This window comes from Lithobates pipiens, unplaced genomic scaffold, assembly GCF_037356315.1.
Source record: "Lithobates pipiens isolate NorthernLeopardFrog02 unplaced genomic scaffold, aLitPip1_a1.2 Scaffold_22, whole genome shotgun sequence".
Lineage (NCBI taxonomy): Eukaryota > Metazoa > Chordata > Amphibia > Anura > Ranidae > Lithobates > Lithobates pipiens.
This window is the reverse complement of record NW_027507784.1, coordinates 3,971,153-4,043,241: the sequence shown is the minus strand read 5'-3', so window position 1 is coordinate 4,043,241 and position 72,089 is coordinate 3,971,153. Positions and strand designations below refer to the sequence as shown.

The window sequence follows — 72,089 nt, the reverse complement described above, 5'->3', positions numbered from 1 at the left end:
GTATCAGTTGCGGTAGGTATCGTAATTGAGGTAGGTATCAGTTGCGGTAGGTATCGTAATTGAGGTAGGTATCAGTTGCGGTAGGTATCGTAATTGCGGTAGGTATCAGTTGCGGTAGGTATCGTAATTGAGGTAGGTATCGGTTGGGGTAGGTATCGGTAATTGCAGTAGGTATCAGTTGCGGTAGGTATCGGTAATTGCGGTAGGTATCAGTTGCAGTAGGTATCGGTAATTGCGGTAGGTATCAGTTGTGGTAGGTATCGGTAATCGCGGTAGGTATCAGTTGCGGTAGGTGTCGGTAATTGCAGTAGGTATCAGTTGCGGTAGGTATCGGTAATTGCGGTAGGTATCAGTTGCGGTAGGTATCGGTAATTGCAGTAGGTATCAGTTGCGGTAGGTATCGGTAATTGCGGTAGGTATCAGTTGCGGTAGGTATCGGTAATTGCGGTAGGTATCAGTTGTGGTAGGTATCGGCAATCGCGGTAGGTATCAGTTGTGGTAGGTATCGTAATTGCGGTAGGTATCAGTTGTGGTAGGTGTCAGTAATCGCAGTAGGTATCAATTGCGGTAGGTATCGGTAATTGCAGTAGGTATCAGTTGCGGTAGGTATCGGTAATTGCAGTAGGTATCAGTTGCGGTAGGTATCGGTAATTGCGGTAGGTATCAGTTGCGGTAGGTAATCGCGGTAGGTATCAGTTGTGGTAGGTATCGTAATTGCGGTAGGTATCAGTTGTGGTAGGTATCGTAATTGCGGTAGGTATCAGTTGTGGTAGGCATCGTAATTGTGGTAGGTATCAGTTGCGGTAGGTATCGTAATTGAGGTAGGTATCAGTTGCGGTAGGTATCGTAATTGCGGTAGGTATCAGTTGCGGTAGGTATCGTAATTGAGGTAGGTATCAGTTGCGGTAGGTATCGTAATTGAGGTAGGTATCAGTTGCGGTAGGTATCGTAATTGAGGTAGGTATCAGTTGCGGTAGGTATCGTAATTGCGGTAGGTATCAGTTGCGGTAATTGTAGGTATCGGTAATTGCGGTAGGTATCAATTGTGGTAGGTGTCAGTAATCGCAGTAGGTATCAATTGCGGTAGGTATCGGTAATTGCAGTAGGTATCAGTTGCGGTAGGTATCGGTAATTGCGGTAGGTATCAGTTGCGGTAGGTATCGGTAATTGCGGTAGGTATCAGTTGTGGTAGGCATCGTAATTGTGGTAGGTATCAGTTGCGGTAGGTATCGTAATTGAGGTAGGTATCAGTTGCGGTAGGTATCGTAATTGAGGTAGGTATCAGTTGCGGTAGGTATCGTAATTGAGGTAGGTATCAGTTGCGGTAGGTATCGTAATTGCGGTAGGTATCAGTTGCGGTAGGTATCGGTAATTGCGGTAGGTATCAATTGTGGTAGGTGTCAGTAATCGCAGTAGGTATCAATTGCGGTAGGTATCGGTAATTGCAGTAGGTATAAGTTGCGGTAGGTATCGGTAATTGCGGTAGGTATCAGTTGCGGTAGGTATCGGTAATTGCGGTAGGTATCAGTTGTGGTAGGTGTCAGTAATCGCAGTAGGTATCAATTGTGGTAGGTATCGGTAATTGCAGTAGGTATCAGTTGCGGTAGGTATCGGTAATTGCAGTAGGTATCAGTTGCGGTAGGTATCGGTAATTGCGGTAGGTATCAGTTGCGGTAGGTATCGGTAATTGCAGTAGGTATCAGTTGCGGTAGGTATCGGTAATTGCGGTAGGTATCAGTTGCGGTAGGTATCGTAATTGCGGTAGGTATCAGTTGCGGTAGGTATCGGTAATTGCGGTAGGTATCAGTTGCGGTAGGTATCGGTAATTGCGGTAGGTATCAGTTGTGGTAGGTATCGGTAATCGCGGTAGGTATCAGTTGTGGTAGGTATCGTAATTGCGGTAGGTATCAGTTGTGGTAGGTATCGTAATTGCGGTAGGTATCAGTTGCGGTAGGTATCGGTAATTGCGGTAGGTATCAGTTGCGGTAGGTATCGGTAATTGCAGTAGGTATCAGTTGCGGTAGGTATCGGTAATTGTGGTAGGTATCAGTTGCGGTAGGTATCGTAATTGCGGTAGGTATCATTTGCGGTAGGTATCGGTAATTGCGGTAGGTATCAGTTGCGGTAGGTATCGGTAATCGCGGTAGGTATCAGTTGTGGTAGGTATCGGTAATTGCAGTAGGTATCAGTTGCGGTAGGTATCGGTAATTGCGGTAGGTATCAGTTGCGGTAGGTATCGTAATTGCGGTAGGTATCAGTTGCGGTAGGTATCGGTAATTGCGGTAGGTATCAGTTGCGGTAGGTATCGGTAATCGCGGTAGGTATCAGTTGTGGTAGGTATCGGTAATCGCGGTAGGTATCAGTTGTGGTAGGTATCGTAACTGCGGTAGGTATCAGTTGTGGTAGGTATCGTAATTGCGGTAGGTATCAGTTGTGGTAGGCATCGTAATTGTGGTAGGTATCAGTTGCGGTAGGTATCGTAATTGAGGTAGGTATCAGTTGCGGTAGGTATCGTAATTGAGGTAGGTATCAGTTGCGGTAGGTATCGTAATTGCGGTAGGTATCAGTTGCGGTAGGTATCGTAATTGAGGTAGGTATCAGTTGCTGTAGGTATTGGTAATTGCGGTAGGTATCGGTAATTGCAGTAGGTATCAGTTGCGGTAGGTATCGGTAATTGCGGTAGGTATCAGTTGCAGTAGGTATCGGTAATTGCGGTAGGTATCAGTTGTGGTAGGTATCGGTAATCGCGGTAGGTATCAGTTGCGGTAGGTGTCGGTAATTGCAGTAGGTATCAGTTGCGGTAGGTATCGGTAATTGCAGTAGGTATCAGTTGCGGTAGGTATCGGTAATTGCAGTAGGTATCAGTTGCGGTAGGTATCGGTAATTGCGGTAGGTATCAGTTGCGGTAGGTATCGGTAATTGCGGTAGGTATCAGTTGTGGTAGGTATCGGCAATCGCGGTAGGTATCAGTTGTGGTAGGTATCGTAATTGCGGTAGGTATCAGTTGTGGTAGGTGTCAGTAATCGCAGTAGGTATCAATTGCGGTAGGTATCGGTAATTGCAGTAGGTATCAGTTGCGGTAGGTATCGGTAATTGCAGTAGGTATCAGTTGCGGTAGGTATCGGTAATTGCGGTAGGTATCAGTTGCGGTAGGTAATCGCGGTAGGTATCAGTTGTGGTAGGTATCGTAATTGCGGTAGGTATCAGTTGTGGTAGGTATCGTAATTGCGGTAGGTATCAGTTGTGGTAGGCATCGTAATTGTGGTAGGTATCAGTTGCGGTAGGTATCGTAATTGAGGTAGGTATCAGTTGCGGTAGGTATCGTAATTGCGGTAGGTATCAGTTGCGGTAGGTATCGTAATTGAGGTAGGTATCAGTTGCGGTAGGTATCGTAATTGAGGTAGGTATCAGTTGCGGTAGGTATCGTAATTGAGGTAGGTATCAGTTGCGGTAGGTATCGTAATTGCGGTAGGTATCAGTTGCGGTAATTGTAGGTATCGGTAATTGCGGTAGGTATCAATTGTGGTAGGTGTCAGTAATCGCAGTAGGTATCAATTGCGGTAGGTATCGGTAATTGCAGTAGGTATCAGTTGCGGTAGGTATCGGTAATTGCGGTAGGTATCAGTTGCGGTAGGTATCGGTAATTGCGGTAGGTATCAGTTGTGGTAGGCATCGTAATTGTGGTAGGTATCAGTTGCGGTAGGTATCGTAATTGAGGTAGGTATCAGTTGCGGTAGGTATCGTAATTGAGGTAGGTATCAGTTGCGGTAGGTATCGTAATTGAGGTAGGTATCAGTTGCGGTAGGTATCGTAATTGCGGTAGGTATCAGTTGCGGTAGGTATCGGTAATTGCGGTAGGTATCAATTGTGGTAGGTGTCAGTAATCGCAGTAGGTATCAATTGCGGTAGGTATCGGTAATTGCAGTAGGTATAAGTTGCGGTAGGTATCGGTAATTGCGGTAGGTATCAGTTGCGGTAGGTATCGGTAATTGCGGTAGGTATCAGTTGTGGTAGGTGTCAGTAATCGCAGTAGGTATCAATTGTGGTAGGTATCGGTAATTGCAGTAGGTATCAGTTGCGGTAGGTATCGGTAATTGCAGTAGGTATCAGTTGCGGTAGGTATCGGTAATTGCGGTAGGTATCAGCTGCGGTAGGTATCGGTAATTGCAGTAGGTATCAGTTGCGGTAGGTATCGGTAATTGTGGTAGGTATCAGTTGCGGTAGGTATCGTAATTGCGGTAGGTATCAGTTGCGGTAGGTATCGGTAATTGCGGTAGGTATCAGTTGCGGTAGGTATCGGTAATTGCGGTAGGTATCAGTTGTGGTAGGTATCGGTAATCGCGGTAGGTATCAGTTGTGGTAGGTATCGTAATTGCGGTAGGTATCAGTTGTGGTAGGTATCGTAATTGCGGTAGGTATCAGTTGCGGTAGGTATCGGTAATTGCGGTAGGTATCAGTTGCGGTAGGTATCGGTAATTGCAGTAGGTATCAGTTGCGGTAGGTATCGGTAATTGCGGTAGGTATCAGTTGCGGTAGGTATCGTAATTGCGGTAGGTATCAGTTGCGGTAGGTATCGGTAATTGCGGTAGGTATCAGTTGCGGTAGGTATCGGTAATCGCGGTAGGTATCAGTTGTGGTAGGTATCGGTAATTGCAGTAGGTATCAGTTGCAGTAGGTATCGGTAATTGCGGTAGGTATCAGTTGCGGTAGGTATCGGTAATTGCGGTAGGTATCAGTTGCGGTAGGTATCGGTAATTGCGGTAGGTATCAGTTGCGGTAGGTATCGGTAATCGCGGTAGGTATCAGTTGTGGTAGGTATCGGTAATCGCGGTAGGTATCAGTTGTGGTAGGTATCGTAACTGCGGTAGGTATCAGTTGCGGTAGGTATCGTAATTGAGGTAGGTATCAGTTGCGGTAGGTATCGTAATTGCGGTAGGTATCAGTTGCGGTAGGTATCGTAATTGAGGTAGGTATCAGTTGCTGTAGGTATTGGTAATTGCGGTAGGTATCGGTAATTGCAGTAGGTATCAGTTGCGGTAGGTATCGGTAATTGCGGTAGGTATCAGTTGCAGTAGGTATCGGTAATTGCGGTAGGTATCAGTTGTGGTAGGTATCGGTAATCGCGGTAGGTATCAGTTGCGGTAGGTGTCGGTAATTGCAGTAGGTATCAGTTGCGGTAGGTATCGGTAATTGCAGTAGGTATCAGTTGCGGTAGGTATCGGTAATTGCGGTAGGTATCAGTTGCGGTAGGTATCGGTAATTGCGGTAGGTATCAGTTGTGGTAGGTATCGGCAATCGCGGTAGGTATCAGTTGTGGTAGGTATCGTAATTGCGGTAGGTATCAGTTGTGGTAGGTGTCAGTAATCGCAGTAGGTATCAATTGCGGTAGGTATCGGTAATTGCAGTAGGTATCAGTTGCGGTAGGTATCGGTAATTGCAGTAGGTATCAGTTGCGGTAGGTATCGGTAATTGCGGTAGGTATCAGTTGCGGTAGGTAATCGCGGTAGGTATCAGTTGTGGTAGGTATCGTAATTGCGGTAGGTATCAGTTGTGGTAGGTATCGTAATTGCGGTAGGTATCAGTTGTGGTAGGCATCGTAATTGTGGTAGGTATCAGTTGCGGTAGGTATCGTAATTGAGGTAGGTATCAGTTGCGGTAGGTATCGTAATTGAGGTAGGTATCAGTTGCGGTAGGTATCGTAATTGAGGTAGGTATCAGTTGCGGTAGGTATCGTAATTGCGGTAGGTATCAGTTGCGGTAATTGTAGGTATCGGTAATTGCGGTAGGTATCAATTGTGGTAGGTGTCAGTAATCGCAGTAGGTATCAATTGCGGTAGGTATCGGTAATTGCAGTAGGTATCAGTTGCGGTAGGTATCGGTAATTGCGGTAGGTATCAGTTGCGGTAGGTATCGGTAATTGCGGTAGGTATCAGTTGTGGTAGGCATCGTAATTGTGGTAGGTATCAGTTGCGGTAGGTATCGTAATTGAGGTAGGTATCAGTTGCGGTAGGTATCGTAATTGAGGTAGGTATCAGTTGCGGTAGGTATCGTAATTGAGGTAGGTATCAGTTGCGGTAGGTATCGTAATTGCGGTAGGTATCAGTTGCGGTAGGTATCGGTAATTGCGGTAGGTATCAATTGTGGTAGGTGTCAGTAATCGCAGTAGGTATCAATTGCGGTAGGTATCGGTAATTGCAGTAGGTATAAGTTGCGGTAGGTATCGGTAATTGCGGTAGGTATCAGTTGCGGTAGGTATCGGTAATTGCGGTAGGTATCAGTTGTGGTAGGTGTCAGTAATCGCAGTAGGTATCAATTGTGGTAGGTATCGGTAATTGCAGTAGGTATCAGTTGCGGTAGGTATCGGTAATTGCAGTAGGTATCAGTTGCGGTAGGTATCGGTAATTGCGGTAGGTATCAGTTGCGGTAGGTATCGGTAATTGCAGTAGGTATCAGTTGCGGTAGGTATCGGTAATTGTGGTAGGTATCAGTTGCGGTAGGTATCGTAATTGCGGTAGGTATCAGTTGCGGTAGGTATCGGTAATTGCGGTAGGTATCAGTTGCGGTAGGTATCGGTAATTGCGGTAGGTATCAGTTGTGGTAGGTATCGGTAATCGCGGTAGGTATCAGTTGTGGTAGGTATCGTAATTGCGGTAGGTATCAGTTGTGGTAGGTATCGTAATTGCGGTAGGTATCAGTTGCGGTAGGTATCGGTAATTGCGGTAGGTATCAGTTGCGGTAGGTATCGGTAATTGCAGTAGGTATCAGTTGCGGTAGGTATCGGTAATTGCAGTAGGTATCAGTTGCGGTAGGTATCGGTAATTGCGGTAGGTATCAGTTGCGGTAGGTATCGGTAATCGCGGTAGGTATCAGTTGTGGTAGGTATCGGTAATTGCAGTAGGTATCAGTTGCGGTAGGTATCGGTAATTGCGGTAGGTATCAGTTGCGGTAGGTGTCGGTAATTGCAGTAGGTATCAGTTGCGGTAGGTATCGGTAATTGCAGTAGGTATCAGTTGCGGTAGGTATCGGTAATTGCAGTAGGTATCAGTTGCGGTAGGTATCGGTAATTGCGGTAGGTATCAGTTGCGGTAGGTATCGGTAATTGCGGTAGGTATCAGTTGTGGTAGGTATCGGCAATCGCGGTAGGTATCAGTTGTGGTAGGTATCGTAATTGCGGTAGGTATCAGTTGTGGTAGGTGTCAGTAATCGCAGTAGGTATCAATTGCGGTAGGTATCGGTAATTGCAGTAGGTATCAGTTGCGGTAGGTATCGGTAATTGCAGTAGGTATCAGTTGCGGTAGGTATCGGTAATTGCGGTAGGTATCAGTTGCGGTAGGTAATCGCGGTAGGTATCAGTTGTGGTAGGTATCGTAATTGCGGTAGGTATCAGTTGTGGTAGGTATCGTAATTGCGGTAGGTATCAGTTGTGGTAGGCATCGTAATTGTGGTAGGTATCAGTTGCGGTAGGTATCGTAATTGAGGTAGGTATCAGTTGCGGTAGGTATCGTAATTGAGGTAGGTATCAGTTGCGGTAGGTATCGTAATTGCGGTAGGTATCAGTTGCGGTAGGTATCGTAATTGAGGTAGGTATCAGTTGTGGTAGGTATCGTAATTGCGGTAGGTATCAGTTGTGGTAGGCATCGTAATTGTGGTAGGTATCAGTTGCGGTAGGTATCGTAATTGAGGTAGGTATCAGTTGCGGTAGGTATCGGTAATTGCGGTAGGTATCAGTTGCGGTAGGTATCGGTAATCGCGGTAGGTATCAGTTGTGGTAGGTATCGGTAATCGCGGTAGGTATCAGTTGTGGTAGGTATCGTAATTGCGGTAGGTATCAGTTGTGGTAGGTATCGTAATTGCGGTAGGTATCAGTTGTGGTAGGCATCGTAATTGTGGTAGGTATCAGTTGCGGTAGGTATCGTAATTGAGGTAGGTATCAGTTGCGGTAGGTATCGTAATTGCGGTAGGTATCAGTTGCGGTAGGTATCGTAATTGAGGTAGGTATCAGTTGCGGTAGGTATCGTAATTGAGGTAGGTATCAGTTGCGGTAGGTATCGTAATTGAGGTAGGTATCAGTTGCGGTAGGTATCGTAATTGCGGTAGGTATCAGTTGCGGTAATTGTAGGTATCGGTAATTGCGGTAGGTATCAATTGTGGTAGGTGTCAGTAATCGCAGTAGGTATCAATTGCGGTAGGTATCGGTAATTGCAGTAGGTATCAGTTGCGGTAGGTATCGGTAATTGCGGTAGGTATCAGTTGCGGTAGGTATCGGTAATTGTGGTAGGTATCAGTTGTGGTAGGTATCGTAATTGCGGTAGGTATCAGTTGCGGTAGGTATCGTAATTGAGGTAGGTATCAGTTGCGGTAGGTATCGTAATTGAGGTAGGTATCAGTTGCGGTAGGTATCGTAATTGAGGTAGGTATCAGTTGCGGTAGGTATCGTAATTGAGGTAGGTATCAGTTGCGGTAGGTATCGTAATTGCGGTAGGTATCAGTTGCGGTAATTGTAGGTATCGGTAATTGCGGTAGGTATCAATTGTGGTAGGTGTCAGTAATCGCAGTAGGTATCAATTGCGGTAGGTATCGGTAATTGCAGTAGGTATAAGTTGCGGTAGGTATCGGTAATTGCGGTAGGTATCAGTTGCGGTAGGTATCGGTAATTGCGGTAGGTATCAGTTGTGGTAGGTGTCAGTAATCGCAGTAGGTATCAATTGTGGTAGGTATCGGTAATTGCAGTAGGTATCAGTTGCGGTAGGTATCGGTAATTGCAGTAGGTATCAGTTGCGGTAGGTATCGGTAATTGCGGTAGGTATCAGTTGCGGTAGGTATCGGTAATTGCAGTAGGTATCAGTTGCGGTAGGTATCGGTAATTGCGGTAGGTATCAGTTGCGGTAGGTATCGTAATTGCGGTAGGTATCAGTTGCGGTAGGTATCGGTAATTGCGGTAGGTATCAGTTGCGGTAGGTATCGGTAATTGCGGTAGGTATCAGTTGTGGTAGGTATCGGTAATCGCGGTAGGTATCAGTTGTGGTAGGTATCGTAATTGCGGTAGGTATCAGTTGTGGTAGGTATCGTAATTGCGGTAGGTATCAGTTGTGGTAGGCATCGTAATTGTGGTAGGTATCAGTTGCGGTAGGTATCGTAATTGAGGTAGGTATCAGTTGCGGTAGGTATCGTAATTGAGGTAGGTATCAGTTGCGGTAGGTATCGTAATTGCGGTAGGTATCAGTTGCGGTAGGTATCGTAATTGAGGTAGGTATCAGTTGCTGTAGGTATTGGTAATTGCGGTAGGTATCGGTTGGGGTAGGTATCGGTAATTGCAGTAGGTATCAGTTGCGGTAGGTATCGGTAATTGCGGTAGGTATCAGTTGCAGTAGGTATCGGTAATTGCGGTAGGTATCAGTTGTGGTAGGTATCGGTAATCGCGGTAGGTATCAGTTGCGGTAGGTGTCGGTAATTGCAGTAGGTATCAGTTGCGGTAGGTATCGGTAATTGCGGTAGGTATCAGTTGCGGTAGGTATCGGTAATTGCAGTAGGTATCAGTTGCGGTAGGTATCGGTAATTGCGGTAGGTATCAGTTGCGGTAGGTATCGGTAATTGCGGTAGGTATCAGTTGTGGTAGGTATCGGCAATCGCGGTAGGTATCAGTTGTGGTAGGTATCGTAATTGCGGTAGGTATCAGTTGTGGTAGGTATCGTAATTGCGGTAGGTATCAGTTGTGGTAGGTATCGTAATTGAGGTAGGTATCAGTTGCGGTAGGTATCGTAATTGCAGTAGGTATCAGTTGCGGTAGGTATCGGTAATTGCGGTAGGTATCAGTTGCGGTAGGTATCGGTAATTGCGGTAGGTATCAGTTGTGGTAGGTATCGGCAATCGCGGTAGGTATCAGTTGTGGTAGGTATCGTAATTGCGGTAGGTATCAGTTGTGGTAGGTATCGTAATTGCGGTAGGTATCAGTTGTGGTAGGTATCGTAATTGAGGTAGGTATCAGTTGCGGTAGGTATCGTAATTGCAGTAGGTATCAGTTGCGGTAGGTATCGTAATTGAGGTAGGTATCAGTTGCGGTAGGTATCGTAATTGCGGTAGGTATCAGTTGCGGTAGGTATCATAATTGAGGTAGGTATCGGTTGCGGTAGGTATCGTAATTGAGGTAGGTATCGGTTGGGGTAGGTATCGTAATTGCGGTAGGTATCAGTTGCGGTAGGTATCGGTAATTGCGGTAGGTATCAGTTGCGGTAGGTATCGGTAATTGCGGTAGGTATCAGTTGTGGTAGGTATCGTAATTGCGGTAGGTATCAGTTGTGGTAGGCATCGTAATTGCGGTAGGTATCAGTTGCGGTAGGTATTGGTAATTGCAGTAGGTATCAGTTGCGGTAGGTATCGGTAATTGCGGTAGGTATCAGTTGCGGTAGGTATCGGTAATTGCGGTAGGTATCAGTTGTGGTAGGTATCGTAATTGCGGTAGGTATCAGTTGTGGTAGGCATCGTAATTGCGGTAGGTATCAGTTGCGGTAGGTATCGGTAATTGCAGTAGGTATCAGTTGCGGTAGGTATCGGTAATTGCGGTAGGTATCAGTTGCGGTAGGTATCGGTAATTGCGGTAGGTATCAGTTGTGGTAGGCATCGTAATTGCGGTAGGTATCAGTTGCTGTAGGTATTGGTAATTGCAGTAGGTATCAGTTGCGGTAGGTATCGGTAATTGCGGTAGGTATCAGTTGCGGTAGGTATCGGTAATTGCGGTAGGTATCAGTTGTGGTAGGTATCGTAATTGCGGTAGGTATCAGTTGTGGTAGGCATCGTAATTGCGGTAGGTATCAGTTGCGGTAGGTATCGGTAATTGCAGTAGGTATCAGTTGCGGTAGGTATCGGTAATTGCGGTAGGTATCAGTTGCGGTAGGTATCGGTAATTGCGGTAGGTATCAGTTGTGGTAGGTATCGGTAATCGCGGTAGGTATCAGTTGTGGTAGGTATCGGTAATTGCGGTAGGTATCAGTTGTGGTAGGTATCGTAATTGCGGTAGGTATCAGTTGTGGTAGGTATCGTAATTGCGGTAGGTATCAGTTGTGGTAGGCATCGTAATTGTGGTAGGTATCAGTTGCGGTAGGTATCGTAATTGAGGTAGGTATCAGTTGCGGTAGGTATCATAATTGAGGTAGGTATCAGTTGCGGTAGGTATCGTAATTGCGGTAGGTATCAGTTGCGGTAGGTATCGTAATTGAGGTAGGTATCGGTTGGGGTAGGTATCGTAATTGAGGTAGGTATCAGTTGCGGTAGGTGTCGGTAATTGCAGTAGGTATCAGTTGCTGTAGGTATTGGTAATTGCGGTAGGTATCGGTTGGGGTAGGTATCGGTAATTGCGGTAGGTATCAGTTGCGGTAGGTATCGGTAATTGCGGTAGGTATCAGTTGTGGTAGGTATCGTAATTGCGGTAGGTATCAGTTGTGGTAGGCATCGTAATTGCGGTAGGTATCAGTTGCGGTAGGTATCGGTAATTGCAGTAGGTATCAGTTGCGGTAGGTATCGGTAATTGCGGTAGGTATCAGTTGCGGTAGGTATCGTAATTGCGGTAGGTATCAGTTGTGGTAGGTATCGTAATTGCAGTAGGTATCAGTTGCGGTAGGTATCGGTAATTGCGGTAGGTATCAGTTGCGGTAGGTATCGGTAATTGCAGTAGGTATCAGTTGCGGTAGGTATCGGTAATTGTGGTAGGTATCAGTTGCGGTAGGTATCGTAATTGCGGTAGGTATCAGTTGCGGTAGGTATCGGTAATTGCGGTAGGTATCAGTTGCGGTAGGTATCGGTAATTGCGGTAGGTATCAGTTGTGGTAGGTATCGGTAATCGCGGTAGGTATCAGTTGTGGTAGGTATCGTAATTGCGGTAGGTATCAGTTGTGGTAGGTATCGTAATTGCGGTAGGTATCAGTTGCGGTAGGTATCGGTAATTGCGGTAGGTATCAGTTGCGGTAGGTATCGGTAATTGCAGTAGGTATCAGTTGCGGTAGGTATCGGTAATTGCAGTAGGTATCAGTTGCGGTAGGTATCGGTAATTGCGGTAGGTATCAGTTGCGGTAGGTATCGGTAATCGCGGTAGGTATCAGTTGTGGTAGGTATCGGTAATTGCAGTAGGTATCAGTTGCGGTAGGTATCGGTAATTGCGGTAGGTATCAGTTGCGGTAGGTATCGGTAATTGCGGTAGGTATCAGTTGCGGTAGGTATCGGTAATTGCGGTAGGTATCAGTTGCGGTAGGTATCGGTAATCGCGGTAGGTATCAGTTGTGGTAGGTATCGGTAATCGCGGTAGGTATCAGTTGTGGTAGGTATCGTAACTGCGGTAGGTATCAGTTGTGGTAGGTATCGTAATTGCGGTAGGTATCAGTTGTGGTAGGCATCGTAATTGTGGTAGGTATCAGTTGCGGTAGGTATCGTAATTGAGGTAGGTATCAGTTGCGGTAGGTATCGTAATTGAGGTAGGTATCAGTTGCGGTAGGTATCGTAATTGCGGTAGGTATCAGTTGCGGTAGGTATCGTAATTGAGGTAGGTATCAGTTGCTGTAGGTATTGGTAATTGCGGTAGGTATCGGTAATTGCAGTAGGTATCAGTTGCGGTAGGTATCGGTAATTGCGGTAGGTATCAGTTGCAGTAGGTATCGGTAATTGCGGTAGGTATCAGTTGTGGTAGGTATCGGTAATCGCGGTAGGTATCAGTTGCGGTAGGTGTCGGTAATTGCAGTAGGTATCAGTTGCGGTAGGTATCGGTAATTGCAGTAGGTATCAGTTGCGGTAGGTATCGGTAATTGCAGTAGGTATCAGTTGCGGTAGGTATCGGTAATTGCGGTAGGTATCAGTTGCGGTAGGTATCGGTAATTGCGGTAGGTATCAGTTGTGGTAGGTATCGGCAATCGCGGTAGGTATCAGTTGTGGTAGGTATCGTAATTGCGGTAGGTATCAGTTGTGGTAGGTGTCAGTAATCGCAGTAGGTATCAATTGCGGTAGGTATCGGTAATTGCAGTAGGTATCAGTTGCGGTAGGTATCGGTAATTGCAGTAGGTATCAGTTGCGGTAGGTATCGGTAATTGCGGTAGGTATCAGTTGCGGTAGGTAATCGCGGTAGGTATCAGTTGTGGTAGGTATCGTAATTGCGGTAGGTATCAGTTGTGGTAGGTATCGTAATTACGGTAGGTATCAGTTGTGGTAGGCATCGTAATTGTGGTAGGTATCAGTTGCGGTAGGTATCGTAATTGAGGTAGGTATCAGTTGCGGTAGGTATCGTAATTGAGGTAGGTATCAGTTGCGGTAGGTATCGTAATTGTGGTAGGTATCAGTTGCGGTAGGTATCGTAATTGAGGTAGGTATCAGTTGCGGTAGGTATCGGTAATTGCGGTAGGTATCAGTTGCGGTAGGTATCGGTAATCGCGGTAGGTATCAGTTGTGGTAGGTATCGGTAATCGCGGTAGGTATCAGTTGTGGTAGGTATCGTAATTGCGGTAGGTATCAGTTGTGGTAGGTATCGTAATTGCGGTAGGTATCAGTTGTGGTAGGCATCGTAATTGTGGTAGGTATCAGTTGCGGTAGGTATCGTAATTGAGGTAGGTATCAGTTGCGGTAGGTATCGTAATTGCGGTAGGTATCAGTTGCGGTAGGTATCGTAATTGAGGTAGGTATCAGTTGCGGTAGGTATCGTAATTGAGGTAGGTATCAGTTGCGGTAGGTATCGTAATTGAGGTAGGTCTCAGTTGCGGTAGGTATCGTAATTGCGGTAGGTATCAGTTGCGGTAATTGTAGGTATCGGTAATTGCGGTAGGTATCAATTGTGGTAGGTGTCAGTAATCGCAGTAGGTATCAATTGCGGTAGGTATCGGTAATTGCAGTAGGTATCAGTTGCGGTAGGTATCGGTAATTGCGGTAGGTATCAGTTGCGGTAGGTATCGGTAATTGTGGTAGGTATCAGTTGTGGTAGGTATCGTAATTGAGGTAGGTATCAGTTGCGGTAGGTATCGTAATTGAGGTAGGTATCCGTTGCGGTAGGTATCGTAATTGAGGTAGGTATCAGTTGCGGTAGGTATCGTAATTGAGGTAGGTATCAGTTGCGGTAGGTATCGTAATTGAGGTAGGTATCAGTTGCGGTAGGTATCGTAATTGCGGTAGGTATCAGTTGCGGTAATTGTAGGTATCGGTAATTGCGGTAGGTATCAATTGTGGTAGGTGTCAGTAATCGCAGTAGGTATCAATTGCGGTAGGTATCGGTAATTGCAGTAGGTATCAGTTGCGGTAGGTATCGGTAATTGCGGTAGGTATCAGTTGCGGTAGGTATCGGTAATTGCGGTAGGTATCAGTTGTGGTAGGCATCGTAATTGTGGTAGGTATCAGTTGCGGTAGGTATCGTAATTGAGGTAGGTATCAGTTGCGGTAGGTATCGTAATTGAGGTAGGTATCAGTTGCGGTAGGTATCGTAATTGAGGTAGGTATCAGTTGCGGTAGGTATCGTAATTGCGGTAGGTATCAGTTGCGGTAGGTATCGGTAATTGCGGTAGGTATCAATTGTGGTAGGTGTCAGTAATCGCAGTAGGTATCAATTGCGGTAGGTATCGGTAATTGCAGTAGGTATAAGTTGCGGTAGGTATCGGTAATTGCGGTAGGTATCAGTTGCGGTAGGTATCGGTAATTGCGGTAGGTATCAGTTGTGGTAGGTGTCAGTAATCGCAGTAGGTATCAATTGTGGTAGGTATCGGTAATTGCAGTAGGTATCAGTTGCGGTAGGTATCGGTAATTGCAGTAGGTATCAGTTGCGGTAGGTATCGGTAATTGCGGTAGGTATCAGTTGCGGTAGGTATCGGTAATTGCAGTAGGTATCAGTTGCGGTAGGTATCGGTAATTGCGGTAGGTATCAGTTGCGGTAGGTATCGTAATTGCGGTAGGTATCAGTTGCGGTAGGTATCGGTAATTGCGGTAGGTATCAGTTGCGGTAGGTATCGGTAATTGCGGTAGGTATCAGTTGTGGTAGGTATCGGTAATCGCGGTAGGTATCAGTTGTGGTAGGTATCGTAATTGCGGTAGGTATCAGTTGTGGTAGGTATCGTAATTGCGGTAGGTATCAGTTGTGGTAGGCATCGTAATTGTGGTAGGTATCAGTTGCGGTAGGTATCGTAATTGAGGTAGGTATCAGTTGCGGTAGGTATCGTAATTGAGGTAGGTATCAGTTGCGGTAGGTATCGTAATTGCGGTAGGTATCAGTTGCGGTAGGTATCGTAATTGAGGTAGGTATCAGTTGCTGTAGGTATTGGTAATTGCGGTAGGTATCGGTTGGGGTAGGTATCGGTAATTGCAGTAGGTATCAGTTGCGGTAGGTATCGGTAATTGCGGTAGGTATCAGTTGCAGTAGGTATCGGTAATTGCGGTAGGTATCAGTTGTGGTAGGTATCGGTAATCGCGGTAGGTATCAGTTGCGGTAGGTATCGGTAATTGCAGTAGGTATCAGTTGCGGTAGGTATCGGTAATTGCGGTAGGTATCAGTTGCGGTAGGTATCGGTAATTGCGGTAGGTATCAGTTGTGGTAGGTATCGGCAATCGCGGTAGGTATCAGTTGTGGTAGGTATCGTAATTGCGGTAGGTATCAGTTGTGGTAGGTATCGTAATTGCGGTAGGTATCAGTTGTGGTAGGTATCGTAATTGAGGTAGGTATCAGTTGCGGTAGGTATCGTAATTGAGGTAGGTATCAGTTGCGGTAGGTATCGTAATTGCGGTAGGTATCAGTTGCGGTAGGTATCATAATTGAGGTAGGTATCGGTTGCGGTAGGTATCGTAATTGAGGTAGGTATCGGTTGGGGTAGGTATCGTAATTGCGGTAGGTATCAGTTGCGGTAGGTATCGGTAATTGCGGTAGGTATCAGTTGTGGTAGGTATCGGTAATCGCGGTAGGTATCAGTTGCGGTAGGTGTCGGTAATTGCAGTAGGTATCAGTTGCGGTAGGTATCGGTAATTGCGGTAGGTATCAGTTGCGGTAGGTATCGGTAATTGCGGTAGGTATCAGTTGTGGTAGGTATCGTAATTGCGGTAGGTATCAGTTGTGGTAGGCATCGTAATTGCGGTAGGTATCAGTTGCGGTAGGTATTGGTAATTGCAGTAGGTATCAGTTGCGGTAGGTATCGGTAATTGCGGTAGGTATCAGTTGCGGTAGGTATCGGTAATTGCGGTAGGTATCAGTTGTGGTAGGTATCGTAATTGCGGTAGGTATCAGTTGTGGTAGGCATCGTAATTGCGGTAGGTATCAGTTGCGGTAGGTATCGGTAATTGCAGTAGGTATCAGTTGCGGTAGGTATCGGTAATTGCGGTAGGTATCAGTTGCGGTAGGTATCGGTAATTGCGGTAGGTATCAGTTGTGGTAGGCATCGTAATTGCGGTAGGTATCAGTTGCTGTAGGTATTGGTAATTGCAGTAGGTATCAGTTGCGGTAGGTATCGGTAATTGCGGTAGGTATCAGTTGCGGTAGGTATCGGTAATTGCGGTAGGTATCAGTTGTGGTAGGTATCGTAATTGCGGTAGGTATCAGTTGTGGTAGGCATCGTAATTGCGGTAGGTATCAGTTGCGGTAGGTATCGGTAATTGCAGTAGGTATCAGTTGCGGTAGGTATCGGTAATTGCGGTAGGTATCAGTTGCGGTAGGTATCGGTAATTGCGGTAGGTATCAGTTATGGTAGGTATCGGTAATCGCGGTAGGTATCAGTTGTGGTAGGTATCGTAATTGCGGTAGGTATCAGTTGTGGTAGGTATCGTAATTGCGGTAGGTATCAGTTGTGGTAGGCATCGTAATTGTGGTAGGTATCAGTTGCGGTAGGTATCGTAATTGAGGTAGGTATCAGTTGCGGTAGGTATCATAATTGAGGTAGGTATCAGTTGCGGTAGGTATCGTAATTGCGGTAGGTATCAGTTGCGGTAGGTATCGTAATTGAGGTAGGTATCGGTTGGGGTAGGTATCGTAATTGAGGTAGGTATCAGTTGCGGTAGGTGTCGGTAATTGCAGTAGGTATCAGTTGCTGTAGGTATTGGTAATTGCGGTAGGTATCGGTTGGGGTAGGTATCGGTAATTGCGGTAGGTATCAGTTGCGGTAGGTATCGGTAATTGCGGTAGGTATCAGTTGTGGTAGGTATCGTAATTGCGGTAGGTATCAGTTGTGGTAGGCATCGTAATTGCGGTAGGTATCAGTTGCGGTAGGTATCGGTAATTGCAGTAGGTATCAGTTGCGGTAGGTATCGGTAATTGCGGTAGGTATCAGTTGCGGTAGGTATCGGTAATTGCGGTAGGTATCAGTTGTGGTAGGCATCGTAATTGCGGTAGGTATCAGTTGCTGTAGGTATTGGTAATTGCGGTAGGTATCAGTTGCGGTAGGTATCGGTAATTGCGGTAGGTATCAGTTGCGGTAGGTATCGGTAATTGCGGTAGGTATCAGTTGTGGTAGGTATCGTAATTGCGGTAGGTATCAGTTGTGGTAGGCATCGTAATTGCGGTAGGTATCAGTTGCGGTAGGTATCGGTAATTGCAGTAGGTATCAGTTGCGGTAGGTATCGGTAATTGCGGTAGGTATCAGTTGCGGTAGGTATCGGTAATTGCGGTAGGTATCAGTTATGGTAGGTATCGGTAATCGCGGTAGGTATCAGTTGTGGTAGGTATCGTAATTGCGGTAGGTATCAGTTGTGGTAGGTATCGTAATTGCGGTAGGTATCAGTTGTGGTAGGCATCGTAATTGTGGTAGGTATCAGTTGCGGTAGGTATCGTAATTGAGGTAGGTATCAGTTGCGGTAGGTATCATAATTGAGGTAGGTATCAGTTGCGGTAGGTATCGTAATTGCGGTAGGTATCAGTTGCGGTAGGTATCGTAATTGAGGTAGGTATCGGTTGGGGTAGGTATCGTAATTGAGGTAGGTATCAGTTGCGGTAGGTGTCGGTAATTGCAGTAGGTATCAGTTGCTGTAGGTATTGGTAATTGCGGTAGGTATCGGTTGGGGTAGGTATCGGTAATTGCGGTAGGTATCAGTTGCGGTAGGTATCGGTAATTGCGGTAGGTATCAGTTGTGGTAGGTATCGTAATTGCGGTAGGTATCAGTTGTGGTAGGCATCGTAATTGCGGTAGGTATCAGTTGCGGTAGGTATCGGTAATTGCAGTAGGTATCAGTTGCGGTAGGTATCGGTAATTGCGGTAGGTATCAGTTGCGGTAGGTATCGGTAATTGCGGTAGGTATCAGTTGTGGTAGGCATCGTAATTGCGGTAGGTATCAGTTGCTGTAGGTATTGGTAATTGCGGTAGGTATCAGTTGCGGTAGGTATCGGTAATTGCGGTAGGTATCAGTTGCGGTAGGTATCGGTAATTGCGGTAGGTATCAGTTGTGGTAGGTATCGTAATTGCGGTAGGTATCAGTTGTGGTAGGCATCGTAATTGCGGTAGGTATCAGTTGCGGTAGGTATCGGTAATTGCAGTAGGTATCAGTTGCGGTAGGTATCGGTAATTGCGGTAGGTATCAGTTGCGGTAGGTATCGGTAATTGCGGTAGGTATCAGTTATGGTAGGTATCGGTAATCGCGGTAGGTATCAGTTGTGGTAGGTATCGTAATTGCGGTAGGTATCAGTTGTGGTAGGTATCGTAATTGCGGTAGGTATCAGTTGTGGTAGGCATCGTAATTGTGGTAGGTATCAGTTGCGGTAGGTATCGTAATTGAGGTAGGTATCAGTTGCGGTAGGTATCATAATTGAGGTAGGTATCAGTTGCGGTAGGTATCGTAATTGCGGTAGGTATCAGTTGCGGTAGGTATCGTAATTGAGGTAGGTATCGGTTGGGGTAGGTATCGTAATTGAGGTAGGTATCAGTTGCGGTAGGTGTCGGTAATTGCAGTAGGTATCAGTTGCTGTAGGTATTGGTAATTGCGGTAGGTATCGGTTGGGGTAGGTATCGGTAATTGCAGTAGGTATCAGTTGCGGTAGATATCGGTAATTGCGGTAGGTATCAGTTGCGGTAGGTATCGGTAATTGCGGTAGGTATCAGTTGTGGTAGGTATCGGTAATCGCGGTAGGTATCAGTTGCGGTAGGTGTCGGTAATTGCAGTAGGTATCAGTTGCGGTAGGTATCGGTAATTGCGGTAGGTATCAGTTGCGGTAGGTATCGGTAATTGCGGTAGGTATCAGTTGCGGTAGGTATCGGTAATTGCGGTAGGTATCAGTTGCGGTAGGTATCGGTAATTGCGGTAGGTATCAGTTGCGGTAGGTATCGGTAATTGCGGTAGGTATCAGTTGCGGTAGGTATCGTAATTGCGGTAGGTATCAGTTGTGGTAGGTATCGTAATTGCGGTAGGTATCAGTTGTGGTAGGTATCGTAATTGCGGAAGGTATCAGTTGTGGTAGGCATCGTAATTGTGGTAGGTATCAGTTGCGGTAGGTATCATAATTGAGGTAGGTATCAGTTGCGGTAGGTATCGTAATTGAGGTAGGTATCAGTTGCGGTAGGTATCGGTAATTGCAGTAGGTATCAGTTGCGGTAGGTATCGGTAATTGCGGTAGGTATCAGTTGCGGTAGGTATCGGTAATTGCGGTAGGTATCAGTTGTGGTAGGTATCGGTAATCGCGGTAGGTATCAGTTGTGGTAGGCATCGTAATTGTGGTAGGTATCAGTTGCGGTAGGTATCGTAATTGAGGTAGGTATCAGTTGCGGTAGGTATCGTAATTGAGGTAGGTATCAGTTGCGGTAGGTATCGTAATTGAGGTAGGTATCAGTTGCGGTAGGTATCGGTAATTGCAGTAGGTATCAGTTGCGGTAGGTATCGGTAATTGCGGTAGGTATCAGTTGCGGTAGGTATCGGTAATTGCGGTAGGTATCAGTTGTGGTAGGTATCGGTAATCGCGGTAGGTATCAGTTGTGGTAGGTATCGTAATTGCGGTCGGTATCAGTTGCGGTAGGTATCGTAATTGCGGTAGGTATCAGTTGTGGTAGGCATCGTAATTGTGGTAGGTATCAGTTGCGGTAGGTATCGTAATTGAGGTAGGTATCAGTTGCGGTAGGTATCGTAATTGAGGTAGGTATCAGTTGCGGTAGGTATCGTAATTGAGGTAGATATCGGTTGGGGTAGGTATCGGTAATTGCGGTAGGTATCAGTTGCTGTAGGTATTGGTAATTGCGGTAGGTATCGGTTGGGGTAGGTATCGGTAATTGCAGTAGGTATCAATTGCGGTAGGTATCGGTAATTGCGGTAGGTATCAGTTGTGGTAGGTATCGTAATTGCGGTAGGTATCAGTTGCGGTAGGTATCGTAATTGTGGTAGGTATCAGTTGCGGTAGGTATCGTAATTGAGGTAGGTATCAGTTGCGGTAGGTATCGTAATTGAGGTAGTTATCAGTTGCGGTAGGTATCGTAATTGAGGTAGGTATCGGTTGGGGTAGGTATCGGTAATTGCGGTAGGTATCAGTTGCTGTAGGTATTGGTAATTGCGGTAGGTATCGGTAATTGCAGTAGGTATCAATTGCGGTAGGTATCGGTAATTGCGGTAGGTATCAGTTGTGGTAGGTATCGTAATTGCGGTAGGTATCAGTTGCGGTAGGTATCGGTAATTGTGGTAGGTATCAGTTGTGGTAGGTTTCGGTAATCGCGGTAGGTATCAGTTGTGGTAGGCATCGTAATTGTGGTAGGTATTAGTTGCGGTAGGTATCGTAATTGCGGTAGGTATCAGTTGCGGTAGGTATCGTAATTGAGGTAGGTATCAGTTGCGGTAGGTATCATAATTGCGGTAGGTATCAGTTGCGGTAGGTATCGTAATTGAGGTAGGTATCGGTTGGGGTAGGTATCGGTAATTGTGGTAGGTATCAGTTGCTGTAGGTATTGGTAATTGCGGTAGGTATCGGTTGGGGTAGGTATTGGTAATTGCAGTAGGTATCAGTTGCGGTAGGTATCGGTAATTGCGGTAGGTATCAGTTGCGGTAGGTATCAGTAATTGCGGTAGGTATCAGTTGTGGTAGGTATCGGTAATCGCGGTAGGTATCAGTTGTGGTAGGTATCGTAATTGAGGTAGGTATCGGTTGGGGTAGGTATCGGTAATTGTGGTAGGTATCAGTTGCTGTAGGTATTGGTAATTGCGGTAGGTATCGGTTGGGGTATGTATCTGTGGTGTGACTCAACTGTAGGGATGAGCCGAACACCCCCGGGTTCGGTTCGCACAAACTTTAGAACCCCATTAAAGTCTATGGGACTCGAACATTCAAAATCCGGCTTCTTCTCTGCTCCATCCACACGATCCGCCTCGGTGGGAGTCTTCCACCGTGTGACGCATCTGTTCTTCTGACACTTCTTATATATCGGAGGGCGGGGCCACCCAGTGACCCTGCCCCCTCTGCCGCACGGGGAGTTCCTCAGTGGGAGTGTTCCACATGTGACGCATCTGTTCTTCTGACACTTCTTATATATCGGAGGGCGGGGCCACCCAGTGACCCCGCCCCTTCAGACGCACAAGGAAAGCCATGAGGAACTCCCCGTGCGTCACTGGGTGGCCCCGCCCTCCGTTATATAAGAAGTGTCAGAAGAACAGATGCGTCACATGTGGAAGACTCCCACGGATTGTGCGGACGGAGCGGAGAAGAAGCCGGAGCAAGATGTGGGACAAGTAGAGCAGAGGAAGAAGAAGATGGAGAAGAAGAAGATGGAGGAAGAAGAACCACGAAGGAAGACCAGAAGAAAGTAGATGGAAGAAGAGAAAAGAAGAAGAATGTAATAAAGACTTGTCAAAAACCGTCTCCTGTGTTTTTTAACCCTTTTGACACTTTTTTTTTGTGAAATGGTAGGGGTACATTTGTACCCCATTACCAATTCACATGGGGGGGGGCTGGGATCTGGGGGTCCACTTGTTAAAGGGGGCTTCCAAATTCCGATAAGCCCCCCACTCGCAGACCCCCAAAACCACCGGTCAAGGGTTGTGGGGATGAGGCCCTTCTCCCCATCAACATGGGGACAAGGTGGTTTTGGGGGGCTACCCCAAAGCCCCCTCCCAATGTTGAGGGCATATGGCCTGGTATGGTTCAGGAGGGGGGGTGCTCTCATCCCCCCCTCTTTTCCTGCGGCCTGCCAGGTTGCGTGCTCGGATAAGGGTCTGGTATGGATTTTGAGGGGGACCCCCATGCCATTTTTTTAAAAATGTTGGAGCGGGGTTACCCTTAATATCCATACCAGACCTGAAGAGCCTGGTATGGAATTTAGGGGGACCCCCATGCTTTTTTTTTTTTTTTTAATTTTGGTTCGGGGACCCGACAATTCATTATAGCCGTGAGTAGTTTTAAATGACTTTTTTTCCTTTAGAAATGTCATTTTCCTGTCAGAATTTTCTAAACACGGGAAACATGCGCCTCTTCACAGGCATACTATAGACACCCCCCAGGTATGAAATTTAAAGGAATATTACACTTTTATTGTTTCACTTTAAGCATTATTAAAATCACTGCTCCCGAAAAAACTTCAGTTTTTAACACTTTTTTTTGCATTGATACATGTCCCCTGGGGCAGGACCCGGGTCCCCGGACACTTTTTATGACAATGCCATACATATAAGCCTTTAAAATTAACACTTTTGATTATTCATGTTTGTCTCCTATAGTCTTTAATGGTGTTTGTACGTTCAAACACATTTTTTGCTGGGGGGGGGGGGTTGTTCGGCTCATTCCTGGTTGTGGGGATGTCTGTAGATGTAGGGATCGGAATCTGGAATCCCCCATTATTAATAAGTGGACCCCAAGATTCCAGCCCCCTATATACATGATTATAAATGTGGGGCACCCTACTCACCCCCCCCCCCCCCAAAAAAAAAAAATGTAATCCAGAAATAAAGACACCAAAACATTTGACAAGTCAGTTATTTAAAAAAATGAAAATCCCTAAAAAGCTCCTCGTAAATCCATTTCTAATTTGTGATGCCTGCCACTGCTGACTTGCTGAAAAATAAAAACCGACAGCCCACCACACACGGCTGATTCCCCAATGATAACACTTTCCGAATGCCAGCTTCCAGAGCTGCCATCAGCTGTATAAGGGAAGGGGCGGTAATAGTGGTGACATCATTACCAAAATATGGCCATGTGACCATATGCTAAGGATGCAGCTGGTGCAAGCAGCCACTGCTTCCTTCCCAACCATTGACAGCCGGGATATCGGTGCGTAGAGATGAGCCGAACACCCCCCCCCTCCCCCCCCCTGTTCGGTTCGCAGCAGAACTCCCAAACAGGAGAAATGTTCTAACCTGAATGGCGAACTCCATTGAAGTCTATTAGCATCTTCAGGTCCACTGAAGACCTGAAGGGCCCGGTATGGATGTTGGGGAAGGGACCCCCGACACAATTTTATTTTTCATTTTGGTGCGGGGTTCCCCTAATATTCATACCAGACCCAAAGGGCCTAGTAATGGACCCACGCCGTTTTTTTTTTTTTTCCCAATGATTTTTATCTATATTTCCAGGATCCAGCAATAAATTACAGTTCCCAGTTGAAGTCACGAGGTACGTGACGTAACGCGTAGGACACCGGAAGTGACGTAGTAAGCACAAGCGGACCGCTCGGCGTTTGTTTACATGTGCAATTACTTCTTTTAACTTGTGAGTAGCCTGTGTTTGTTTTAATAAACTATTCTGGTTTTATAAATACTACACTATGGCCGGCTCCCTGTTTGTCTTCTGAGTACCCTCCCTTAGCCACCACGGACATTGTGTGTCATGATTAGAAGAACTGGATGCGGGTTTGTGTGTTCCCTTCTCTCCATCCATTCCAGGAGTTATCATTTACGCTGTTTAACCTTAGGCCGCGTACACACGCGGGGACTGTTCGCCCAACTTTGTCCGTCAAACAGTTTCGGCAAACAGTCCGCTCAAAATTAGCATGGACGGACATGGCCACACACGACGGACGAACAGTTTGCTGAAACCGTGCGCGATGACGTGAACGGCACGTACGACGGGACGAAAAATACGACGTCCTATACACTGCATTATCAATTATTAACTTTCGGCGTGTAAATCCTTTCTGAGCATGCGCGGAACTTAGTTTGACGAACAAGCCCACACACGAGCGGACTGTCCGCCCAAACACTGTTCAGCGGACAAAGTTGGGCGAACAGTCCCCGCGTGTGTACGCGGCCTTACAGCTGTAAGGTAATTGTTGAATTCACACACGAGTTGGTGAACACTTTGGATGTTTTTGGCACTGGTCACCTGGTTTGGCACAGATGAATAACTTCTAGCAATTAGAGGACTTTTCATTGATTGCTACATTAATACTATTTTTTCTTGCACTTTATGTGACACTGTGTTTTCTTTGCACTTTATTGGGATACAGTATATATCACGATATATATTCACATTTCATTAATTGTTACAGTCTTTTTAGCTTATTTATTCACTATTGCACTTTATACTGATTGTATTTTTTTTAATATTGATTTCTGGTATTTTTAGTTTTATATATTTATCTATTTATTACCGTGTTTTTATTTTTTGATTATAGATATTGTGTATTTTTGGCACTTGGGTATATCTTTTATTTAATTGAATTTATGCCAGAGATGAGCTTTGGATCCCTCTGAGCTTTCACTTTCACGGCAGAAGCGCAGCCCCATTTTTTCATAATTAATACGTTACAGTCGCGAGCAGTTTTAAATGACGTTTTTACCTTTTAGAAATGTAACTTTGCGGCGGCGTTGTTATAAACATGGGAAAGATGCGCTACAATACAGGCAGACTAAAGCCCCGTACACACGAGAGGACTTATGTCCGACAGACTTCCGAAGGAGTTCCGTCGGAGTTCTGCTGGAATTCCGACGGAGTTCTGACGGACTTTTCGGCTGAGCGGACTTGGCCACACACGATCACACTAAACTCCGACGGATTCGAACGTGATGACGTACGACTCGGCTCGAATAAGGAAGTTCATAGCCAGTAGCCAATAGCTGCCCTAGCGTCGGTTTTAGTCCGTCGGAATAGCACACACACGAGCGGATTTTTCGAAGGGGACCGGGTCCGGCGGAGTTCCGTCGGGAAAATTTGAAGCATGTTCCATATTCTAAAGTCCTTCGGACTTTGGCGAGTCAAAAGTCCGTTGCAGCCCACACACGATCGGATAGTCTGACGGACTCGGTCCTTCGGACTTTGGATGTTGAAAAGTCCGCTCGTGTGTACGCAGCATAAGGGGCCCCCGGACACGATGCCTTAGTGAATAGATAGTCCCTCCTCCAGCAGGCCAATACTTACATTACTGTGAAAAGTTTTAGGCAGGTGCGAAGAAATGCTGTAAAGTAAGAATACTTAAAAAAAAAAAAAAAAAAAAAAAAATATATATATATATATATACAGTATCTCACAAAAGTGAGTACACCCCTCACATTTTTGTAAATATTTTATTATATCTTTTCATGTGACAACTTTGTTATGTAGCTTGTATAACAGTGTAAATTTCCTGTCTCCTCAAAATAACTCAACACACAGCCATTAATGTCTAAACCTCTGGCAAAAAAAGTCAGTACACCCCTAAGTGAAAATGTCACTTGTGTGAGATACTGTATATATATATATATATATATATATATATATATATATATATATATATATATTCCCAGATTTGTACAACTTTTGCACAGTATATTATTATGTTCAAGTCCCTTAAATATGTATTTAAAAAGCTGCATGGTCCATTTTATGTTTTCAGTGTCATTGGTGGTTAATCTGATATTGGACCTTATTTAACCCTTTATATGAAATACTACATGGTCGTTAGATTACAAATTGAAAAGACTTGGACCTCCTTCAATGCAGGCAGGTTACCTATGGACGGAATATAACTTTGTTTCTACTCTCCCTGACAGCGGAGGGGTGACTCCCCTACCCTCTAACTGAGAGTTCTGCAGCTTCATTCAGAGAGAAACAGTCGGAAAGGCAAGCGGCTTCTGCTGTGGCATCTCTACTAATTTTGTGACGTGGATGAACTCTGCATTAAATGTTTATTTATTAACCAAAATCTTTATATGAAGTCTGAAGAAAATATACCAAACATCATTAAATCCAATCAATATAAAAAAAAAAGGATACTGACTCCAAATTATCAGATTTTCCTTGAATCCCAATCCTATGCCTCCTGCTTGATTTAACCACTTCCCGTCCAGCAACATACCCCTACTGTACATCCCTGGACTTTTGGTGGTTGTAATGGGATGATATGCAGCTGCAGACATCACCTCGGTATCGTTTTTTTTTTAGAGCCGGCAGTTGGCTCTCTTGTGAAAGCAACTGGAGCGGCTCACCAGCCTCTCGATTGCTATTACAAGCAGAAAAACATTACATCGGTTGTGAGACTTTACATGAGGCAACTCACAAAGTAAACATCATTTTATTTTGACACCAATGATCACTGTATGGGTGTCAATGGTCACCAAAAATTGTCACTGAGGGTCAGATCTGTCTGCTGCAATGTCACATATCAGCTATAACCACATTATTGTTTTTTTGCCTTTCTCCAAAAACAGCGGGAGGGAATGCCCCCCCCCACACCGGTGTTTCTCGGGCTTACCGTCTCCACCGGTTTTTAGGCTACAGAGCGGCAAACCTGTCTTTTGCAGTGGGGATAGTTATATACTGAGCCCAGCGAGCGGTGAGCCGGCTATTGATGTGTATCTTCCAATGCCGGACTTCTTCAGAAAGGTCTAGCATTGAGGCTACAGTCTACGGTCAGCTGCAGTGAGGCTACCCTGCTTCCCCGAAAATAAGACCTAGCGTGATTGTCTGTTATGGCTGCAATATAAGTCCTACCCCCCAAATAAGCCCTACCCTGTTTCCCCCGAAAAGAATCCCTACCCTGAAAATAAGACCTACAAGGACTTTAACTAGGGCTTATTTGGGGGGGGGGGCTTATATTGCAGCCATCACCGACAATCACGCTGGGTCTTATTTTAGAGGAAACCGGGTATTTGTATGCTGATACCAGCGATCGGTGAGCTGGATATTGATGAATAGGTGGTTGTACTGAGGGGCTTTTTATATGCTCTGAAGTGTCTTTTCATGTGAGTAATTGTGTAAATAGTGCAGCGCTACCGACTCTCAATTGACTATTTAAATAAATACTATCAACATAGTGAAAAAAAGTATAAACGTTATATTTTCATAAATCAAAATAAAATAGAATAAAAGTTTATAAATATATGTCAACTTCTGTAGTTTCTTGATTGCTTTGTACAAATATTCCACCGCTGTTCTTCTACCACACTTCTTAGGTATAATAATCTGTGCACACCTCCACCAGCTGTTATGCCCCATACACACGGTCGAACTTTCCGACAGAAAATGTGCGATCGGATCGTGTTGTCGGAAAATCCGATCGTGTGTGGGGGCTCCATCTGACTTTTTCCGTCAGAATTTCCGACACACAAAGTTTTGAGAGCTGGATCTAAAATTTTCCAACAACAAAATCCGATCGTTTAAATTCCGCTCCTGTGTAGACAATTCAGACGGACAAAGTGCCGTGCACGCTCAGAATAAATTACGAGACGAAAGCTATTGGCTACTGGCCCTCTTTATAGTCCCGTCGTGCGCGTTCTACGTCAACGCGTTCTGAATGATCGGATTTTCCGCCAACTTTGTGCGACCGTGTGTATGCAAGTAGGCAAGTTTGGGCCAAAATCCGTCGGAAAAAAAAAAACAGACGGATTTTGTAGTCGGAATGTCCGACCCGTGTGTACAGGGCATTATGCCGGCTCACCTCAACAATCAGCCAAACAAGCTCTGAATGAAAGCTCCCTCCTTTCTCTCCACTTTGATATCAGTTCTCCTGCTCCAGCCTGTTTAGACAACTCACAGACTCGGGATATGGTTCGTGTTCATGCAAATACAAATGCAAGAAAGATAGTGCTCTCCATTTCAATCATTTATTCAAAATCCCCCTTAAAATATCACACTTACAAAAATAAAACAAATAAAATCGCTTATCACAATGTTACAAGACGTCCGCTCGCTCACCACTCTGATGACGTGACGTCACGGGCCTCGGCTCCTCCCCTCTACACGCTTATCGCCTATGGTTTGGCTTTCTCAATAGGTGGGGTGGGCTGCCTTGCCTGAGCCCTCATATGCCCTTTTTTTCTCCATGGTAATCTTCCAAGCTTTCCCCGGCGGCTAGAGTGACTACAGGACCGCCCACTTCCCGTGGACCATGGAAACTATATCTCTGCTACACCCCGCTCCAAGTCTTAGTGAGCGCCATTACCACCCAGATCCTAGAGGATTTGAAACCGCCCCATCCCAAGACGGATAACCCTCTGGGGACTAGTCTGTATTTACACTCTGTAATACGGATCGCTCCATTACAATCTATGCAAGAGATACATTCTACATCGACTAAATTAAAGATAGACAGTATATTCTCTTCCTTTACTGGCCATTTTTTTTTTTTTTTTACATCAAAGTTTATTGAAAAATAAATAAATACAGAAATGGAATCGCAGCAGAAAGCAATCAAATTTTGGTTGACATTGACCTTAAAGTATTACAGATTATTGTTGTCTAGATCAGTGTTTCTCAACTCCAGTCCTCAAGGTGCCCCAACACGTCATGTTTTCAGGATTTCCCTCAGATGAAACGGCTGTGGTAATTGCTAAGGCAATGAAACTGATCAAATCACCTGTGCAAAATAATGGAAAACCTGAAAACGTGACCTGTTGGTGAACCTTGAGGACTGGAGTTGAGAAACACTGGTCTAGAAGACTCATGTTGATATAGCTAAGCCTTAAGAGTATCCTAAGCCCTCGTACACACGGGTCGGACATTCCGACAACAAAATCCATCAGATTTTGTCAGACGGATTTTGTCCGAAACTTGTGTTGTATACACATGGTCAGACAAAGTTGTCAGAAAATCCGATCGTATGGAACGTGACGACGTTATTTCGTTATTACGGGACTACGTTCAGGCTAGTAGGCAATAGCTTTGGTCTAGGAATTTGATCTGAGCATGCGTGGCACTTTGTCTGATCGGAATTCTCCACACACAATAGGACAAAGTCCGTTCGGATCATGTTGTCGGAGAGTTTTATAGCCAAGCTCTAAAACTTTGTTGGTTGGATATTCCGACGGAAACAGTCCGATGGAGCCCACACACAGTCAGATCGGACATTTTCCGTAGTAATGTCCGACCGTGTGTACAAGGGCTAATGCCGCGTACACACGAGCGGACTTTTCAACATCAAAAGTCCGACGGACTGATTCCGGCAGACCATTCGATCGTGTGTGGGCTGCAGCGAACTTTTGATTTGCAAAAGTCTGACGGACTTTAGAAATGGAACATGTTTCAAATTCTTCCCGCCAGAACTCCGCCGGACCCAGTTCCTACTGAGAAATCCGCTCGTGTGTATGCTAGTCCGATGGACAAAAACCGTCACGAGGGCAGCTATTGGCTACTGGCTATGAACTTCCTTATTCTAGTCCGGTCGTACGTCATCACGTTCGAATCCGTCGGACTTTGGTGTGATTGTGTGTGGCCAAGTCCGTTCATTCGGAAAGTCTGTCAGAACTCTGTCAGAACTCCGTCGAAAGTCTGTCGGACCTAGTCCCTCGAAAAGTCCGGTCGTGTGTACGTGGCATTAGAGGGTGTATGTATGCACCCAATACATCTGAAACCTGATGTTTGGTACTCCAGGTCATAACATTACTGAAAATCTAACCAGTAGCGCATACCAATAACATAAAAACTGAAAAAAGAGAAAGGAATCGAAATCTAGGAAAAATAGATAGTAGCAGGAGAAGTAGTGTAGAAGGGTTGGCATGTTAGGTATATCATTATTCGTAGTTTACGTGATTGAAAAAAATTATATTGCATAACAAGTATCGGAGTAGGCATATCCAAATAAACAGCCCTGTGTACAACTGAGATTGTAAAGGAATTATAGAGAACTTGTTATTAATGTTAACATTAACGCGTTACCGTACTTGTAAGATCCAAGTATGCCGGAGAATACTTGAATATGTACCAGCGTGACCAGGTCTTGTGGAAGCGATCAACGTTGTCACTCGACTGAGCCACCGTATTTTTATTTTTTATTTTTTTTATATATATTTATTTTTCCGTACCAACGACAAATCTACCCTTTTTATACTTTACACCTTTTCTTATTATTTTTCCTTACATACCGTATATTTTATATAAAACATTTATATTCTATAGATATTATCTATTTATAAAACCTTATTCAAATTAATAAACTTAAAATGATACCCCTATGGACCAGGCCTCATTTTATTCTATTATATCTCTTAAAATATTGCTATATAGAAAAAAAAACGTTATTATTTATTTAAATTCATTATTTAATCCCTTATCCATATTTAAAAAAATACCTCTTTTTTATTTTTTTTATGTTTCGGTTAATTCTGTTCTTTACATATCAATCCAATTCTCCTTACAGTTTAGATATTTAATAAATGAAATGGAACCAAAATTTATATATAAAATTATTATATTTTTCTAAATTATTATCTTTCTCTACAAAAAATATTTTTATCTCCATTAATTCAATACTATTGTTGAAATACCAAGCCTAGTTCTTATTCCTCCTTATTCACTCATTCTCACCTCCTTAAAGTGGAGCTCCACCCTAAAGTGGACCCTCATTGGAATCCTCCCCCCCTCCGGCGCCACAATTGGCACCTTTCAGGGGGGAGGGGGGTGCAGGTACCTGTACAGTACAGGTATCTGCACCCACTTCCGGAATAGCTCTCTGCGGAAAGGGGCGTAGATTACGCCCCTTTCCGAAAGTCCCCCGCTGCCTGCTGGGAAACACACGGATCCCAGAGGCAGCGGGACCATCCTTATTGCGCAGCGCGACTCGCGCATGTGCAGTAGGGAACCGGGAAATGAAGCCGAAAGGCTCCACTTCCTGATTCCCATACACAAGATGGCGGCAGCAGCACCCGAGAGACGATCGAGAGATCGGCTTCGAGTGACGACATCGCGGGCGCGCTGGGCGGGTAAGTGTCACTATTTTAAAAGTCAGCAGCTGCAGTATTTGTAGCTGCTGGCTTTTAAAAAAAAAAAAAACGGCGGAACTCCCGGCGGACTCCCGCTTTAATTTACTTGTAACATATAGCACTGCTTATACTTTTAGCTTTCTCAACCATTAAAAATGAAGCAATTCAGGTGAAAGTCTACGTTGAGTCCACTGGGTGCCAAAACCTTGGTTTCATACACCCAGGCTGACTCACGTTGACTTAAGCCCCGTACACACGATCGGAAATTCGGCCAGCAAAAGACAGAGGAGAGCTTTTGGTCGGAAAATGCGACCGTGTGTAGGCTCCATTGGACTTTTGCTGGCCGAATTCCCCCCAGCAAAATTTTGAGAGCATGTTCTAAATTTTTGGGTTGAAAAAAGTTCAGATCAGAAATTCCGATCGTCTGTACCAATTCCGAAAGGGCACAATTCCTACGCATGCTCGGAAACAATTTGACGCATGCTCAGAAGCATCGAAATTAATTTTCTCGGCTCGTCTTAGTGTTGTACATCACCACGTTCTTGACGGACGAAAGTTCAGTGAACTTTTGTGTGACCGTGTGTATACAAGCCAAGCTTGAGCGGAATTCCGTCTGAAAAATCTTGGATGTTTTTTCAGACGGAAATTCCACTCGTGTGTATGGGGCATTAATGTTTGTCAGGACTGGGCTCAGCCCTTCCTTCTCTGAGCTACCCACTCAGCTGTCGGCTAATTGCCAGCTCCTATCTCTCTCCACAGTGATTCAGCTGTTGATGATATCCTGCTCGTCAGTCCTGCCTACTTAAGCCATCCAGTCCAGAGGAGCTCTGCCTTCGCCTGGTCAACATCACAAGAAACATCTCCTGCGCTCCTGTTCAAGACTTGCTTTGCTGACACCCCTTCTGGCTCTGGATCCTGCTTGCTGTTCAACTACTTTGACCCCTGACTTCTGGCTTGGCTGACTATCTGTTACTGAACTTTGGCTATGTTTTGACTACGTTTGTTCTTTTTACTTTTATTATTAAACAAGTGTGATTTAACTGTACTTCTGTCTAGGTCTGATTTCATGGTTTCTGACAGTTGACGAAGGTCATGAATTCAGAAGGTGCAGTCAATCCACTTGTTGCCAATATTTTTCCAGATTGGATGAACTGGATCACCGCATGGAACAGTTTGCCATGGCGGTAAAAACGCTTCTGACGTTCCACACCTCGAATCACCCACTGTGGCCGCCCCGATACAACCTATGTTGCAGGCCTTCCCTGCTGCTTCTCCAGTCTCTGTGCAGGCATCCGCCTAGAGAATTACCTCTATAAGAAGTATATGTGGTTCCACTCTGCTTCCCCAGCGATTTGGGGGCGATCCAGTCCAATGCAGAGGGTTTCTCAACCAGGTTGAGATATACTTTGAGATGCTGCCCCAGGCGTTTCCCACTGACAGAAGCAAAGTAGGTTTTGAAATATCATTGCTTTCTGAGAGAGCCTTGGCCTGGGCAAACCCTCTATGGGAGACGCAAAAACCTGTTGTCTTGCATTATCCTGAGTTTGTGGCTTTGTTTAAAAGGGTATTTGACGTTCCTGCACACTCGGCTTCTTCTGCTAAGTGCCTTATATCCATTGAACAGAGTACAAGAACTGTTGCTGACTACGCCATTGAATTCCATACTCTGGCAGCAGAGGTTGCATGAAACAATGAGGCCCTCGTGGCTGTTTTTTCTCCTGGTCTCTTGGATACCATCAAGGATGAGATAGCAGCCCGAGATATTCCCACTGAGCTGGAGAAGTTGATAACATTTGCCATCCTCATTGACTCCAGACTCAGAGAAAGACTCTCTTTTAAGGAGCACTTGTGGAAGCCTCCTGTATGTTTGTCTCCAAGATTTGCAGTCCCACCTGTGCCTCCCTCACCTCCCATGCCTCCTGATACCGAGTCGGGCAGTGAAGTTGAACCCATGCACTCTGGCTTCACGCGTCTCTCTGCAGATGAGAGAGCCTTTAGGAGGAGGGAGAGATTGTGCCTTTATTGTGGCCAGGAAGGTCACTTTTTGAAGTCTTGTCCTACCCGTCCAGGGAACGCCCGAACCTTGAGGTCCTGTCACAGACAGGCCTTAGGTGGCGTTGTTTCATCCCCAGTTATCCAGAAGGATAAGCCCCTGGTTTCAGTTACCCCTTCTTGGGCTGGGTCGCCCATCGAGATACAGGCTCTAATCGACTTTGGGGCTGCAGGCCTGTTCATTGATGCTGCATTTGTATCGAAGCACTCGCTTCCGCTGCAGCTGCGTTACACTCCACTTGCCATTGAGGCTCTTGGCGGGAGACCTCTAAAGCCTGCCCATGTGACTCATGAGACTGTTCCTTTGTCCATGGCCATAGGGGCTCTTCACTAGGGATGTGCCCGATGTTCGAGTTAAACATAAGTTCAACTCGAACATCGCGAATAGCGAACAATTTGGGGTGTTTGCGGCAAATTCGAAAGCTGTGGAACACCCTTTAAAAGTCTGTGGTAGAAATCAAAAGTGCTAATTTTAAAGGCTTATATGTAAGTTATTGTCATAAAAAGTGTTTGGGGACCTGGGTCCTGCCCCAGGGGACATGTATCAATGCAAAAAAAAGTTTTAAAATCTGATGTTTTTCTCGGGAGCAGTGATTTTAATAATGCTTAAAGTAAAACAATAGAAGTGAAATATTCCTTTAAATTTCGTACCTGGGGGGTGTCTATAGTATGCATGTAAAGGGGCGCATGTTTCCCTTGTTTAGAACAGTCTGAGAGCAAAATGAAATTTCTAAAGGAAAAAAAGTAATTTAAAACTACTCGCAGCTATAATGAATTGTCGGTCCCGGCAATACAGATAAAATAAGTCATTGGAAAAAAAGGCATGGGATCCCCCCAGTCCATTACCAGTCCCTTTGGGTCTGGTATGAATATTAAGGGGAACCCTAAACCAAAATTATAATAAAAAATGGTGTGGGGGTCCCCCCAAATTCCATACCAGGACCTTCAGGTCTGGTATGGATATTAAGGGCAACCCGTCCCAATTTTTTTAATAAAAATTACGTGGTTGTCCCCCCAAAAATCCATACCAGACCTTTATCCGAGCACACAATCTGGCAGGCTGCAGGAAAAGAGGGGGGGTGAGAGAGCGCCCCCCTCCTGAACCATACCATGCCACATGCCCTCAACATGCGAAAGGTGCTGTGGGGTAGCCCCCCAAAGCACCCCATGTTAATGGAGGGCCTGGTATGGAATTTGGGGGGACCACCACGTAATTTAAAAAAAAAAATTGGTTCGGGGTTCCCCTTAATATTCATACCAGACCCAAAGGGCCTGGTAATGGACTGGGGGGGGAATCCCATGCCATTTTTTTCAATGACTTTTATCTGTATTACCGGGACCCGACAATTCATTATAGCCGCAATTAGTTTTAAGTGACTTTTTTTCCTTTAGAAATGTAATTTTGCTCTCAGACTGTTCTAAAAGGAGAAACATGCGCCCCTTTACAGGCATACTATAGACACCCCCCAGTTATGAAATTTAAAGGAATATTTCACTTAAAGCATTATTGAAATCACGGCTCCCGAAAAAACGTCCGTTTTTAAAACTTTTTTTGCATTGATACATGTCCCCTGGGGCAGGACCCGGGTCCCCAAACACTTTTTAGGACAATAACTTGCATATACGCCTTTAAAATTAGCACTTTAAATTATTCATGTTCGTGTCCCATAGAATTTAACAGTGTTTGCGTGTTCGAAATTTTTTTTTGCCTGTTCGCATGTTCTCCTGCAAACTGGACCAGGGGGATATTCGGCTCATCCCTACTCTTTACCATAATATAATCCAATTCCAAGTTATTTCCTCACCCAGGTTTCCGTTAGTTATTGGTTATCCTTGATTACAGAGGCACAACCCCTCTTTTGATTGGCTCCGCACTGAGGTTCTCTCCTGGTCACCACAATGCAGTGAGACGTGCTTCCAGAAGGTAGCCAAGGTCCTGTGCATTTCTTCACCCTCCTTCCTGCTGGAGGAGTACCGCAATTTTAGTGATGTCTTTGACAAAGTTCAATCCATGAGTTTGCCTCCACACCGACGGTATGATTGTGCAATTGACCTTCAACTTGGTGCCACACTCCCTCGTGGCCGGATTTACCCTTTGTCGGTCTTGGAGGATAAGGCCATGGAGGAGTACCGTATATACTCGAGTATAAGCCGAGATTTTCAGCCTCTTTTTTGAGGCTGAAAGTGCCCCCCTCGGCTTATACTCGAGTCATCGCCGTCTGCCTGCCTGATCAGCGTGTCGAGCAGACAGACGGCGGCCATTCTACTATTCAAAAGCCGCGCCTCCCTGTCTGTGATAGGCGGAACACTCAATTTCCCAGCAGTCAGTGGTCCGCCTATCACGGACATCCGCTCATCCTCATACTACGGACGAGGATGAGAGGATGTCCGTGATAGGCGGAACACAGACTGCTGGGAAATTGAGTGTTCCGCCTATCACAGACGGAGGCGCGGCTTTTGAACAGTGGAATGGCCGCCGAGGCGCCGACGCCCTCTGTCAGACGAGAAGAGCGGCGATCCTGGCATGGCAGAAGCACACAGGCTCGGGACGCAGGCTCGGGACGCAGGCTCGGGACACAGGTAGGCTGGACACACAAGGCTGCACACACAGGGATGGACGGACACACAGGGATGGACGGACACACAGGGATGGACAGGCATGTCTCACCCTCGGCTTATACACGAGTCAATAAGTTTCCCAGTTTTTTGTGGTAAATTGGGGGCCTCGGGTTATATTCGCGTCGGCCTATACTCGAGTATATACGGTATGTTGCAGAAGCACTTTCTCAAGGTATCATCAGCAAATCCTCATCTCCTGCTGGTGCTGAATTCTTCTTTGAAGAGCGGTGAACTGAGACCTTGTATAGATTATAGGGTTCTCGGATGTTTCACAATTAAGAATGCCTATGAGATTCAGTTGACTACAGAGTTATTTGACTGCCTCAAGGGAGCAACGGTTTTCACAAAGCTTGATTTGAGAGGGGCATACAATCTTGTGAGGATTAAGGAGGGTAACGAGTGGAAAACTGCGTTTAATACCAGAACAGGCCATTATGAGTACCTTGTAATGCCTTTTGGCCTTTGTAACGGCCCGGCAGTTTTCCAGGAATTTATTAACAATGTCCTCCGAGATTTGTTGCAGTTATGTGTGGTGGTTTATCTCAATGATATCCTCATATTTTCCAAGTCCCACGAGAGCCACCACACAGATGTCTATTGTGTGCTTCAGAAATTGCAATCTCTATTGTAAACTGTCATTTCTTCAGTGTTATCACATGAAAGCATACAATAAAATATTTACAAAAATGTGAGGGGTGTACTCTGCAGTCACTATATCTGGTCCCCCCGGGACTCTGCACTCACTATATCTGATCTCCCCAGGACTCTGCAGTCACTATATCTGGTCTCCCCTGGACTCTGCAATCACTATATCTGGTCTCCACTGGACTCTGCAGTCACTATATCTGATCTCCCCAGGACTCTGCAATCACTATATCTGGTCTCCCCTGGACTCTGCAGTCACTATATCTGGTCTCCCCGGGACTCTGCAGTCACTATATCTGGTCTCCCCTGGACTCTGCAATCACTATATCTGGTCTCCCTGGGACTCTGCAGTCACTATATCTGGTCTCCCCTGGACTCTGCAATCACTATATCTGGTCTCCCCGGGACTCTGCAGTCATTATATCTGATCTCCCCAAGACTCTGCAGTCATTATATCTGATCTCCCCAAGACTCTGCGGTCACTATATCTGGTCTCCCCACATTACACATAACATGGAAATCCAATTATTTTAGTGAATATAAACTGCTAAATACCTTTTCTCATCAGCAGTATATAGCAGTCTTGTGACTTCTATCAGTGTCCTGCTGAGCACTGGTTAAAGCTTGTAGGAGGAGTTTTCATTCTCCTCTGACTGTCCTATGAGGCTACATGACCCCTGATCCTCTGTCTGGGCAGTGCTAATTGGCCCTGTGCTGATCACATGCACCCTCCCCAAAGAAGAAAACAGCTCTCTAGAAATACACTTCAAACTGAGTATGTGCAGAGTGCCTCCAAGGCACTCTGCCTCAGGAGATGGATTGGGGACAGTGGAAGAAGGGGAGGATCAGAGAAGATGGGATCAAACAGTCTTTTTACACAATGTGGAGGATTAACTCCTTAGGTTCCACAGTGAGTATAAAGCCTCATACACACGATCGGACTGTGTACAAACTTTCCCGTGGACTTTTGTACAAAGAGCGTAGTCCACAAGTTTGTATTGCATACACACGATCGGACTTTTTGACAACAAACACGAAGGTAGTGACGTCACAACGTACTGACGACGCTTCAAAAGAGGACGTTCAATTCTCTGGCGTCACCCTTCGGGCTCCGTCTGCTAATTTCGAGTCAGTAGATATTTGGTCGGTGCTGATTCGCGGTTCTCCGTTCCGTACGTTTCTTGTTAGTTTCCGACCGTTTTGACCAACTAGCTATGTTGCGCGATCCTAGGAGAGAGCGTGCTATTTATGGGCTTGGGGTTGTTGCTGTGACTTTAGCCCGGTCTAGGAAAAATCGGAGTAGTAGGGTGAGGAGTATTTGGGCCAAAACGTGGCTACTTAATCGAGACCAATTTAGCCATATGCCCTTATTGCGTGAGCTGCAGGAGAATAATCCAAATGATTTTCGTAATTTTCTCCGGATGACGGACTCCTGCCTTCAGCAACTATTGTCCTTGCTGTCCCCCTATATCATGAAGCAGGACACCTGCATGAGAGCTTCTATTCCAGCAGAACAAAGGCTCATAGCCACCTTGCGTTATTTGGCGACAGGGAGGCGTCTCCAGGATATTAAGTTTACCACTGGTATCTCTCCCCAGGCTCTGGAATTTATTATTCCTGAGACATGTTGTGCCATCATCCAAGTCCTGCAGAAAGACTATATTCGTGTAAGTTTTTTGCTTTAATATCACCTTCCTGTTTTCCAATTCAATTTATATTTTTTGTATTCCATCCTTCCCATTTTTGTAATATGCTGTGAATGAATGTCCTCTTTGTCCTCATGCATACTGTAACCTCTTTTGTGGCCTACGTGCATATTTCCCTTCACTAACCTCCCCAGCATGCTACCCTGGGCCCATACACACCTAGCCTAGTAATAGGGATGCACCGAATGGGTTTTTTGGTGCTGAAGCCGATACCGAAACAGCACCGATACCGAAATTGACTATTTTTAAAAAATATTTTTATACAGGAGATGGTCAGAGACTGGGTACATGCTACAGGAGATGGTCAGAGACTGCGAACATGCTACAGGAGATCAATGCAGCCTCATCAGTGCACATCATATGCAGCCTCACTGTCCCCAGCAGCCTACCAGTGCCCATCATGTAGCCCGCCTGTGCCTCACCAGTGCATATAAACATACATATATAAAAACACAAACACATAAATAAACATACACACACATGCACACATATAACACACACATATAAACATGCACACATATAACACACACACATACACACAGAGAGGCATACAAACATATATATATATATATATGGACAGTCCTTTTAAAATTGGGAGCTACAGCTCTGTACTTTAATCTCCATGCTGGGTACTGCACTCTAGGGGGAGGCAGAGAGCACAGCACACACTGCTAGATGCCTCTCCTTTGCTTTCACTTTTATAGTAAACGGCGTGTTCGAGCTCCTGCACAGCCGATTTACACATCGGCTGAGGAGCCCCCACTTTGGAGAAGGAGACTTTACACTGAGATCCCACAGGCTGCCTGCAGCATGGGTGAGGAGGGAGGGGAGGAGCAGAGGGTAAAAATGGAATTACACCCCCGTGATGGGCAGCACCGGGGGCGGGGAAAAAGGCCAGAAGGCCCCCCCCCCATTTTCGAACCAGTATCGGCAGAAATTCTCTTTTCGGCTTTTTGCCGAAAGGGCCATTTTCAGCCGATATGTTTCGTTGGCTGAAATTTCGGTGCATCCCTGCCTAGTACTTAACACTGTATTTATTATGCTTCATTCCTTACCCTAAACACCACCTAAAATGTGTGCCTAAATTTGTGCGGAGTGCAAGAGTCCCTTTTTTGTGTTTCACACACTTATTTTAACAACCACCCAAAAAAAAATCAAGAAAAAACAAAAACAAAAGAAAACAATAATAAAAAATGCAGAGTAAACCAATACAACTACTCTATCTGCAGATTTAGCTAAACACATACACTGTGTACCTTATTTTTTGAGTTAAGATTGCTGCCTAAATACTTAAAATAATGTAGTGCAAGGGCCTGCCTGATTACCTTCAAAATGTACAAATTATACTTTGGTTGTGATTAATTTATCATTATGAATGGCTTCCACCATCCCTGTGCTGTGCCAGCCTCCTGGCTTTTTAACTTTCTCATATCGATTACTCATAATTAAAAAAAATTGTTTGTTTACGATGTATGTCAAAATGTGTGTAGATTTTGACAATGTGCATTCTTATTTTTGTTTTATACCACTTCTTACCTATCCACTGGCCTGACAATCTTGCAAAGATGGATGGGTTGGCCAAATTAAACTTACATTTTAATGCATTTAGTTCTCATGGAAGTGTTTACTTGTCCAAACCATCATACCCAACTCCCCCTCCTAAGTTTTTTAGAATGTGTCACCAGAGAGGGGTGAGGGAACATATAATTGTAACTTATCATTTTATTTGAAATAAACATTTAAATGTTACAATATTCTGTTGCCCCACAATGTTTGTGTCAAATATGTTTGCAATTTTATGTACTCGGGTATTAATTTTTTTTATTTGTTTGATTCCACAGTTTCCTTCAAACACTCAGCAATGGCAGGATGTGGTGGCCCAGTTTGCCAATTTATGGAATTTCCCAAACTGTGGAGGTGCCATTGATGGCAAGCATGTGAGGATAGTTCCACCACCAAACTCGGGATCATATTATTTTAATTATAAAGGATTTTGCAGCATAGTTCTGCTGGCTGTGGTGTCAGCCAAATAGATTTTTTGTATGTTGATGTTGGGATGAATGGCCGTCATTCTGATGGAGGTGTGCTGATGCATACTGAATTTTATGACCGGCTGCAGAAAGGGACCTTACATTTGCCACCTGCTCAGGACAATGTTGAGGGACTCAATTTTGTGTTCGTGGCAGATGATGCCTTTTCTTCGGGGGAACATATTCTAAAACCCTTTCCAATGAGGAACATAACCCCAGAACAAAGGGTTTTCAATTATTGGCTCTCTCATGCCTGAAGGTTAGTTGAAAATGCCTTTGGCATTCTTTCCAGCAGATTTTGTCTCTTTTTAACTGCCATAAACTTGGCAGAATATAAATTAAATCATGTGGTGTTATGCTGCTGCATCCTCCATAATTTTTTAAGGAGGAATGCTTCCAGCTATATTTCCTCAGGGCAAACTGATGAGGCTTTTTCCGGACCAGCTGAAGAGGCTGTGATGCCAGCTTTTGAAAGTGCACGTGCTGGTTTGGGCTCCCAGAATGGCCGTCTTGTCCGTGAACAATATATGGACTACTTTGTTGGTAGAGGTGCCTTGGCAGCAAAATGTTTTTGCTAACTTGTAAATAGATTACTTATTCATAAAATAATATTTCAGTTCAACTACTGTTGTCTGTGTTTCTTATGTTTGCAAATAGCCATGATCTTTGTCCTTTTTGCCACTAGTTTGAACCAACCTGATGTGCAACATGAGGTGACAATCTCTCTTTGAGCTAACTTTTATATTGTGCTGTATCTCAGCTACACACATTTTAGAGTACACGGTCAATGTAACTACAACAACTGAACAAATATACTGGTATTGAGCATTGAAATAAGAAGCCACACATCATTTTTAGTTTAACTTTTTTAATCTGTGCCACATTTTTTTTTTTGATCATTTTTTTAAAAATCAAAATATATTTTTTTGGGGGTTTTTTTTCGATCATTTTTTTAAAATCAAAATATATATATTTTTGGGGGTTTTTTTGATAATTATTTTTTAAAATCAAAATATATATTTTTTTGTTTTTTGTTTTTTATCATTTTTTTAAAATCAAAATATATATTTTTTTGTTTTTTTTTATCATTTTTTTTAAAAATCAAAATATATATATATATTTTTTTTTATTCTTTTTTTCCAACATCAATATAAATATATATATATATATATATATATATATATATATATATATATATATATATATATATATATATATATATATTTTTTTTTTTTTTTTGATCATTTTTTATATATATATATAGATATATATATATATATATATATATATATATATATATATATATATATATATATATATATATATATATATATATATATATATATATATATTTTTTTTTATTAAAACATTTTTAAAATAACATTGGAATATTGGAATGGGGGCATCGCCTCAACACCATGCAGCAGGAAATGAAGAAAATAATTTTTTTTTGGAAAAAGTTATTACATTCTTCCCAAAATATCTATCATTTTCTTCATTTCCTGCTGCATGATATTGAGGCAATTGCGCATGGCATCAATCTCCCCATTCCATGCCATGATCTGGCCGATGAGCCTCTGTGCACTGTCTGTAGTGAACGTTTCAGGTTGTTGTTCCACAAACAGCACATCATCTAAAAATGGGATAAAAAACATGTATTTAGAAATATGCATATATATATATATATAGATTACGTGAAGCTGGGGTGTCAGACACTCACCTGGTTGAGTGTACACCCCTGTCACTTCCTCCACCTCTCTTTCCTCCACCTCCTCTCGATTGCTCGGGCTAATTTGCCATTCAGGCTGGCGAGGTTGATATTTCACATTAAACAAAAAAAATTGGCCAACTTTACTCTTTAGTTTTTTTTTTTTTAATTCATGAGAGTGTCTTTTTTCCCCAAAAAAATGTGTTTGAAAGACCGCTGCGCAAATACTGTGTGACATAAAATATTGACATAAAATATTGCAATGATTTTATTTCGTAGGGTCTCTGTTAAAAAAAAAATATATATATATTTATTTATAATGTTTGGGGGTTCTAAGTAATTTTCTGGCAAAAAATATGGATTTTAACTTGTAAGCAACAAATGTCAGAAATAGGCTTAGGCGTGAAAGAGTTAAATGTAAATCATAGGAAAATGAGGCATGAGGGTAGTGCAAGAGCAGTAAAAAGATTTCAAAAGAGTCACGTTTTCTAAACTGCATTCCATACTACAAGATATTAAATGGGACAAATTCTAGAAACAATGTACACTGAGGAAAAATGGGAGTATTCAAAGAACATACTAAATAATGGCATTAGCCAATGTATTCCAATAGGCAAAACATATCTTAGAGCTACTGTTAAATCTGGGTGGCTAAACTTTAGCATAAAAATACATATAAAAGAGTGAAAAAAAAAAAAAAAAAAGGCCAAGGGGTCATTGTCGGCATCCCAGCGCTACAGGGAATGCAATAAGAAATGTGTGTGAGGTATGTTCCTTCAGAGCAGTGCCCACCACCCCTGCTATTTTTGACTCCTCTTACCTACTAGCCAAGAAAAAAGGGCATTGACAGATTTGGCTTTAATTGATCTCAATGGTGTTTCGGGTTTGGCATACAACCTTCTTTGAAATTCGCCGAACCAAGGGGAGTTCAGCCCATTTCTAGTGGCATACTGCTTCCACCTGAGCACTAACTTTCTACAGAAAGAAGAAATTGCTGAATGCCTGAGAATCATCAGCACCACATCCCTTGTTTAAAAATGACATAGCAAAGAACCAAGATATGGGATTTTTCAGTTGCCAAAACACAACGCATAATATTAAAAAAAAAATATATACATATATTAGATATTACTTCTAAAAATCGACATATTGTACGTGGAACAGATTAAGTTTAGTGGGGATAGTTTAGGCTGCTGAGCATTCATCAAGCCAAAGTCTGGCCTGAATACAAACTTAAAGGGGTTGTAAACCCTCGTGCATCCTATGCATTAAAGTGAAAAAAAACTTCTGGCAGCCCCTCCGTTTTACTTACCTAAAACCCCCGTAATTCCCTCGGTGGAGACGCGCTCTCCCTCTCTGCATGGGGTCCTGGCTCTTGATTGGATAGATTGATAGCAGCACAGCCATTGGCTCCCACTGCTGTCAATCAAATCCAATGACGCAGGCGCCGGGGGACGGGGCCGAGTCCGGCATTCGTGTCTATGGATGTGTAGCGCTGGCTCCTGATGAGCAGGTGTTATAGTTTTTTTTTTAAGTTAACTTTCCTGAAACCACAGTTGGGTTTTGGGGCTAATTTACTAAATTTCTGGTTTCACTACCAGTCCAGCTGGGTTGCACTGGGTTTCTCCTTGGCTGCAGGCAAGGGTAAGAACGCAGTCTAGCTGGGTGTATTGAATGCCACGTTTCTTTCGGAACCAGCCCAGTGGGAGTGTTCTCCTGCTGAGCATTCTGGGAGGTGGTATTTAAGGTACCGGCATCACGTGTCCAGGGGTTCCGGAGAATATTTTCTGTCTGCTTGGTTCAGGTCCTCCTGACTAGCCCCGTGGCCCTCCTGGCCTGGGGTGCAGAACCCATGCATTTCCAAGTCCCTGGGCTGGCTGGCCTGAGGCAACACAACTGCAGGGAAAGGCCTGAATGTATTTGGGGGGATATTGATTCAAAGGTGGTCTGGTGCGGTCTCATCTATGGGAGAGGCCCAGCAACTGGAGAAACTCCAGGGGAGGACTCTTCAGGAGAAGGCCGTGCACAAGGCTGGCTTCTCTGAAGGAGCCTGGAGGCTCAGTTGAAGGACACTTCATGGATCTTCACTCATACGGTATCGCCGGATCGGCTGAGAGATACCGGTACCGTATGATAGTTCTCTAAATTTGTCTATGTCCCTCAGTTACTCAAGTATTCTATGCCCAAGTCTGTGGCAGAGACTTTCTTTAGCACCGTGCTGGCTATAATGTGCTATAAGAGAATTTCTATTTTTGCAGTGCAAAGTACCTGAACTTATTCCTAACCCTCTACTCTAACCTTTGAGACTCAGTTTCTGCTTCAAATAAATAATCCAAAAGAAGATTCAGTGTATCAGTTTCCACATTTCTTTGGGCCGTCTACCACGGGAAACCCTAGACGGAGAAGCAGTCAAGAAGGTAACGGTGAGCCCAATAAAACCAGCAGCTCCTTGGGGGGGGGTCAGTACTACAGATGTAAATGATGGACTCGGAAGCATGCCCGCACAGTAACCACCCCCCCACCCCCCCGGGAGAGCACTTCTCCTAAGGGGGTTATCTGAGGCGAGGAGGAGCTGCGAGAGCCGCCGAGGGACCCCAGAAGAGGAGGATCGGGTAGACATGTGCAAAAGGAAAAAAATTGTTTAGTTTCGCTTCATTTTAATTTGTTAATTCATTAATTTCGTTTAGTTATATTAATTAACTTCCTTAAATTCGTTTTCGGATTTCGGTTCGTTTTCTACCGAATTCGAAAAATCGGCCACATTCGAAAATATTTCAACCAAATTCGAAAATATTTCAACCAAATTCGAAAATATTTCTACCGGATTCGAAATTATTTCAACCGCATTCGAAAATATTTTGTGACCCGAATTTAGGGCCATGTATCTCTGGGTCACTTGGTGCTAAAAACTCCAAATTTGGATATGTTGTAGTGCTAGTACTATTGTGTTTACATGCCAAATTTGGGGTTTCTAGCTATAAGTGACCCCGAGATACACGGCCCTAAATTCGGGTCACAAAATATTTTTGAATGCGGTTGAAATAATGTCGAATCATGTTGAAATCATTTCGAATCCGGTAGAAATATTTTCGAATTTGGTTGAAATATTTTCGAATGTGGCTGATTTTTCGAATTCGGTAGAAAACTAAGCGAAATCCGAAAACGAATTTAAGGAAGTTAACGAATATAGCTAAACGAAATTAATGAATTAACACATTAAAACGAAACTAAACGAATACATACCAAATTTGGAGTTTCTAGCACCAAGTGATCCCAAGATACGTGGCCCCAAATTCGGGTCACAAAATGTCAAGCACTTTTCTGCAGCAGAGAATGACATTTTGCGACCCGAGATACATGGCCCTAAAGTCGGGTCACAAAATATTTTCGAATGCGGTTGAAATAATGTCGAATCATGTTGAAATCATTTCGAATGCTGTTGAAATAATGTCGAATCATGTTCAAATCATTTCGAATCCGGTATTGAGCCGAATTTCGGCCGAATTCGGTTGAATTCATTAGCATTGTAATTCGGTAGTTCGGATGCATCCGAATGTCCGAATAATGAAAATTCGTCTGAATTTCGTATCGGAATGAAACGAAACGCACATGTCTAGGATCGGGGCCACTCTGTGCAAAACGAGCTGCACAGTGGAGGTAAGTATGACATGTTTGTTATTTAAAAAAACAAAACAAAAAAAAAACAGGAAGGTTTACAATCACTTTACGCTCATTACTAGCCATAAATAGCTTTTTACAAATACAGACCCCAAAAGGTGCAAAAAAAAAAATACAAATAAAGTGCCTAAATAATTACTATAATTAATATAATATAACTATAATAATACAATATAACTAATAATTATTGCAATCATTATAAATATAATTAGAGGTGTGATTATAATTATTGATGAAAATATTTAAATAGTAGGCGCCTTCTCCTTGTGACAGAAATCTATTAAAGAATTAAGTCAAACAATGTGTAGCCGACCCTTTAAATATAATATACGCTTGTACACAAAAACAATAGTGAAAGGAATGTCACCTCCCACATTTATATCCACGTGACAAAAAATTATATATATATATATATATATTTACACAAACACAAAGTCCAACTCTGTAAGTGTAGTATGTCCCACACCATGCAAGTGATACCATATTTTCCCAGAAAATAAGACCTAGCGTGACTTTCCGGGAGGGTTACAATATAAGCCCTACCCCAAAAATAAGCCCTAGTTAAAGTAGTTGAAAATTACGTTATTCCGTTTTGTAAAAGGATTATATAATGTGCAGTGTGTGTCTTTGTGTAACAATACATGCACGCCTCTAGGACCCTACCGATATCAGCGGATCATTAATCACTTCACCTGGGCGGCACGCAAGCCACGCATCAAAGCCTCTTTACTTAATACTCCCAAAGCCTATTCAGGCCTCGGGGTGCCAGACCTCCGTATGTACTACAAAGCAATAATATTGGAACAAACCAAAAAACTATGGCACAGCCCCGGACTCTTATTGAAGCTAACATTCTTGGCCAATCACCAGCACTTTTATTAGCGGCTATTTGGATGGGCCACCACCATCTGCGCTCCTTTCTCCCCACAGTTAACGCTACACTAATCCACTTGGAAATCAATCCTACAAGCTGCGGGGGGCATACACGTGGAAGCCCTTCACCTACTTCCATTATCAGCCCTATTGCTCTTATCACCTGACCTTCCACTACAGCAGTGGTCCTCACAGGGTCTCCAGAAAATTGGAGATTTGTTTCAACAGAATCAACTTCTGTCCTTCTCCCCCCCCCCCAAATTAAAGAATGTTTTCAAATTTCAAATAAAGACTTCTATGTCTACCTAAGGATCTGCCATATACTCAGCTCCATCTCAACCTCACACAGCACGTGGACTAAGGACGTTCTACGGTTTCTTTCCTCAGCCAATAACAAGACGCGTGTCTTATCCTATCTCTACAGCCTACTAACGAAGCCAAACATGGAGGAACACACTCCCACTATAAAATACTGGGAATCCAAACTACAATTTGAGATTCAACCCTCTATCTGGTACAGAGCACTACGCTCATCTGCCATATACTTTAAAAACATTTCCTACTGGGAAACCACAATGAAAATTGTATACCGGTGGTACTACACCCCCCCCCCCCCCCCCGTGAAATTAGCTCGAATTTTCCTGACCCTCTCTAGTAAATGTTGGAGAATTTGTGACTTGGATGGGCATATCTTCCATATATGGTGGGCATGCCCATCGATTGCTGGTTACTGGAGAGACATTTCCGCACTTATACATGATGTTACTAACATAAATATTGACTTATTCCCCCCCCCCCCCCAGGTGGCTCTCTTTGGACTGGGCCTCTCTGAATGGCCCTCCAAATTCCACCCCATCATTACGCACATACTTATTGCTGCGCGGTTATCTATTGCCCGACACTGGAAACAGATTTGCCCACCCACTCTTCAAGACACCATTGATATCCCCAATGAACACCTAACAATGGAATTTGTCTTCGCAAAAGCACAGCAGACACTGGATAAATTCTATCGCCACTGGCAATTCTGGCTATCAGATCGTAGGGCCCTGCCTTGTCCTTAACCAATTTACCAGGCCTCACCTATGATGGCTTATCACCTGGAAAGAACGGAGCCACCAGGGGCTGTCTGCTGACAGGCATATTACTACACTACTCCTCATAACAATGAACAGTAACTTACTAACACCCCATCTCCTTTTCCGTTCCCTACCTGCCTTCTCCCCCCTCCCCCTTACTCATATAGAATTTTATCTTTCCTCCCTTCTAGGCTCTCTTCTTTGGGAGCATACAAGGGACCAAGGCTACACTTGATCGTACAGTTTTTGTACTGAAAATTCCAACCATGATGTTAACCACCAATTGTATTTGTATTTTGAGTTACTGTACATTACCTTTTGGCTTTTCTCAATAAAGAAATTAAAAATCAAAAAAATAAACAAATAAATAAATAAATAAATAAAATAAAAAAATACATGCACGCCTCACTTAACGACCAGATTCCGTTTCTTACGACCAGGTCATTAAACAAATCGGTCACAAGGAGTCACAAGTAATCAATATCTTAAGTCTCCATGATTTGAAGGATCTGACAATGCTTTGAAAGTCCCTTTTCCTCTATAATATTCTATAACACCGTCTATCACCGGGGTCCAACTCACAACTTCTGAGAGTGCAAATGGTCGCAGGTCAGGTAAAGCCCCATAAACACGATCGGACTCTGTATAAACTTTCCCGTGGACTTTTCTACAAAGGGCGTTGGCCCGTGAACTCGTATTGCATACACACGGTTGGACTTTTTCACCCAACTTTCACCAAATCACGTGTTTTTTTCTGCTCTTTACCGCTACCCTTTGGTCAACTTCTGTATTGTTGTCTGATCTTTTGCATTGGTTCTGAGCATGGCGTGTTTGTAAAGCCCGATGTTTTTGTGTACACACGATCGGACTTTGCTCCATCGAACTTATGTTGTCGAAAAGTTTGCAAAGCCAACAAAAGTCCGATGAAAACCAAAAAAGTTTGTCCGATGGAGCGTACACACGGTCGAATGTTGCCGTAAAACAGCTAATTTGCGTGTTTGTTGTCAAAAAGTCAGATCGTGTGTACGGGACCTTAAGAGCTATTTAGATTAAATGATTTGGTTTTTAGATCAACTTTAAAGCACAGGCAATTCCACCCATTGGAATCACAATGACTATGGTAGTCTCATTGTTGGGGGGGGGGGGGGGTGATGGAGTTGGAGGACGTTACAGGCAGAGTATGTCCAACGGTTTTATCTGAGAACTCTCCATTCCCCATTACCTGTCCATGAGATGTGTGTATTAAGCCTCATACACACGATCGGACTTTGTACAAACTTTCCCGTGGATTTTTGTACAAAGGGCGTCGGCTGTGAACTTGTATTGCATACACACGGCAGGACTTTTTCAGCCAACTTTCACCAAATCACGTGTTTTTTTCTGCTCTTTACTGCCACCCTTTGGTCAACTTCTGTATTGTTGTCTGATCTTTTTGCATTGGTTCTGAGCATGGCGTGTTTGTACTTTGTACAAAAGTCTGATGGTTTTCTGTACACACGATCAGACTTTGCACCATCGGACTTTTGTTGCCGTAAAGTTTGTCCATTCGCACAGCCAACAAAAGTCTGATGAAAACCGAAAAAGTTTGTCCGATGGAGCGTACACATAGTCGGATGTTGCCTTAAAACAGTTAAAGCCTCATACACACGATAGGACTTTGTACAAACTGTCCCGTGGATTTTTGTACAAAGGGCGTCGGCCGAGAACTTGTATTGCATACACACGGCAGGACTTTTTCAGCCAACTTTCACCAAATCATGTGGTTTTTCTGCTCTTTACCTCCACCTTTGGTCAACTTCTGTATTGTTGTCTGATCTTTTTGCATTGGTTCTGAGCATGGCGTGTTTGTACTTTGTACAAAAGTCTGATGGTTTTCTGTACACACGATCAGACTTTGCACCATCGGACTTTTGTTGTCAGAAAGTTTGTCCATTCGCACAGCCAACAAAAGTCCGATGAAAACTGAAAAAGTTTGTCCGATGGAGCGTACACACGGTCGGATGTTGCCTTAAAACAGCTAATTTTTGCATGTTTGTCGTCAAATAGTCCGATCGTGTGCATGGGCCTAAAGGCAACATTCAGCCGTGTGTACGCTCTCCATTGGACAAACTTTTTCAGTTTTCATCGAACTTTTGTTGGCTGTGCGAACAGACAAGCTTTTTGACAACAAAAGTCCGATGGAGCAAAATCCGATCGTGTGTACGGGGCCTTTAGACTGTTGGTTGGAAAAATATGGATGAAAACATAAAGACGGGGACATGATGTATAATGACTTTATTGTATATAGAAGATACACCCCATTTTTATTTTACACTTTTTCTATATATGCTCTAATTATTATTCCATCTTTTCTTAGCCCCACCCTGGGGAATCCTCGCCTGCTCACGTCACGCTCACATCCCATCACTCATTCGTCTTTTTGGTTTTTTCTTTCCCTTTTTCTTTTGTTTTCTTCCTTTTTCCTCATCACCCCACTCTTGTGTTTTCCTTTTTATCACTTATCCCCGTTCTTCTTTTTTCCCTGCATTAATCTTTTCACTTACACCGCGTACACGCGACCAAACTGTTTGGTGGACTTAGTCCCGGCGGACGATCCGACGGACGTTGCAGCTGAGCTCCGCTGGACTTTCAAACGAATGGACTTTGGCCCACACACGATCACTACCAAAAGTCTGACAGATTCGAACGTGATGGCGTAGAATAAGGAAGTTCATAGCTGCCCTAGCGTCCATTTTCGTCCGTCGCACTAGCACACAGACGACTGGATTTTTCGACCGGACTCGAAAGATTTGAAGCAAGTTTGATTTCTAGGTCTTTTGGGAAGAAAACGTTTGCTGGAGCCCACACACGATCGAATTGTCCGACGGATTCCAGTCTGCCGGACCAAGTCAGTCGAAAAGTCCGGTCGTGTGTACGCGGCTTTACTCACGTCCCCCTCGTACTTCTTTATCTACCTTTCACATTTTCCACCTTAACATTCAAAACTATTTAGTCGCTCTAACAAATTATTATTTATTTTTGATTAAACCCTTACTCCTCCCTAGTATACATAAAATATAAATATAATACAATACAGTAATATCCATATCGTTTTTGCTGAGAATGCTCCGACCTCCCGTTTGCAAGCTCCAAATTTCATCGAGTTTGTATACCCCGCCCCTCCAATACACTATTTAATGACAATTTGGGTATCTGCTACAGGTGCTGACCGCCCAATCTGGCTATGCCCTGGTGGGGGGTGGGGCACCCAAACGTGTGACTTCTTGTAAGCCGTACTCTTTGGAGTGGCCAGGTATCATGCAGAATCATTTTTGACAGCTTTTAAGGGATTTCTGGTTAGGAGGGTCTTTCTAAATACACCTTTCACTGGGTAAACATATGTTACATCTGTATTTCATACATATATGTTATGATTTATGAATCACCTGTGAAAATTTGACATGTGTACATGTAATGTCTTTTGCAGCAAACTAATCCTCTGAAGAAGACCCTAATCACATGGGTCGAAACGCGTCAACCTTTTATACAACTGACATTCTGACATGTAATGCCCTGTGTTTGCATTTTATGTATTTGGAATGTTTTTTTTTTTATCTCCTACCAGAGCTCATATTTTAACTGCCATAGTATTATCTTATGCATACTTCAAATAAAATATTTTTCTATACATATTACCTACTTAAATTACTTACCTTGCTGCCTAAAAATAAAAAAACCCTGGGGGAGCCTTCCCATATTCTAATTATTATTATTGTTATTATTATTATTATTATTATCGGTAGTTGTAGTAGTAGTAGTAGTAGTACTATTTAGAGGTGTGAGGACACAAGGGGGCCTTATAATATACATCATTCATAAACTTTTTTTAACCACTTCCCGAACGGCGCACGACGATGTACGTCGTCAGAATGGCACGGGCAGACAAATTGGCGTACAGGTTCGTCCATTTGTATTTGCCACCCTGCCATCATGTGCGCGCCGGTGGCGGCGCGTGCATGTGTCGGTCGGGACCCCGTGAGTCCGGTTGCAGGTCCTGCGGACTTGTTCGCCACAGGGATACCCGCGATCGTCTCACGGGGAGGCTGAATGGGGAGATGCCGATGTAAACCGCATCTCCCCGTTCTGCCTAGCAACAAGTCACACTGCTCTCTGCTCCATGTGATTGGAGATCAGTGTTCACTAAGACATAGCGCAGCCCCCCACAGTTAGTAACACGCCCCTAGGAACACTTAACCCCTACACTGCCACCCCCTGGTTAACCCCTTCACTGCCAGTGTCATTTACACAGGAATCAGTGCATTTGTATAGCACTGATTGCTGTATAAATGACAATGGTACCAAAAAATGTGCCAAAACTGTCCGATGTGTCCGCCATAATGTCATAAGTCACAATAAAACCGCTGATCGCCGCCATTACTAGTAAAAAAATAAAAATAAAAAATTATTAATAAAAAATGCCATAAAACTATCCCCTATTTTGAAGACGCTATAAATTTTGCGCAAACCAATCAATAATCGCTTCTTGCGATTTTTTTTACCAAAAATATGTAGAAGAATACGTATCGGCCTAAACTGAGGGGAAAAAATGTTTTTTTATATATTTTTGGGGGATATTTATTATAACAAAAAGTAAAAAATAATGTGTTTTTTTCAAAATTGTCGCTCTATTTTTGTTTATAGCGCAAAAAATAAAAACCGCAGGGGTGATCAAATACCACCAAAAGAAAGCTCTATTTGTGGGAAAAAAGGGCGTCAATTTTGTTTGGGAGCCACGTTGCACGACCGCGCAATTGTCAGTTAAAGCGACGCAGTGCCGAATCGTAAAAAGTGGTCTGGTCTTAAGCCAGCAAAATGGTCCGGTCTGAAAGTGGTGAAATATCTTTCTAATTTTTTTTTTGACAACAAAATCCAGTAAAACTTGGTTTAGGGACAGGGAGTGAGGTTGGATCTCCCCAAGGAGGATGCAGAGCTCACTATAGACCCCTCAGGGGTTCTAACCTTCAAAACGACTTTCTTTTTATCTTTGCTCTCATTGTCTCCTTGGGGGGGAGAAGATCCCTTCACTTCTGATCCCGGTGATCTCATTGTAGTTGCTGCTCATTACCCTTTTTCTACACAAGTACGGAAATTAGGCCAAGCGTCATTTCTATCATAAACGTAACAGAAAAACTTCTTTAGGTATGAAAGTGGAACCTCCTGTTATCTACTTCCTCCCCTCACTGCATATTTGCCACCATTTGGCACAGGTACCTGTTTTTTGATAGGTGCTCTTGCTCACTTCCGGGAGACTGCGCTCCTGGCTGTGCCTCCCTCTTCCTTCCTCCGTCGCCGAGGTTAGAAAGTGCAGCGCATTTCACTGCGCATTTGCGTTTCGGCTTCAGAACCGGCTCCCTACTGTGCATTTCACTCATGCTCAGTAGGGAGCCGGTTCTGAAGACGAAAGGCTCCACTCCCGGTTTCCCTTACCATGAATGGAGGCAGCAGCACCCGAGAGCCGATCCAAAACCGGCTGGGGGTGCCGACATGGTTGGATCCCTGGACAGGTAAGTGTCCTAATATTAAACGTCAACAGCTACACTATTTGTAGCTGCTAACTTTTAATTTTTTTGTGGTGGTGGTGGGGGACGCCTCTTTAAATTTGTATTATCTACACAATTTGCTTTTCAGTTTTGGGTTTCCATGGATTAAAATGAGACATTGAAGAGTTGGGTACATCAGGGCATTTGCCCAGGCACACAATATAAAAGTAGCATTTTGTAATGAAGTCAATAAAGCTGCCGTACCTAGAAGAGAAAATATCAAGTCCAGGACGAGTCTCATGATCATGATCCTGGTGGCCCGGATGTGTCCCTGGAGCTGAGAGGACGTTAGGTGAGACTCACTGAGGTTTATCCTCCAGACGTGTCTCAGCAGTGATGTGACACATTGACCGATGCAGAGACAAGTCACAGTGATAGGAAGAATACATCCAAAGAATGAGTTACACATGGAGAAACTAAAATTTATATTAAAGTCATAAGCACTTGCAACTGTTAACAAAGTTACATTTTGGATAGGATTGACTTCTGTTACCCAGAAAAGTGGCAACGTGATGATGATTGAGCCAAGACTTGATCCCACGATGAGCTGAGGAACAGAAGACAGGAACACGGCTTTCATCCTCAGAAGATAAGGGTGGGAAAAGTTCACCAATTGGACAAAGTAGAACATGGAGAGCCAAGCGGTGTTCCAGACACTGGCATAGAAGAAAGAGTACTGTAGGGTAAGCATTGCTAATAGTGCATTCTTACTAAGGCGGAAGAACATCCCAAGAGTGTCCAGCATGCCATCGAATGACAGGCAGACCTGCAGGAAATCATTGGTGACCGCTATAGACATTTGGATTTGGTCACAAACCGAATTTCTGCTATTCTTCCATTGTAGCAAATACAAAGTCAGAAGGAAAGAGTTGATCATTGTCCCGGATAGACCCGCGAGAAGTGAATACAAACATTTGAACATTTCCAGAGCTGTGTCCATCCTGAAAACGAGGACGAGTGTTTGTTTGTTGGGTTCTCCTTCTGCAGGGATAAGCTGGATACAATAATAGTACAGATATGAAGTGAAATCTGTCAGAAGAGATTCAGAGACGACGTATCACGGAATGCAAATCTCTCCAGGATCCGGTTGCCGGGTTTGATAACATCTCATCAGGTTTCATATGAAATGATTTGCTTCCTCTGATCCTTGTTTGGTTTGCAGCGGAAAGCTCAGGAACATATTCAAAAGAAATAAACCACATTCTATAAAAAAATATGCTCAGCCCTGTTTTGCTTATTGCAGCTGCCTTGTGAGTGGGATGACAAGAACCATGAAGGTTTATTAACTAGTTAAAGACCGGCATGTTAAACCCCTTTCTGCCTCGGCCATTCTCCAGCTTTCAGCGTTATCACGCTCTTGACAATTACTCTGCAATGCAACACTGTACCCAAATAATTTTTATATCATTTTCTGAGACAGATAGAGGATTCTTGTTGCTGTTTAATCATAATCACCACTAATCACTATATATATATATATATTGTAGCAGAGCGTCCCAGAGAGAGCCAGGAAAAGTCCTGTTTGGGGTCTATACCTCTCCCAGGCTCCTCTCATACACATTCAGGAATCTATGATCCAGTTCGAGTCTTGGTCCTCCTTCCCAGGCTAATTTAGGCTCACCTGAGCAGACAGCCTTTGCTCTCTGCCTGGGACATTCACACACAGTTGGTCTGTGAGGAGAGTAAGGTTGGTAAAACCTGTTAAGCAGTTCTTTGTAGAGACTGACAAGCGTTAGTCTTGTTCAGCCTGGTAGTGAGGGCCTGCAGACTGTATAGTTAGAGCCATGACACGGCTAGGATTAGTGTTTTGCTACTTTGCCCTTTATTTTGTTTTCTGGAGCACTGTACAGCACCTGTATATGGACTTGTATATACCACAAATAAACACAGCACTGTTGGTCACTTCATTTCTGGACTTGGTATCTGTGCCTGAGAAACAGCTCATCCCAGGGAGCTTTATATCTGCTACCTGTCCCCCAGGTTACACATGGTGGAGAATGCGGGCAGCTATAGTAAGTAGTGATGGACGAACTTCCGACGGGACGTTTCGCGAACGCGGACCGCGAACACGGCTGATAGTTTGCAAACCTGGAACGTTCGCGGCGGGCCCCATTGACTTCAATGGGAGGCGAACTTCGCAAACCTACAGGTCAAATTTGCAGCCACAAAATAATTAATAGCTGTGCAAACATAGTCCCATCACATGGCCAATGACATAACACATGTATGAGGTGAATCTGGGATCGACAACTACAAGCATTCTTTTTTTATATGGGAAATTGTTGTGACAATTCAGGACTGTGGAGCGCATGAAGGCAATGGAGGAGAGGGAAGGTCAGGGACCAGGGTAGGCAAAGAAGAGGGTGCAGGAGATGATCACCAGCAGCGTGACATACAGCAATGACACCTGCACCGTGATAGAGTCATTTGACACCAGCACCGTGATAGAGAGCACTGACATCAGCACCGTGACATAAAGCACTGACACCAGCACCGTGACATACAGCACTGACAGCAGCACCGTGATAGAGAGCACTGACATCAGCAGCGTGACATAAAGCACTCACACCAGCACCATGATATATAGCACTGACAGCAGCACCGTGATAGAGAGCACTGACATCAGCAGGGTGACATACAGCAATGACACCTGCACCGTGATAGAGTCATCTGACAACAGCATCATGATAGAGAGCACTGACATCAGCAGCGTGACATAAAGCACTCACACCAGCACCATGATATACAGCACTGACAGCAGCACCGTGATAGAGAGCACTGACATCAGCAGGGTGACATACAGCAATGACACCTGCACCGTGATAGAGTCATCTGACAACAGCATCATGATAGAGAGCACTGACATCAGCAGCGTGACATAAAGCACTAACACCAACACCGTGATATACAGCACTGACAGCAGCACCGTGATGGCAGCAGAGGTACAGCCCCAGGAGGATGTCAGCACAGCACAGGGATGGTGGGAGCCCCTCATAATAAGCAGCCCCAGTAGAAATATGACACCGCTCAACCTCTTCAAAGAGGAGGGTAGGGGCATATAGTACGGTGTGCTTTTTTGGGACAAGGAAGTGAGCCAAATGAAGAAAGAAGGTCTTTGTGCTCGATTAAAAAAATTATATTATATTATATAGACATATACATGGTCTACTGGTCACATGTGTTGAATTCCTCCGAGATCCATGCCTCATTCATTTTTAGAAATGTGAGGTAGTTAACACTGTCGTGAGCTAGGCGAGTACGCTTATCGGTCACGATCCCCCCTGCTGCGCTGAACGTCCTTTCGAACAGGACACTGGACGAGGGGCAAGCCAACAGTTCGATTGCAAATGGGGCAAGCTCTGGCCAGAGGTCAAGCCTGCCCACCCAGTAGTCCAGGGGTTCACTACTCCTCAGAGCGTCAACATCGTTCCGTTAACCTGATGTAGTCGGACACCAGACGGTCTAGGCGTTCCCTGATGCTGGATCCGGATGATACCTGTCGATGGGTCGGCTGAAAGAATGACCTCATATCCAAAGTCACCAGCACATCTTAAAACCGGCCTCTTCTTGCAGGCGCTGTTGGATTGGTACCCGCAACTCCTTCTCTGGGAGTGGGAATTGCTCCTCTGCCAGCGCACGCAAAAGCAGAATGCAGCATTTCTCGAAGCAAGGCCTGGAAGTGCTGCATTCTGACAGCCCTCTGCGACGGCGGTAACATTTTCGCCATTTTGTGTTTGTACCAGGGGTCTAAGTACGTTGCCACTCAGTACTGGTCCTTGACCCTTATGCTTTTTATACAAGGGTCCCTATTAAAACATTGGAGCATGAAGGCCCCCATTTGCACTAAACTGGAAGCGGTGTGGTAGCCTGGCTCCTGCTCATCATCCAGGTTAATGTCGTCCTCTTCATTCTCCTCTCCCCATCCACGCACAACAGGGATCCCAGAAAGGTTTAAAGCATGCTCTTCTTGCTCCTCCTCATCCGCCCCGGCACCATCCTCCTCTGACTCCTCTTCAGACTCCTGTTGTTCACTTGTCTCAGATAGAGTAGCCCCCCCTGGGAATTCATCCAGCATTGCGACTTCCTCATCTTCCCGCTCCTGCTTCTCCACAGCTTGATCAATGACACGACACAATACACGCTCCATAAAGAAGGCATAAGGTACCATGTCACTGATGGTGCCATGGCTGCGACTGACCAGTTTGGTGATCTCCTCAAATGGCCGCAGAAGTCTGCATGCGTCGCGCATGACCAGCCACTGGCGCGGTGAAAAAACCCCCAGCTCCCCAGAACCTGTTCTGCCGCAGAGTTCATACAGGTAGACGTTAACTGCACGTTAAGTTCCATCGCGTCGGGAAATCGCAAATAATCGCAAATAAGACATCTGACTGGCAGATTGTGTCGCCGCTGAATGTCAGCAAGGCGAGCCATGGCCGTGTAAGATCTTCTGAAATGGGCCGAGATTTTCCTTGCCTGTTGCAAGTTGTCCTGGACCCCAGGGTATTTGACAAGGAATCGCTGCACGACCAAGTTTAAGACGTGTGCCATGCATGGCACGTGCGTGATTTTGCCATGTTTCAATGCGCAGATTGGCATCGTTGTCACACCCGACTACTGATCTGCCTGTGAACGCAAAGCTGAAAGGAGTGCCGGGCCAGTGTGGCTCTTGACTTCCAGGCACAACAGACGCAGCACGGCATGGCAACGTCTCACCTGGCATGTCGAATAGGTTCTGGGGAGTTTGGGCGGCGCAGCGAAAGAGACGCTAGCAGCGGAAAAGGAGGAGTCAGCCGAGGAGGAGAGCTTTGTGGGTTTCCGTTGCTCCCACTGGGCTCGGTGCTGTTTCATATTATAAATACTTGGAGTCCTTCTCCTACCCGCAGGCTTCTGTACGTGCAACAGTCTGATGTCGATATCATAAATTACTCTATTTGCATAGAGAAATATTTTCTTTTCTTCTTCTGTATTTTCTTCTCTTGCTTTGGGCTACCCAAAGAAATAAAATTGTTAAAGCTCCTGAGGAAGCGTTGTAACTAAAACGCGAAACATGTAGAGCATCAGAATATGTCTGACCGGTTCTTCAATTTAATCAATCTTTATATTAAGTGTTAATGTCTCTTTTGGGCTCATATGTCTAGATATGTATGGGAACACATATAGATATTGTTAAAATTTACTAGATTAGACAGGATATGGAACAGTAAGACCTGGTATGTTTTATATATATCCCTGTTTTTCCTTTTTTTTATAAATAAAAATCTTTTTATTCAAAAAAAATTTCTTCTCCTCCCCCCTTGGTGTATTTAAATATATTATACAATTATGCCTAAAAAGTCCAACACAATCAACATTTTTTGTTGAGGTTTTTTTGTGTTTCTCTCCCTCCTCCCCCCCCCCCTTTTTTTTCAAGATATATAAAGGACGTGGCATTGAGTTTTCTTCTATAGTGTATCCCCAGGACCACCCTGTGGTAGATACACACCAAATCTATTACACCTATATACTGCACACCAAATAGTACACCTATACCAGTCCTTAAAAGGACCTTTGTGGACCTAATAGTAGCTAGCTAGTAGTTAGTGAATTGCAGACTGTCCCTGCTCCAAAAACCAAACTGTCCCTCCCTACACTGAGAAATGACAGCTGCAGAATCGGTCAGCAGCACAGCAGTGCAGTGCACTATAATATGCTTTCTATATTTGAAAGAAAGTATATTATACGTGTACAACCCTATATACTGTACTACACCTATAAAAGGACCTTTGTGGACCATTTGTAAGCCATGTAAGAAGAGATTTGGTGTTTGATAACATCTCATCAGGCTTCATAGGAGATGATTCGCTTCCTCTGATCCTTCTTTGGTTTGTATTGATAAGCTTAGGAACATATTCAAAAGAAATAAACCGCATTCTATGAAAAGAATATGCTGACCACAGTTTTGCTTATTACATCCGCCATGTGTCTAGTACGGCAGCAAACATGGAGGTTTATTAAAACAGGGATGAGATTTTTTTCACATACATTGATGATGTCTGCATGACATTTCTCAGGGTGGGTCTCCTGATGGTGACAACAATGAGCCACGTCTGTATAATGTGTGCCAAAACAGCCACTTGTGGTCTCCATGATGTTCTGTGGTGCGGCTCTGTACCCCCCACTCCTTCACATAGGTTAGGGGGGTGTCTTGATGTGTCTTTATTGTTTAAGTGGACTTCCAGATTCTGAGAAGCCCCTCCACCCAGTGGCGGCCCATCCAATAACGACTCGCGGGCACTGCCCCCTCTCTCCACGCCACCCCCTATATGAGCAATGGATAGAGTCATGCATTGCGTGAATCTATCCATGGCCACGGAGGCCCCCCCCTATTTGTGTGTCTGGCCCCTTTCAGGACTCCGGGCTCATGAAGCACAGCAGCGAGTTTTTATAGGCTCTAATAGGCTTCAAAATAGGGTGTACTCGAGGCGCAGAGCATTTTGTCTCGGAATCCACCCAGGCGTGTTAAGAATATTTGCTTTTATAACACTGAACCGCCTCTCCGCCAATCAGGAAGCACAGGACTGATACCTGATTGGCTTATTGGCCCTAGCAGGAAAGAAGAGATGCATGGTGGAAGCATGGAGGACACAGGAGCCGCAGCCTGAACCACAGCTCGCCGCTGTTACCTAATGCCTGACCCACCACCAAGATGTGGTAAGTAGTGCCAGTCAGACAATGAGCGAGTTGGTGGGCAGGTGGGCAAGGGAGGGTGGTGCTGATTAAATGTGCCTGGGGGGTCACAGTGGCTGCATTTGATGGGTACAGTGGCTGCATTTGATGTTTTTTATTTTTTTTCAGGACTTGTTAGAATTTTTCCATTTGTTTGTGCCCCCCAAAATTTGGAGCACCAGCCGCCACTACCAATACCCGTAAAACCCACAACCACCAGACCAGGGTTGTGGGTAAGAAACCCTTGCCCTCATCAACATGGAGATAAGGTGGTTTACCTTGGGAGGGGGGGGGGGGACATAACCCTATATATGGAGGGCATGTGGCCTGGCATGCTTCAGGTGGGGCACACATGAGTCACTCCCCTTTCCTGGAATTTTAGGGGGACCTCACACTATTTTTCCTTGATTTTTTTCAAGGCGGTTCCCCTTTAATATACATACTACACCTGCAGAATTTGGGCTGAAGCCCAATAACTACTTCCAGGCCGCCCACCGCATATTTACTGCGGCAGGGTGGCCGGACTGCGTGAAACAACATACCTGTATATTTTTCATGCTTCCCGGGCCTCAGTCAGGCGTGCACACTGCTGGAAACCTGCTCCCACTGTCATTGGACACAGCAGGAGCCAATAAGCGTGTCTGATGGCCGCAATGGCAGCCAGCCAGCTGCGATTGTTCGGGGGGAATGACAGAGCGGCGGTCTGGCTATGTAAACAAGGCAGACCGTCGTTCTGTCACATGGAAAGAGAGAGATCTGTGATTCCTACCAATCAGGAACACCGATCTCTCTCTTTGTCAAGTGTCAGCATCCATAGAAACGAAAAAAACAAAAAATGATTTACACCCAAATGGCGACCTCATCACATTTATTAATCATATGCAAAAATAGTGAATATAAAAACAGCACAGACCAGATAACAAACACTTCCCAGTCCTATCCCTCCGCCACTTCCCTCCCATGAAACCCTGCAAGCCCCATCAATTCCCCCACCCCCCCCTCGACCTAAGAACTGACTCACCGGGATCTCCCCGAGGAGCCGAGAATGTACGGCTATGCCGAATACCCCTCACAGAGATGAAAGAAACCCCTGATGACTACACCTGCAAAGATAGTTCCTTCAACAATGGGGACTCAAATGTCCACCCAAGCAGCTGAGAGGAGAGCACTGCACCTTGAAGTCACTATGGGGGCAAATGCCGTGCAGTCTGACAGACAGCTGCACCCGGGGGATGGATGTGAAGTCTGATAAATGAGACTGAGCCCTGCTGTTAGACCTGTAACAAGACAAAAAAAACACAGAAAGTCCTCCTCCAGTCCCGAATCTCAGGTCATGGTGAGTGCCTGTAGGTCCTAAACACACAGAGGCAGCGGGTGCTACGATGATGTCCAGCAATCTGGACAACAGGTCACCCCTTGTTGAAAAACATTCTTACCAGACTCAACTGGAAAAAAAGACTTCAATCGATAAACAGAGGTGTCACTCTATAACCAGACGCCCCTCTCTCATGCTGCAACTCAGAAGTGGGCTCTTTGTACTGATACTCTCACACGGAAGCAAAGAAAGGTATCCATAGCATAATACTGTTTAAAAATGTTTCAATACAACCCCCCCCCCCCCTTCTCCAGAAATATACTTACAATGTAAGCAATAAAAACAATGTGTTAATCTAACATCTATCAGTGTCCGGGCGGGATCAGAAACCAGGCGACATCTCCTACCTCGCTCTGCTATGCTCATTAACGAGCGTCCATCCCGATCAGCGTGATGATGTCAATGATTGGCAGTCACTTGGCCCAACCCCCTCAGGGGGGGTGAAGGGGTTTCTAATGTGAAGGTAATTTCATCAAGGTGGATGTGTGCTTTGTCCCAGGCTCAGGTTTCCTATCGATAAGCAGTGATGAGCCAAACTACCCCATGTTGTGTTTCGGCCGGGGTTCTGCAAACTTAAGACTCATTGAAATCAATGGGGGATGAAATTGTCAAATTCTTTTTAAAAAAATTAACATTTTCTGGGTTAATATGTAAGGAGCTGTCACATAAAAGGCAGGGGGGGGGGGGGGGACATTTCCCTGGAGAATGTGTACCAATGTAAGATTTTTAAATCCATACAGCCTGGAGGCAGTGATTTTTTAAGATTCAATAATTTTTTATAAGTGCAATTTATGCAGAACATAAAGAGAAGACAAACCACAGTACACTTGCACATTGAGATGTACCCGATACAAAGGATGTACCGTATATACTCGAGTATAGGCCAACCCGAATATAAGCCGAGGCACCTAATTTTACCACAGAAAACTGGGAAAGAGTATTGGCTCCAGTATTAGTCTAGGGTGGGAAATACTACCAGTGTCCATCATGTACAGCCTACCAGTGCCCATCATGTACAACCTACCAGTGTCCATCATGTACAGCCTATCAGTGCCCATGAGGTACACCCTACCAGTGCCCATCATGTACAGCCTACCAGTGCCCATGAGATACACACTACCAGTGCCCATCATGTACAGCCTACCAGTGCCCATGAGGTACACCCTACAGTGCCCATCACGTACAGCCTACCAGTGCCCATGAGGTACACCCTACCAGTGCCCATCATGTACAGCCTACCAGTGCCCATGAGATACACACTACCAGTGCCCATCATGTACAGCCTACCAGTGCCCATGAGGTACACCCTACAGTGCCCATCACATACAGCCTACCAGTGCCCATGAGGTACACCCTATAGTGCCCATCATGTACAGCCTATCAGTGCCCATGAGGTGCCATGACACTGCAACCTCTCCCATATACTCTAGTTGTGGTGCAGGAATGAGCCCTGCTACAAAGCATTGCATCAAAAATTGTAATTAAACGCCCCTGTTAAACAGGGGCTGAAAAATTGGGCCTTAGTCACTGGTGCTGGTGCCACGACACTGCAACCTCTCCCATATACTCTAGATGTGGTGCAGGAATGAGCCCTGCTGCAAAGCATTGCATCAAAAATTGTAATTAAACGCCCCTGTTAAACAGGGGCTGAAACAGCCGCCAGTCCTGAAGTGGTTAAATGCATTGGTATAATGGAAAATATTCAAAAATTGCTTATGCAGTTTGTGTTTTGGATATCGGTACTGAAATGAAATCCATCACATTTATGCAAAGTCAATCATGAGACGGATCTCTGAAGACTATTTCCATAATTCCAACTCTAATTATATCATTCTGTCTGCTATCACTGGACGTGTCCCGTCATCTCTGTCCGGAGATCACACCAAACCTCAGCATGATGTCTCTGGAATTATCTACTTTGATTTGTTCAGTCTTGGGACTCGGCTTGGCAATCCCTTCTTACACTTGTATTGTGATGGGTAACCTGGACATCATCAGAAAGAAAGGGAAGTTGAGTCCCACCGATGTGATCTTTCTGGCTAAGGGGATTGTGAATCTTCTCCTCCAGTGTGTGATGAGTATAGAGGGAATGATCTATGCCTTGTCTCTGAAAATCTTTCATATTAGAGAATTATTTGTATTTATGAGCACATTCATTTACTTCCTAACCTATTACAACTTCTGGTTGACCTTCTGGCTCTCGGCTCATTACTGTACCACCATCACCAATCTCAGCTATGGGTTCTTCATCTGGGTAAAGAGAATTGTGTCCAATTTCCTGAGTCACCTTCTATTCCTGACAGCACTTGGGGTGTTCATTGTGAGTGTCCCGGGCTTTTGGGCTGTCAATGAAGAAAATCTTATCCAGTCTTCTGTGAACAGTACAAATGTCTCTGTTATCAGTTTATATAAAGTTTTTTCCTATCATGTGCCTGCAAACACCCTAGGTGCCATTCTTCCATTCTGCCTTAGTCTTCTGTGCCTGGTCCTCACTTCCTCCTTTCTGCTCAGACACGTCTGGAGGGTGAAGAATAACGACTCTGGATCAACACGTCCAAATCTTCAGGCTCATGTCACTGCACTGAGGACAATCTTCTTCTTACTTCTCATCTTCACATTCTTCTGCGTGTCTCAAGTGATTTCTTTTCTTCAAAGTTACTCACTGTCAGTAGGTTTTTGGAATTTACAATTATTATCTTCATCGGTGGAGGCCGCTGTCATCTTCCAGGCCAGCAACAAGCTGAGAAGGATCATTCTGAGAAGATTCTGGACCAGAAGCTGGAGGAACACAGAGACTTAACATGTGGAGAACGCTTAGCTTGAGACTCTAAATATATACTATAGACATTTAGTGTGATAGAGATCAATGTAAAATGTTTCCTAAGTCATAGCATTTTGTTTTGTATGGAGTGTGGAAGGGTTATATCTCCTCTCATATTTTAATAGCTGTCTGTGTTCCTTACTTGGGTCTTTCACCTTCTCGGTTTGTCCTGGTTAGAGATGGGCTGCACACTCCCAATTCAATGACCCCCCAACCGCAAACTCCATTGAACTCTATGGGAAGCAAAACATGAGAAATCAAAAGTCCCCATTTGAGGCTTATATGCAAGTAATTGGCATTATAAAGGGGTATGGGGGGGTCTGGGTACTGCCCTGGGGGACATGTATCAATGCAATTAAAAGAAAAGAAAAAAAAATTGTTTTTAAAGGAGCAGTGATTTTAATGATGCTTAAAGTGAAACAATAAAAATTAAAAATTCCTTTAAATATCCTGCCTGGGGTGTTTCCTTAGTGCGTCTGCAATGTGGCACGTCTGTACCATGTATAGAACCTTCTGCAGCAAAACTGGCATGTATGATGAAACAAATGAGTCAAGTCACATTTAAATTGACTGCCAGTTGCAATTGCGGGTCTTCAACATAAAAAAAAGTCATAACCCCCAGTCCATACTAGGTCTTGTGGGTCTGGTATGGATTTTAAGGGTAACCCCACCTCAAAAATGTATAAAGAAATTGGCGTGATCCCCCCAAAATCCATACCATACCCTTATCCAAGCACGCAGCCTGGCAGGTCAGGAAATGGGGGAGTGAGCCAGTGCTCCTCCCTCCCTGGTCCATACCAGGCCACATGCCCTCAATGTGGGGGAGTGGGTGCTTTGGGGCGCGCCCACCCCAGAGCACCTTGTCCTCATTTTGATGGGGACAAGGGCCCTTTCCCCACAACCCTGGGCTGTGGTAGTGGGGGTCTGCGGGCAGGGGGCTTATCGGAATCTGGAAGCCTCCTTTAACAAGATGACCCCCAGTGAATGAGTATGGGATACATTGTATCCCTACCCATTCACCAAAAAAAAAAAGACTCAATAAATAAATAAAAATGCAATACTCATGTTTGACAAGTTCTTTATTAAAAAATTGTAAATAAATAAATAAAAATAAATAAATAAAAAAACAATATCCCCTGACGCAGATCCTAAATTTCCATTCCATATTTCCAGAATAAGTAAAGGGTGGGGCTACCTGGTGATGTCAGATGATGGCCATTTCCCCTTGTGACATCACCAACCGGTGCATCATCAGCGCACCAAACGATGAGTCGTCGAGTGTAAAAAAATTATTTGTATTTCTCAATCCGCATTCAGTGAAACCAAGTCCCATGTGATTGGAGATTCCAAACTCTAGAATTCCTCAGTGATCTACCACCAACACCTCCATTCGTGAGAAAATCCGGGGGACAGGTCACCCCTTGTTGAAAAACATTCTTACCAGACTCAACTGGAAAAAAAGACTTCAATCGATAAACAGAGGTGTCACTCTATAACCAGACGCCCCTCTCTCATGCTGCAACTCAGAAGTGGGCTCTTTGTACTGATACTCTCACACGGAAGCAAAGAAAGGTATCCATAGCATAATACTGTTTAAAAATGTTTCAATACAACCCCCCCCCCCCCCCACCCTCCAGAAATATACTTACAATGTAAGCAATAAAAACAATGTGTTAATCTAACATCTATCAGTGTCCGGGCGGGATCAGAAACCAGGCGACATCTCCTACCTCGCTCTGCTATGCTCATTAACAAGCGTCCGTCCCGATCAGTGTGATGATGTCAATGATTGGCAGTCACTTGGCCCAACCCCCTCAGGGGGGGTGAAGGGGTTTCTAATGTGAAGGTAATTTCATCAAGGTGGATGTGTGCTTTGTTGTCCCAGGCTCAGGTTTCCTATCGATAAGCAGTGATGAGCCAAACTACCCCATGTTGTGTTTCGGCCGGGGTTCTGCAAACTTAAGACTCATTGAAATCAATGGGGGATGAAATTGTCAAATTCTTTTTAAAAAAATTAACATTTTCTGGGTTAATATGTAAGGAGCTGTCACATAAAAGGCAGGGGGGGGGGGGGGGTGGACATTTCCCTGGAGAATGTGTACCAATGTAAGATTTTTAAATCCATACAGCCTGGAGGCAGTGATTTTTTAAGATTCAATAATTTTTTATAAGTGCAATTTATGCACAACACAAAGAGAAGACAAACCACAGTACACTTGCACATTGAGATGTACCCGATACAAAGGATGTACCGTATATACTCGAGTTTAGGCCAACCCGAATATAAGCCGAGGCACCTAATTTTACCACAGAAAACTGGGAAAGAGTATTGGCTCCAGTATTAGTCTAGGGTGGGAAATACTACCAGTGTCCATCATGTACAGCCTACCAGTGCCCATCATGTACATCCTACCAGTGCCCATGAGGTACACCCTACAGTGCCCATCATGTACAGCCTACCAGTGCCCATGAGGTACACCCTACCAGTGCCCATCATGTACAGCCTACCAGTGCCCATGAGATACACACTACCAGTGCCCATCATGTACAGCCTACCAGTGCCCATGAGGTACACCCTACAGTGCCCATCACGTACAGCCTAACAGTGCCCATGAGGTACACCCTATAGTGCCCATCATGTACAGCCTATCAGTGCCCATGAGGTGCCATGACACTGCAACCTCTCCCATATACTCTAGTTGTGGTGCAGGAATGAGCCCTGCTACAAAGCATTGCATCAAAAATTGTAATTAAACGTCCCTGTTAAACAGGGGCTGAAAAATTGGGCCTTAGTCACTGGTGCTGGTGCCACGACACTGCAACCTCTCCCATATACTCTAGATGTGGTGCAGGAATGAGCCCTGCTGCAAAGCATTGCATCAAAAATTGTAATTAAACGCCCCTGTTAAACAGCGGCTGAAAAATTGGGCTGGTGGCATCACCCAGAACCAAAAATGGTCTTCCAACATATCAGTGGAGGAGGAAGAGGATAGACAATAAACATAGCAGAACAGTCACTCAGCATCAGCATAGGCAGTCTTGAAGGGATGTGATATTAAAAAAAAAAAAATTCGGTTACATCAGCTTCAGGTGCTTGGTAGCTGTGGGTGATCCAAGACTGATTCATCTTGATGAAGGTAAGTCGATCAACTGAGTCGGTGGACAGGCGCACCCTGTGATCAGTAGGGATGAGCTTCGTGTTCGACTCGAACATTGGCTGTTCGGCCGTTCGGCGAATTCCGAACGTTTTGGCCGTTCGTGTCAAAATTCGAGTGACGCGCGCGCGGACCACAATGCACTGCGGTGGCGCAGTGCATTGCTGCCCCATGATTGGCCAAGCATGCACTGTGACCCCGCATGCTTGGCCAATCGCAGCGCCGGCAGTGAGGAGAGCCATGATTGGCACAGGCATCCTGCCTGTGGCCAATCATAGCTCAGGCTGTGTAGTGCACGCCCCACACTATATAAGGCCACCTTTGAGGCGGCCTCCTGTAGTGTGTTACTTAGCATCTGAAGCAGTGGGTGTTCTGTGTACCTTCAACACAGTACACACCAATCGTTTTTGGCTGATTTCCTATCTTGCTGCTGTGTAGTGGTTGTTGTCTGTGCCCTGACTGCAGTATACACCACTATATTCACCTCACCTATATAGCTAGTGATCTAGCTTTAACCACTTAACAACTGCCCATTGCCGATTAACGGCTTCAGGGCGGTTGTTTAACTCTGAGAGGCCGTTAATTAACGGCCTACCAGAATTCTGCTCTCGCGTGCCCCGAGGTGCGCGCACTCGAGAGCATCCGTGACCGCCGCATCACGGATCACGGTAAACGGCCGCTCATAGCGGCCGTTTACCACGTGATTGCTCCGTCAAATGACGGAGTGATCACTTGGAAACAAACCGGCGTCATGTTATGACGCCTGTTCCTCCCTCCCCTCTCTGTACCGATCGGTACAGCGGAGGGGAAAGAGATCGGTGTCAGCAGCGATGTGGGCTGCATCTGCAGTGCCCACATCGCTGCTCACCGAATTTAACCCTTCAATTCCCTGCCAATACTCTGCAATACCAGTGCATACTCTGCAGTACCCTGCCATTACTCTGCAGTACCCCGCCATTACTCTGCAGTACCCCGCCATTACTCTGCAGTGCAGTACCCTGCCATTACTCTGCAGTACCCTGCCATTACTCTGCAGTACCCCCCATTACTCTGCAGTAACCCCCATTACTCTGCAGTACCCCCCAATACTCTGCAGTACCCGCCATTACTCTGCAGTACCCGCCATTACTCTGCAGTACCCCCAATACTCTGCAGTACCCTGCCATTACTCTGTAGTACCCCCCAATACTCTGCAGTACCCTGCTATTACTCTGTAGTACCCCGCCAATACTCTGTAATACCCTGCCATAAATTGCCATACCCAGCCATACTCAGAGATACCCAGCCATACTCGGTGATACCCTGAAATACCCAGCCATAGACGCCCCCCACCCCTCACCGCCCTCCGGTGCTTCTACCAACTCGCCAGTACGATCAAAGCCATAATCTTTTTTTTTTTTTTTATTTCAGGCTTCCCAGCCTAGAGGTGAGATGTGGGGTCATATTGACCCCCCAGATTTCACTGTAAAGAGGACCTGTCACCCCATATTCCTATTACAAGGGATGTTTACATTTCTTGTAATAGGAATAAAAGTGATCAAAAATATATTTTTGGGGAAAAAAATGTCAAACTAAAATAAATAAAGTAAAATGAACAATAAAAAAATAAAATAAAAATTAAAGCGCCCATGTCCCCATGTGCTCGCATGTGCCACACATGTGAGGTATCGCCGAGAATGTTAGAGCGAGAGCAATAATTCTAGTCCTAGATCTCCTCTGCAATTCAAAACATGTAACCAGTAAAAAGAGCTTGCAGTCAGTAGTGTTAGGAGATAGTGCGTGCTGTCTGCGTGCTCTGTACTCAGTACATACCGCTATAATATAGGGCAGGCCCCTACTTTCAAACATCCAACTTACAAACATCTCCTACTTGCAAACGCAAGGAGACAGCAGCAAGTGAGATGAAAAAAGATGGACGACAAAACAAATTATACAGGGGTGATAACCCTTCCCTATGTTTTCCAAAAAGCTTAAAAATAGTTTTTTTGACTGGGGCTACACTTTAAAAATGTACCAGTTGAAAATTTACAAACAGATTCAACTTAACACAACAAACCTACACAGTCCCTGTCTTGTTTGCACCGCCTGTATACTGCTGTTCTGAGTATATAGGGCCTGGGGGCCACACGCATTTCCTTTTTTTAATATGGGTACGGGGTTCCCCTTAATATGCGTACAAGACCCAAACAGGCTGGTAATGGGAAGGGAGGGCTACCCATGCCATTTTTCTTAATGATTTTCAACCATATTGCAGGAACCAGATATAACATTAAAACCGCAAGCAGTTTTAAATGATGTTATTTCCATTTAATCTAATTTTGTGCAGGGACTGTTCTAAACACGGGAAACACGTGGCACTTCACAGGCATACTACAGACACCCCCCAGGCACCATATTTAAAGGAATATTTCACTTTTTTTTTTTCACTTTAATCGTCATTAAAATCAGTGCTCCCGCCAAAACGGCAGTTTTTAAAACTTTTTTTTGCAGTGACCCATGTCCCCTGAGGCAGGAGGCAGGTCCCCAAACCCTTTTTAGGACAGTATCTTGCATATTAGCCGTTAAAATTAGCACTTTCCATTTCGAACGTTCGAGTCCCATAGACTTCAATGGGGTTCTAACGTTCGTACCGAACGCGGGGGTCGTTCGCAAGTTCTGGTGCGAACCGAACCGGGGGGTGTTCGGCTCATCTCTAGTGATCAGTAACAAAACCACCAGCAGCACTGAAGGTGCGTTCCGAAAGAACGCTGGATGCAGGACAGGCCAGTATCTCAATTGCATACTGTGCAAGCTCTGGCCAGTGATCCATCCTCAGGACCCAGTAAGCCAGAGGATTTTCGGTGGGGAAGGTGTCAGAGTCTGACCTTGCCCTAAGGTATTCCTGCACCATGTAAATCAGACGCTGGTGATGGTTGCTGGAACCGATCATACCTTGGGGCTGCGGACTAAAAAATTGTCTGAACACATCGGTCAGATGGCCACCTTCTCCACCGCTCCTTCTGACCGATGCCTCAGCAACACATTGTCCAGGACCAGGAGTTTGTAACCTTCCAGTCTCTGGGAACGCGTTGCACAGACCTTTCTGCAAGGCCTCCCGGAGATGTCTCATCCTCTGTTCCCTCTGTGATGGCAAGATAAGGTCAGCAACCTTACCCTTGTACCATGGATCAAGTAGAGTGGCCAGCCAGTAATGGTCCCTCTCCTTGATCCGAAGAATACGAGGATCCTTCCGCAGGCTTTGCAGGATCAGGGAGGCCATGCAGCGTAGGTTAGCTGAGGCATTTGGTCCAGAGTCCTCTGGGTCACTAAGGACAACATGATCCGCAGCTATCTCCTCCCAGCCACGTACAAGTCCACGGGTTTCTTGGGACTGTAAATCATCCCTACAAGACTGCTGCTGCTGCTGATGCTGAGTGCCAGCCTCCACCTCCATGCTGACACAATCATCATCCTCCTCCTCCTCATCCTCTTCCTGTGTGATGGGTGGCACAGCAGGAACACTGTCTGGATAAAGGGGGCCTTGAGAGGCAAGGAAGTCCTCCTCTTCCTGCCTCTGTTCTGCCTCAAGTGCCCTGTCCATTATTCCACGCAGCGTATGCTCCAAGAGGTGGACAAGAGGTACAGTGTCACTGATGCATGCACTGTCACTGCTCACCATCCTTGTGGTCTCCTCAAACGGTGATAGGACAGTGCATGCATCCCTGACCATGCCCCACTGGCGTGGTGAGAAAAAACCGAGCTTCCCTGACCCTGTCCTGGTGCCGTAGTCGCACAGGTACTCATTGATGGCCCACTGCTGCGTGTGCAGCTGCTGCAGCATGGCCAATGTTGAGTTCCACCTGGTGGGCATGTCACATATAAGGCGGTTCTTGGGCAGGTTCAACTCCTTTTGGAGCTCAGCCAGCCGAGCACAGGCATTAAATGATCGGTGGAAATGCACACAGACTTTTCTGACCTGCTTCAGGACATCCTGTAAGCCCGGGTACCTGCCCAATAACTGCTTCACTACCAGGTTAAGGACATGAGCCACAAAGGGCACATGGGTCAGTTGTCCCTGTCAGAGGGCGGAGAGGAGGTTGGTGCCATTGTCGCAAACCACCACTCCTGGCTTAAGCTGGCGTGGCGTCAACCACCTCTCGGCCTGCTCCTGCAGAGCAGACAAAACATCCACCCCAGTGTGGCTCCTGTCCCCCAAACAAACCAGCGCAAGCACGGCATGGCATCATTTTGCCTGCGTACTTGCGTAGCCCCTGGAACGCCTACGGAGCACCGCTGGTTCTGAGGACAGAGCACTGGAAGAGGCCATGGAGGAAGAAGAGGATGAGGGGGTGGAGGAGAGAGGGGTGTCACAACCAATAGTAGCATTTTGGAGGCGTGGTGGCGGAACAACCTCCAGCACTACTGCACCTTGTCCTGCATCCTTCCCAGCTACCAGAAGAGTGACCCAATGGGCCGTGAAAGACAGGTAATGTCCCTATCCATGCCTGCTGGACCATGAGTCAGCGGTAATATGCACCTTACTGCTGACCGCCCTGTCCAGCGAGGCAAGGACATTGCCTTCCACATGCCGGTAGAGAGCTGGAATCGCCTTCCATGAGAAAAAGTGGCGTTTGGGGACCTGCCACTGAGGAACCGCACATTGTAAAAAATTCACTGAAGGGGGCCGAGTCTACCAACTGAAAAGGCAGCAGTTGAAGCGCTAGCAATTTAGCCAAGCTAGCATTCAACCGCTGGGCATGTGGATGGCTGGGAGTGAACTTCTTTCGGTGGTCCAGCAGCTGGGGCAAGGACATTTACCTGCTGTAATCGGAGGTGGGTGTACTGCTAGCAGAGTGCCCGGAAAGCACTTGGCTGTGACACACCTAATTCTACACCTTCATTCCTCAGAGCAGGTTTCAGAGAGGACTGAAGGTCTAGTGGGGTTGGAGATACCAGCTGATGAGGAGCAAGGAGAGGTCGGCTTTGTTCTTTGGTGTGGGTCTTTGAGGTACACTTGCCAACGAGCTGCATGACAAGTCAACATATGTCTGGTCAAGCATGTGGTGCCCAAGCGGCTGAT

The 72,089-nt window shown here is 44.9% G+C and overlaps 2 protein-coding genes across 2 annotated transcripts; one reads left to right on the top strand and one right to left on the bottom strand.

Annotated features, from left to right (window-relative positions):
- Positions 1 to 41,520: 41,520 nt before the first annotated feature.
- LOC143925244 (taste receptor type 2 member 41-like) lies at positions 41,521 to 61,420 on the bottom strand. Its single transcript, XM_077449837.1, has 4 exons — positions 61,402 to 61,420; positions 60,727 to 60,747; positions 53,179 to 53,874; positions 41,521 to 41,690 (listed from the first exon to the last, which is right to left on the bottom strand). Exons 1-4 carry the CDS (start codon positions 61,418 to 61,420, stop codon positions 41,521 to 41,523), a joined length of 906 nt encoding a protein of 301 aa, XP_077305963.1.
- Positions 61,421 to 62,948: 1,528 nt separating this feature from the next.
- LOC143925243 (taste receptor type 2 member 40-like) lies at positions 62,949 to 63,854 on the top strand. Its single transcript, XM_077449836.1, has one exon. The coding sequence runs from the start codon at positions 62,949 to 62,951 to the stop codon at positions 63,852 to 63,854; it is 906 nt and encodes a 301-aa protein (XP_077305962.1).
- Positions 63,855 to 72,089: the final 8,235 nt, after the last annotated feature.

Coding starts and splice junctions, on each gene's coding strand:
- LOC143925244 (XM_077449837.1), bottom strand. Junction 53,875..60,726: donor GGTATTCGGCATAGCCGTAC/ATTCTCGGCTCC, acceptor GTTTGTATTCAC/TTCTCGCGGGTCTATCCGGG. Junction 41,691..53,178: donor CTTGATATTTTCTCTTCTAG/GTACGGCAGCTT, acceptor TCCCATTTTTAG/ATGATGTGCTGTTTGTGGAA.
- LOC143925243 (XM_077449836.1), top strand. CDS start 62,949: ATGATGTCTCTGGAATTATCTACTTTGATTTGTTCAGTCTTGGGACTC.